The sequence below is a fragment of the Corylus avellana genome, chromosome 5, assembly GCF_965113065.1.
Source record: "Corylus avellana chromosome 5, dhCorAvel1.hap1.2, whole genome shotgun sequence".
Classification (NCBI taxonomy): domain Eukaryota; kingdom Viridiplantae; phylum Streptophyta; class Magnoliopsida; order Fagales; family Betulaceae; genus Corylus; species Corylus avellana.
Genome location: NC_142494.1, coordinates 11,595,698 through 11,667,786, shown reverse-complemented (window position 1 = coordinate 11,667,786; position 72,089 = coordinate 11,595,698). Strand labels below are relative to the sequence as shown.

At 36.6% G+C, this 72,089-nt stretch overlaps 2 non-coding genes and 2 pseudogenes across 2 annotated transcripts; 2 read left to right on the top strand and 2 right to left on the bottom strand.

Moving 5' to 3' along the window:
- Positions 1-38,732: 38,732 nt before the first annotated feature.
- LOC148585779 (uncharacterized) lies at positions 38,733-39,823 on the bottom strand (annotated as a pseudogene).
- A 1,488-nt stretch (positions 39,824-41,311) lies between these two features.
- Positions 41,312-41,418, bottom strand: LOC132183483 (small nucleolar RNA R71). The gene has a single exon (XR_009440447.2). It is a non-coding gene; the product is annotated as a small nucleolar RNA R71 (small nucleolar RNA).
- Positions 41,419-41,488: 70 nt separating this feature from the next.
- On the top strand, positions 41,489-45,183 carry LOC148585778 (uncharacterized; annotated as a pseudogene).
- An 11,545-nt stretch (positions 45,184-56,728) lies between these two features.
- Positions 56,729-56,831, top strand: LOC132183481 (small nucleolar RNA R71). The gene has a single exon (XR_009440445.1). It is a non-coding gene; the product is annotated as a small nucleolar RNA R71 (small nucleolar RNA).
- The last annotated feature ends 15,258 nt before the right edge of the window (positions 56,832-72,089 follow it).

Here is a 72,089-nt window from a genome sequence, read left to right as displayed (position 1 = left end):
ACATGTATATATATTTTGGTATGCCAACCAAAACGCTTCAACCGAAGACTCTTGGAGATGCTCCTCCCTCTCTTGCTTCTCCCTGTATTAGGGTCTTTTGTTCCTCGTTTTGGTAATGCAAAGTTTGTTCAAATATATATATATATATATATATATATATATATATATATATATATATATATAAAATCTATCTCAAGGGGAAATTTCTTGTCTCTTTTTCTACCAACAAAGGATTTGGATTCCCTCTTGAAGTTGGCGTTCCCACAATGTTAGATGTGATTACCCAACGTATTGAGTTCTGTTGACCGACGATAGGTCTCACACTGCGTTACATTAAAGTAACCATCACTCCACATCTGAGTTCACAAACTTCTCAGGATTTAGAATCAAAGTCTAAATAGCCTTTAAGGAGTTTATTGTCTTTTCTCATTATACAGTATCTTTATGAAACGAGAACTCCTTGGTCCGTTCAGTGCCTTAGGTTCTCAACACACTACACATCAATCCTGAAGACACCGCTTTGCTTGATCAAGGTAGATCACTAAGATTCGATGTGTAATAGTCTTTCTCAAAATGGAATGCCCAGTTCCATTTACTAACTACGAAGTTTATACTTTAAGGATACAAGGATTATGCACTATGACCTTGCGCGATAACCACGCTACTCACACCCATAGCCATATTCAATGTAATCTTAGGGCCTTTCACATGCATAACAAATATGATAAACATTGTAATAAGCATGTAAAAGACATTTTATGTGCCATATGCTCAATTCATTTTAAATAGTGAATATGACATCTATTGATGTACAAATTTAATTGTACTCACAAGCGCACGAGTCGTGTGCAGTAAAGTGTGTGTGCAAGTGCGAGGTCGAATCCACAGGGAGTCATGTTTGCAAAAATCAATTTTCTAATTTAAACTAATTTTATCTTAACCTAGTTCAAAATTTCGTATTTTTGTTGTGCAAAAATATAAACTAAACTAAATGAGTTGAAAACAATTAATGGAAAAGTACTAAGGTTATCCGGATTTGCCTCGTCAAATCAAACAACATGTTCTTGCATTTTATGCATACAATCAACAACCAAAAAGGTTATACATTGTTCAAAAGTTGTAAATACGCATATTAAATCATTCGATGAATCCATCCATTTAAAGAATCACAAGGAATATTTAATTGAGATCAAATCATCCACTGTATCCGTAGATCACAATGGATATTAGTCTCAATCCAATCATTCGATGTACCCCCGGACAAAACACAACGAATATAAAATTTAGCATGAATAAAAGAACAACATTCAATCAAATGAAACTAATCAAACAATTGAATTGACTTTGAACAACAATTTAATTAAAAATCACATTGTATACATAAAACGACAAGAACATGAATGTTTATCAATGACGAGGCTTCATCTTCAACCTTAGTTGAAGGTTTTAGCCTCTCATGATAACAAAAACAATAACAAATTGAATTGACATCTTGAGAAACATAAAACTTACAATGAAAAACAAAGCAAAAGCTCAAGAACCAAGGAAACACGAATTTTGACAAAGAACATCGCCCCTGGCTCATCTCTGTACGTTTACAAAAGAAAAGAATGATATTTATAAGCTAATTTTAGGGTTTCAGAGCTGCCAGGTCGGCTGAGTGCGCTCGATCGCGCTTGAGCATGCACTTTCCACTTTCGATGGACACAAGTACGACCGATCGCACTATATGTGTGCTTGAGCGCACTACCTGTGAATCTAGCCAACTCTTGTGAAACATTATATTGTAGATCTTTGAGTTAGCTTTCCAATGACACCAAGATTGCATCAATCCGAGCTCTACAACTCTAGATATGACTTTTTTTGTGAGACTCATCGGGTGCAAATCATCGCTCTATCCAAATTTGTTGCCAATGTTCCCTGAAGTGTCTTAAGCCCCATAATTAATGGATTTTCCCTTTAAAGGTGTAGTTTTCCCATAGCAACCTACAAAATACTAAAACACCAAAACTAACCAAAACATCAGAAAATAATAAAATTAAAAGCTTAGCAAATGCAGATTAAGGGGTCAAAATATGCAATATTTGGTACTCGTCATCTATATTCACAACAAACATTTGAATGCCAACACAGATATATAAAATTATTGGGATTTGGGGAATAATCCCAAGAAACTCTCACTTGCCCGTAATTCTAATTAGGCACACATTTGACTCACATTCCTCCCAAGCGAGATTTTAAAATCTCGCTTGGCATGGTCGGGTCAGTCAAAACCTTAGCCAATGGAATCTTAATTGTATGTGTATCTCATTGAGATACTATCTTCCTTTATAGGATAGACACTCTTTCTTTTTGTGATTACTATTCCTATGGTTCCTTAGTTCATTGGATTCTGCAATTACTCCATTGTGGTTGTGAAACAAGTTAATAGGAGTTTGCTCCATCCCAATGACACTAATATCCACCAGGAATAAACTGAGCCAGTGCTGCCTTTTTCGTAGTCTCATAAGCACCGACACATCAACTTTGAAGTTAGCAATCCAAGATTGCTAGATAACTTCTCCCACTAAACGGCTCATCTACCTAGGATATAGACATACTCTACGACCGACTTTTCAAATCACGATTTGATTGATTGTATTCCATATCATCCAAGATGATTCAGGGAATTTGGTCAACACCATTTCTCTTGTACAAATGGTCTTGTCATAGCTTTGATCTCATTCAGAGCAAACTTGACACTCCATTGATGCATGCTAGTCTAACTGTATCTTTTCAGATACTTTAGTCAAAGTTTTAACTACTAACAATATCTTTTTAGACACTTTAGTCAAAGTTTTATCTTTAGACTACTATAGACTTCCTAGCTCGGTCTGAAGATAAAAAATGTTACAGTTTTTCTCATCTATAGAATCAGATATAATGAGAAAAAATCTCTTTAACTACCAAGCATGAAGGATCCAACCTTGTCTATGCTAGTTGTTGCTTATATCATAATCACAAAATACCTTTTTGATATTCTTGCAAGTCTTGTTAGACTTAGTTCGGATTCCCCAACTGACTTAGCCTGATCTCACAGATCTGCATCCTACCACTTCTATTGTCTTTTGAAATTTGATTCATTGAATGAACCTCATCTCCTATTCACAATATGGTAAGTACTAGATACTTTAGTATATATTTAGATGTTTTGAATTACCATGGATAGACTTAGGAATTGCTTCCTAACAAAGTATCTATGTGTGATTTAAGCTATTAAGTTGTTTGGTTGTCTCATATTGATGCCCATGTCAAATTGCTCATAGATAACAAGAGTCGCAAAGGTTGAGAGTTTTTGAATGGACTTAAGCATGGCTATTGGCAAAAACTATTTTGCCACCATCATACCATGAAACTTCCAATCTTCCCATCCATTCCACTCTTTCTTGTAAATTTTATTCACAACCAATAGGTTAAATGCCATTACGAATCTTTACAAGAGTTCAGACATCGTTGGCATTACTAAAATTCTAACACACTTTCCATAGCTTAGACCTAATAGTCCCTGCCATTAATGCTACCTCCTGGGATCTTGGATCCTTTTTCAAGTTCATTGGATCATGAATTTGTCAAGTATACTGACGATCCTCTCACTGAGAAGCAGTACAATGGTACTTTGGTGTCTTCCTTGTAACTTCTGGTGTATTTTGATACAACCACATCATCTTCAAGAACTTTTGAAGATGATCCTCATCCAATTTCTAGCATTACTTCTAGAACCATTTGACTCTGTGGCTTAAATTTGTTTACATTGTCTTCCTTTAAGTACTTCAGCATTTGTAGTAACAAACACTTACTTAACCTTAGGACTATAAAACAAATAACCCATTGTCCCTTTTGGATGTCTAACAAACAATCATACTTCTATTTTGGATTCCATTGATCTGTCTTTCCTTTTAACCAAAATGTGGATACATCTTATGTTGGGATTCACTCCAACCACAATCCAGTGGGTAGCATGGAGTAGACTTAAATGGATCCAATTTAAACAAGTATATTGTTACTTATATCCCAAAATGATATAGGTAGAGTAGTTTACCTTCACTATAACATGCAAGAAACTTGGTGCAGTTTCTTTTCCACTGCTCTGTATCAACACAGTGGGAGCACTTTCCACTTGGTTCAACCTTTGATTCTTTCCAATTTTACTCACTTGGCATTTTAACCTTGCCAACATGGTTTGGTAGGATTATTCTTCTTCCTTCAGCCTTCGGCTTGGAAGTATTGACTATGACTATGGACTTTAGGATGCTTTCCGTTGCGTTAAGCTCATTCATCAATTTTGCTAATGTGTGTTCATCAACACATTTTAGCCCTAACTGATCGAAAGAATTTTGCAGGGAGTGTAGAATACAATCTACATGAGATTTCCATAAATCTTTGCACCCAATACCATCATTCATCTTTGTTTTTCAACAAAATTCTCATCATCCTTCAACCTCAATTTTCTTGCAACTAAATGCAACATGAAGTTTTACCGAACACCTTTTTCGGACATCCCAAGGATTCTGAAATAGTGAGATCTCCTGCATCTTTTGTAGGGGTACATTTGACATAGTTATCAACATGTAACATTGAGTCATCTCTGTTGGACTTTTAGCCAACGAGTATATCGTTGCTTGTCATTTTGAGAGACCTCCAAAATTGGAATATCTGGATACAGCTAAGACACACTCATGTGTTTCGTTCAGCCTTCAGCACTTTATCCAAATTATGTTTCCGGACAACGTAACTTGGTTCAGTCAAATCAACAATAACAACAGGCAAAATGAAGACATTCTAGTTCTGATAAAATATAAGCACATTTAATTAAGCAATAAATAGAATATGTAAGCCTAATCAAAACATATAATATTTAAAAAACTTCGGCTGCCTAATCCGTAGTTAAGAAACACCCTCTGCAGGGAGCAGGGCTCATGGCCAAGGCGAGGCATCCTCAATTACCTGGACTTAAGCGAGACTGACATCTCATCATTAATGTTGTTACCCCATTAATGAACAATCATGTTTTGCAGTTTCTAATCTGAAGATAACATAGCTCCTTGGGGAGATTAATATCTGAAGACCAGTCAAGTGTATCACTGTTGTGCCAAATACCACATAAATTAATAGGCGAATATTCAGTACGTTTTACTCGCAAGTGCACAAGATCAAAACGATAGTATAGCAGGCAAATACGAGATCATTCCTGCGAGGATTGTGAAATTACGCTTAGAATGTAATTTCTTATTTAATTAACGGTTTTAAAACAATTGTCACAAATTGAATTAAACTAATTAAATAAAATAAATGATTAACTAAAAACACTAAAACTAAAAAGGATTAGGGTTTTGAAATCCACAGCTAACCATACTCAAATAGGAATAACAGTATGCAATCCCTCCAATTATATCAAGATACCCAATGTTTGCCAACCTAAGGGCATGGTATCTACCCCTTAAGCTATTAGTTTCCCTAAGCAACGAAACTAATAGGTTAACATATGTGAATTAAACTAAGAGGTTAACATTTGTGAATTAAGGGGCTAGAATATGAAATATTCAGCACTTATTGATAAGTGCCAAATATCGCATATTTAGACCCCTTTATTTACATTAGTTAATCCTATAGCTTTGTCGTTATTTAATATTTTGTGTTAGTTTTGTGTTTTTAGTGTTTTCTAGGTCGTTAAAGAAAAACTATAGCTTTAAAGGAAAAAAAGCAAAGTTTGGAGGAAAGCATACTTTGAGAAGACCTAGATGATATGGTTAAGTTTAACCAAATCCAAGAAAAGGTTAAATCGGATTAAGGATTAGATTGGATTAAAGTTAATAAAATTTCGGATTGGATTCAAATTCAGATTCTGCACACATCTCAGTATTTTGACCATAACTTTCCGCTCAAATATCAGATTGAAGTGATTCAAGTGGCATTGGAAAGCTACCTCACAATACTATAGTTCATTGTGAAATAGGATTTTCCTAATTATTCAGATGGTTACTATGCCAAAATCACCCCACAATAAAAGGACATAAATCTGGAGGAATCCTATTCCGATTTCAGACTTCTATTTTGACTGGGAGAGAGACGTACGAATTATCTAGGTTTACTCAGGCTTCTAGGACTTCCCTAAGCCTATAAATAGACTTCTTTGCATTCAAGAAAAGATAGAATTCCAGAGAGCAAAATTCTACAGTTTTTCTCTTTTTAGTTTAGGTTTTCTTTAGATTTAGGTTTTCTTTTTATGTGGAGCTAAATTCCCAACTAAGGTTGGGGATGAAGCCTCACCGATGAAGGACATCAATACTTTCATGTAAGTCTTTATTTATCTGATTTTATTGGGTTTAATATTTCAATTGTTTTACTTCTTTTCAATGTGTGGAGTGATTCTTGGATATCTTTTGTGATTCAAGGATACACTTGATGATTTAAGATAATTTCGCATAATTGATTGCTTGATTTTATCTGCCTAAATAATTGGATATCCCTTGTGATTTGTTCTACGGATACATTTGGTGTTTCAATTAAGATTGGATATCTTCTGTGATTTACGGATACATCTGATGATTTAATTGATATTGGATTCCTCTTATGATTTGTGCAAGGAATGGATACATGGGATGGTTTTGATTAATTGTTTAAAGCATAATAAAACATATCTAAGATTTTAATTGTGAGAACTTCAGATTAATATTGATAAACATGGAAGTATGTTGTTATGATTCGGTGAGTGTGAATTTCCAAACCTTAGTATTTTATCTCTTAGTTTATTTTAATTAGTTTATGTTTGTCTTTTAATTTTTTCAAACCAAAATTCAAAACCCTTTTGGAACTAGGTTAGGGTAAATTTAGTTTAGATTTAAATTGCTCTTTCAAAAATAGAATTCTCTATGGGATTGACCTCGCACTTGCAATCAATTAAACTACAATCGATTCGTGCATTTGCGAGTTAAATAAATTTGCACAACACTTATCAATCCCCGTCAATTAGATTTGACTGTCCAATTGATAACTTCACATTGGTGTGGTCGTTACCAATGCTAGGACACATCTCCTCTATGCTTTCGGAAATCATAATCCATGAGGTAAAGCACCCTCTGTAGGGAGCAGGGCCCATGGCCAAAGCGAGGTGCCGATTTACTTCATCATTTATAGATCTATAAAGAAAACTGCCAAATTCACTTTTGAATCCCCCACTTGATGTTTTAAACACTTATTGGGTTTTTTCAAGAGTTGCAATTCCTTTACAACTCTAAGCCTTATTATTCTTTGTTTCAAAAGAAACAACTTTTAATAACTTTTAGGAATATCACTATATTCATATTTCTTGATATTAATAGATCAAACATCAATATCCAATTGATAGTTTATCTATTAACAAGTTAGTCTCTCATACCAACTATATCAAGAGAATTTCACCACGAACCATAGTCTACAAGGCAACATTAAATCTATGAATCAAATTCATGATTATCATGTTGAATTGCTTAAATTATCTGTCAAATAACTAATTATAGTATTTTGATTTTTCAATCAAGATACTATCTTGATATGATTTTTCAATCATATCTATAACCCATAAACAATTAAATGAATTTAACTGAATAAAATTCATTTATTGCTAACCAAAGAATTCATAAGAAACCTTGGTATAATTTCTTACCCTTAAGGCACAAACTTTAAACTCAATTTCAAGAATAACTAAACTTTATGAAATTGATCTTGTAAAAATTTTCTTTTGTGTTCTAGATATGTTATATCATATATACAGCATATTCCATAATCAAAATTTCATAAATCTTTGATTATTACACAAAACAGATTTTTAACAAAACAAAACTGCTTGCAGGATTTTCTGAATTTCCAGATCTATAGACAAATATTCAACGAAACGTAAATCCGTTTGAACCATTGCATCAACAACAATTTTTACATGCGAAAACAACCGGCCAATTATATTTAGGACTTGTCTATAGCAGTAGATCTAAAATCGTAATTCTCACAGGCCAAGATGTAGAAATCCAGATTTTCAGACTCGTCGATGAATATTGAAACGACCATATCTCTTTCGATAAAAATCAAAACGCGATTCCGCCATGACAAAAATGTCGACCACAACTTTTACTTGCAGGGAGAGGTCTTAAACAATTTTTATGACTTTCTCATAAAAAGATGTTTAAAGTCGTATTCCCTACAGCCTAGTAGAAAAACTACAACTTTGCCCTGAACGCCAAATTCAATTAAAAATAGCAAACGAATTCCAAATGACTCGAAATTTTCTAGTTTAGATCCTAACATGTTATAGAACAAGTTCCATCTCATAAAAATAAAAATAAAAATTCAGTTTGTGAAAGTCCCCAGAAAAATTCCCAATTTAGCAAATAAAAAACAGAAAAAAACAATTTTCTATTTACTATGTTCTTCACCATGCTTTCAATAAAGCTCGCTTTGATACCATTTTGCTGTGAATAGGATTGCAAATAAAAGTATTTGCGCAGCGGAAGGAATTGAATTCCCATACCAAGATCCTTGATAAGCGCCGAATATTACACATTCAAGCCCCTTAACTCGCATATGTTAATTCCTTAGCATTGTTATTTGTTTGATTTTGTGTTGTTTTAGTGTTTTCAGGTATTTAATAAAGATACAAGAAATACCATTGAATTTGGGCTTTAAACATAGTTTGAAAAGACCTAGAAGACCTATATGATGTGGTTAAGTTTAATCAAATCAAGGAAATGATTAAATCGAAATTTCTCATATTGGAATTAAAATCGGATTAGATTGAAATTTGGATTCCGCACATGTCTTCGTAGTGTGACCATAACGTTCTGCTCAAGTATCAAATTGAGGTGACCCTTGCGGCATTGGAAAGCTAACTCAACTACAAATCATTGTGAAATACGATTTTCCTAATTCGGACGTTTTCTATGCCAAAATCGTTCCGCAATAAAAGAACGCAAATCTGGACGAATCCAATTCTGATTTGTACTAGGATTGCTTCCTAATTTGACTAGGAGATTGAAGAACAATTTTTTCTGGGATTCTTAGGGCTTCTAGGGTTTGTTTTACTCCCTATAAATAGGCCTCTAAGCCTTGAAGAGAGGGGTGATTGGCTTTAGAGAAATAATTGACAAAAATTATCTTCTTGGAAGCTTAAAGAGTTGAAGAGAAGATGACCATTGGAGAAGGCCATTCTAACATCACCATGAGCGGCTAAATTCGTAATAAGGTGATGATATAGCCCTTTCCAAGTAACAATGATTCAATTGTATTTTAATTTGGGATTTTCTATACGCGTGATGGCTATATAACTGTGAGAATTGATTTTAATGCTTATATTCAATCATTATGAAATTCTTCTCTTGTCTTATAAAGCTTTTTATATTGATTGAACTCAATCCTTCATATTTTCTATGATGATATAAATGATTGTTTTACAACGGTTTTAATTGACATATGATTAATAGGATTTGATGGCCATATATAGGAAGACGAATTTGTCAACACCCTAGTTTAGTGTAATTTCGGTAGGCAATTCGTACTTAATCGAAGATGAGCTATGCTTATCCATTGATTGTGTGTAACTTATTAAGATATTTGATAGTCCATACCTAGGGAAGACGGACATACTGCATCTAGAGGCTAGGCAAACGGTATGTGCCAACCAGAGATGGATTATACTTATTTCTTAATGATAGTATTTTCTTGACTACTTGAGTGAGACGAGCCACAAATCAAGCATAGTATGAATTTCTCTTATTAATTTATTATTGACCACTATTATGCGGTTAGTGGTAAAATCAACCCCCTATTCTCTCTCTCATCACAATCTACTTTTGCTTTATTTTATGCATTTTCTTTATAAATCCAAAACAACAATCATCTTTTAATAGAGTTATATTTAATTTCGAAAAACTTGATAACGACACCAATGCAGTCCTTGAGGTTCAACACCCTCTATATTGCCCTATCTTACAATGATTCGTCCAATTGCGAGTGGTAATTTTATTATTGATATTTTTGCACACAAAAAGTCCTTATCAATTTTTGGTGCCGTTGCAGAGGACTGCTTAACAGTTGCATCATTAAGTTTTAAATATTAAATCTAGCTTAATTATTTTCTACTTCCCTTTATTTTCAAATATTATTTTTTGTTTCTTTTTTTTTTTAATTTTGTTCTCAGGTCCGTAGCTGTACAAGAGCTTCAGCACCCGTGCGCTCAAGCCCAGCATCGGTAGTGCGGTCGAGCGCACCATCCAGTGCAATTGAGCACACCCATGGTACCTTGCCAGATTCCAGCACACCTACAATACAATTTTTGTTTTCATTTTAGTTTTTATTTTAGTTTTTATTTCTATTTTGTTTTTTAATTTCTTTTATGGCCGGAGACGAAGAACTCCCCTTGGCTCTAAGAGATCACTATCTCCCAACCACTTTCACTTCTCCCTCATGCCTACGGCTACCAAATGTTACGGCAACCCATTATGAAATCATGTTCAACACTATTCAAATGCTACCATGTTTTCTTGGACTTGAGAACCCCAACCCATACGAGCACGTTGAGAAGTTTCTCGAGGTCTGCTCCACCATCAAGCTGAATGGCTTCCCTAAAGATGCCTTGAGGATGCGTCTTTTCCCTTTCTCTCTTAAGGAACAAGCCAAGTATTGGTTCAATTCCTTAGGACCCAACACCATCACTTCTTGGGCTCAGATGCAACAAGAATTCTTAAAGAAGTACTTCCCAATAGGAAAGACCAACGACTATTGATAAGCACCGAATGTTGCAAATTCAAGCTCCTTAATTTACATATGTTAATTCCTTAGCATTGTTATTTGTTTGATTTTTTGTTTTGTTTTTGTGTTTTAGGTTTTATTTGGCAAAACATTGAAAATTGGGCTTAAAAGGTAAAAGCTAGAGGCATTCTGGACTTAGGATCAAGCGCAGCTGCTCTTGAGATCGAGTGCACTTATGATCGAGCACCTGCGGCTCAGGATCGAGTGTACGCTTGCACTCGTGCACACATCAGCTAAGCTCGAGCGCACATCCTTTGGATTGAGCGCACATGGGCGTACACTGCACGACAAGAGTCCTTTTACAGCTTGGAATTGGTTTTCAGTCTCCCAATTGGACTGGGAGACTGACCTCCGATTTTCCTAGGGTTTCTAGGGTTTTTTGGGTTCTCCTAATCCATATAAATAGACCTTTAAACATTGTAAACAGACACACCACTTCCTAGAGCTAGAAATCATAAAATTGTCTTTGGAGCTTAGAAAATCATAAGCGGCTAAACCAATTGTGGGGTATTTATGCATGTTGATTGTATAACTCTGAGAATTGCTACAATTGATTTCTGTTCTTCATATTAAATGCAATATCTTGCCTTAGAAAGTATTTTACTGTTATTGAACTCAAATCCTTCTTATTTTCTGTGATTATAAGAATGATAGTTATACAATGCTTTTTAATTGACATGCAATCAATAGGGTTAGATAGACCATACCTAGGAAAGACGGATTGTACTACACCCTAGTTTAGTCTAATTTGGGTAGACGATCCGTGCCAACCGAAGATGGGTGATACTATTCCATTGATTGTGTGAAACTTATTAAAGAATTAAATAATTCATACTTAGGGAAGACGGGTCGTACCGCATCTTAGTGGTTAGGTGGACGATCTGTGCCAACTGAAGATGAATTATTATTATTCTTCAATAATGTGTTTTCTTGTTTAAATTATAACATGCATAGAATGAATTGCTAGAATTAGATATGGTTAACCATTGATGTGCGGATAGTGGTGAAGTCAATACACTACTCTCTCTCTCTCTCTCTCTCTCTCTCATTTATTTACTCTCTTTCTTTTCGTTTACTTCATGCACTTTGAATTAACAAAATCAAATCAAATCCCTTTCGAATTAAGTTAATTTTAATCTTTCAAATTTTGATAATAAAACCCCTGCAGTCTTTGAGGTTTGACACCCACAATATAGCCCTATCCTACGAGATTCGTCCTACTGCGAGTGGTAATTTTATAATTGATATTTTTGGTCACAAAAATACCACATCAATTTTTGGAATGGTTTGATTGTATTTAATTTCTAGTTTTTCAATTTATGTATATTGATTGTGTAACTCTGAAAATTGTTACAATTGATTTATGTTCTTCATATTAAATGCAATTGTTCTTAATTTCCAACTCAATATTAGTAAAATTCTTATCTTGTCTTAGAAAGTATTTTACTATTATTGAACTCAAATCCTTCTTATTTTCTGTGATTATAAGAATGATGGTTATACAATGGTTTTTAATTGACATGCAATCAATAGGATTAGATAGACCATAGCTAGGAAAGAGGGATCGTACTGTAACCTAGTCTAGTATAATTTAGATAAACAATCTGTGCCAACCGAAGATGGGTTATACTATTCCACTGATTGTGTGAAACTTATTAAAGAATTAAATAATTCATACTTAGGGAAGACGGGTCGTACCGTATCTTAGTGTTTAGGTGGACGATCCGTGCCAACCGAAGATGAATTATTTTTATTCTTCAATAATGTGTTTTCTTGTTTAAATTATAACGCGCATAGAATGAATTGCTAGAATTAGATATGGTTAACCATTGATGTGCAGATAGTGGTGAAGTCAATACCCTACTCTCTCTCTCTCATATATTTACTCTCTTTCTTTTCGTTTATTTCATGCACTTTGAATTAACAAAATCAAATCAAATCTCTTTAGAATTAAGTTAATTTTAATCTTTCAAATTTTGAAAATAAAACCCATGCAGTCCTTGAGGTTCGACACCCTCAATATAACCCTATCCTACGGGATTCGTCCTATTGTGAGTGGTAATTTTATAATTGATATTTTTGGTCACAAAAATACCACCTCAATTTTTGGCGCCGTTGCCCCTTCCTCACTGCTTTGTATGCTTTTCAAAGAGGTTTTTGGTATTCCATTCCTCAGCTCATTTGGGACCAGATGCACAAGTTCGAGGACGGGGCAATTGTGCGCTGCACTCAAGGTTCATCATCATGGGGACTTCCTTTCCCATTTCTCATCACTCATCTCCTTCAGTCGAGGGGCATTGAGGGTACACCCGAGGATGGACCTATCTCTGCTCACCCTCAGTTTGGCCTGATCCAGTGGAACCAAAGTTATTCCCACATGCCGAGACGACGTTTGGTGCCCGCAGCAGCGACTGAGGTAGTTAGGGATGCTGATGAACCTATGAACAATGATCCACTTGCAGCTGAGACAGCAAAGCGAAAGGGAGCGGCAGAGACCTTCACCATGAGCATGTCACACTATCAATCCCTCCATCAAGAGCATACGAAGCTCCGATATGAGCTTGCTACCCAGAGGGCAGAGGACAAGCACCTAGCAGATGAAAGATTTGAAGCACAACAAGCACTACTGCGATCCATTTTATCACGGCTGCCACCTACTTTGGGGGCATCTTCTTCCTCGCTGCAGTGACAAGTCAGGTACCCCTCTCCTTTTCATTGCTTTATTGTCTTTATCCACACACTGACGACATTGTGTATTTTAAGTTTGGGGGTGTGGGCATACATGTTACTTCTAAGCATGCAATTAATTTTCCTGTTATGGTTTGAAATTCATTGATGGGCTTAATATGATAAACACATGATCACCTGATTAAGGAATTTAAATTGTGTTACTTTCATTGGCAGCATGAGATATTACTTGTTTCAATTTGATTATCACAAGCACACTAACATGTGGTCTGTGGAACATGAAATCTAAAATCAGTGATGTCTGCTATCAATATTTTGAATGTAGTTGGATAACTTATTGGCAGAATAACCATGGCATCAATTGAAAAAAAAAAAAAAAAAAAAAAAAAAAATAGAAAATTGATCAATTTTGAGCTTTCCTTACACCTAATGCCCTAAAACCATCTGGTTTGGGAGTCATTGGCTTAACACTCGATACATGGGTCAATTAGAAAGCTTAAGGGAGCTAAGCACTAAAAAAAAAAAAAAAAAAAAATTCGCCTTGGTTGTTTTATCCAATTGGAAGTCTAATGAATTCTGAGTATCGATCCATGCATGATTGAGATTAGTTTTGAAATCCCATGACTATGTGTTGAGTTCACTTACATTAAGTTGAATCTTGTGATATCTCATAATGCCATGTTTGGAGCTGATTTGTAAGTCCCTGAAATTGTGAAGATGGTGTTTGTTCTATTAAACGTGCTAATGAATGAGAACCATGATGGTTATAATGTTGCATTTTTGGGGATAACATGATTAAAAAAATGTTTCTGAGTATCATTCCTAGAAAACCCTCACGAGACTTCACTCGTCCTCTAGAGAATGCCTAGGGGTTAAAAAGGCTTGTTGCATACGCTAAATGCAATCGTACATCCCACGAAAGATGGATTTATCTTTTTTTTTTTTCAGTTTATTTTCAGTTTTGTATTGCCAAGCGACTAGCAATATGTAAGTTTGGGGGTGTGATAAGCACCGAATATTCGACATTCAAGCCCCTTAATTTACATATGTTAATTCCTTAGCATTGTTATTTGTTTGATTTTTTGTTTGTTTTTGTGTTTTAGGTTTTATTTGGCAAACCATTGAAAATTTGGCTTAAAAGGCAAAAGCTGGAGGCATTCTGGACTTAGGATCAAGTGGAGCTGCTCCTGAGATCGAGCACGCCTACGCTCGAGCGCCTGCGGCTCAGGATCAAGCGCACGCCTGAGCTCGCGCACACATCAGCAAAGCTCGAGTGCACACAGGCGTACATTGCACGGCAAGAGTCCTTTTACTGCTTGGAATTGGTTTTCAGTCTCCCAATTGGACTGGGAGACTGACCTCCGATTTTCTTAGGATTTCTAGGGTTTTTAGGGTTCTCCTAATCCCTATAAATAGGCCTCTAAACATTGTAAACAGACAGAGCACTTCCTAGAGTTAGAAATCAGAAAATTGTCTTTGGAGCTTAGAAGATCATCAGCGGCTAAACCAATTGTAGGGTATTGATGTAACCCTTTCCAAGCACAATGGTTTGATTGTATTTAATTTCTAGTTTTTCAATTTATGCATGCTGATTGCATAACTCTGAGAATTGCTACAATTGATTTCTGTTCTTCATATTAAATGCAATTGTTCTTAATTTCCAACTCAATATTAGTAAAATTCTTATCTTGTCTTAGAAAGTATTTTACTGTTATTGAACTCAATTCCTTCTTATTTTATGTGATTATAAGAATGATGGTTATACAATGGTTTTTCATTGACATGCAATCAATAGGGTTAGATAGACCATACCTAGGAAAGACGGATCGTACTACACCCTAGTTTAGTGTAATTTAGGTAGACGATCCGTGCCAACCGAAGATGGGTTATACTATTCCATTGATTGTGTGAAACTTATTAAAGAATTAAATAATTCATACTTAGGGAAGACGGGTCGTACCACATCTTAGTGGTTAGGTGGACGATCCATGTCAACCGAAGATGAACTATTTTTATTCTTCAATAATGTGTTTTCTTGTTTAAATTATAACATGCATAGAATGAATTGCTAGAATTAGATATGGTTAACCATTGATGTGTGGATAGTGGTGAAGTCAATACCCTACTCTCTCTCTCATATATTTACTCTCTTTCTTGTCGTTTATTTCGTGCACTTTGAATTAACAAAATCAAGTCAAATCTCTTTTGAATTAAGTTAATTTTAATCTTTCAAATTTTGATAATAAAACCCTTGCAGTCCTTCAAGTTCGACACCCTCAATATAGCCCTATCCTACAGGATTCGTCCTATTGCGAGTGGTAATTTCATAATTGATATTTTTGGTCACAAAAATACCACATCAACTATAGGAGAGCCGTCATGGGTTTCTCCCAATATGGTGGGGAACAATTTCATGAGACTTTGGCGAGATCAAATGACCTTCTTAGGAAGTGTTTGCATCATGCAATCCCAAAATGGTAGCTAGTGCAGTATTTCTATGATGGCTTAATTGAGCCTCATAGACAAATGGTTGATGCCTCCTATGGTGGGACCTTTATGATGAAAAGTGAGGATGAAGCGTAGATCCTTTTTTAGTGGTAATTTTATTATTGATATTTTTGCACACAAAAAGACCGCATCAATCCTTTATGAAGATCATGTGATGAACCGTTGCTATTTAAAATTAAATTGCAAGAACGAAGAACACTTACTTGGATATCAACGGCCACTCCTGGCTTTGGGCAAAAATCTTTTTGCTTCTCCAAGAATGTGTTTTTTATTGTTCAAGAACACAAAGTACAATTTCTTCTTTCTTCAAGAACACGAAGAACAAGTTCTTTATTCATCAAGAACACGAAGAACAAATTCTTCTTTTCTTCAAGAACACGAAGAACAAAGTCTTCTTTCTTCAAGAGTGCGAAGAACAAATTCCTCTTTTCTTCAAGAACATCAAGAAGTTGGGGATATAGAGACCTCCAGATCTTCTCACCAATGACTGATAATAACCAAGAGAGTGTGGACTTTTACTTGGCTGTTCTAATCTTAAACATTTGTTCTTCGTGATTTAACACAAAGAACTAATATTGTTTTCAGAGAGTTTCTGAAAACTATGATCATGATAGCTTGATTGAATGATTTGAGAGCCCCAGGCTCTTCTCTATTTATAGACATAACAGGAAGACAGAGAATCAGATTTAAGCAATGTGAGACAAAGGAGAAGTTCTAACTCGTTTAGAACTGTATAATATCAATCCAATGGTTGATATTAGAGTAGTATGGACGGCTAGGACATGCTATGGCTGTGTGGTCCATGGAGAATTCTCCATGGGCTACACAGTTTCATGCTCCTTGGATTAGGCTTGCGTTTCATCCCAAGCCTTTTCCCTTGTCACTAATACTGAGGCCCAGTGAATTGTTAAGTGCTAAAATATTCATATTTTAAGCCCTTAACTTACATGTGTTAATCCTTTAGTTTGGTTAATTTATGCCATTTTACTTCATTTTTGTATTTTCTTTGTTTTATAGGTTTTTGGAAGAAAAGAAAGCGTTTCCGGAAAAGTTTCAAGCTTAAAGGGCAAATTGGGAAGACCTAGAAGATATGGTTAATCTTAACCAATCATGGTTAAGCTTAATGAAATAAAAGAAAAGATTAAATCGAAATTTCTCAAATTGGAGTCAAAATCGGATTGGATTCAAACTTGGATTCTGCACATGTCTCGGTATTTTGACCATAACTTTCAGCTCAAATATCAGATTGAGGTGATTCAAGCGGCGTTGGAAAGATAACTCAAACTTATACAAATCAATGTGAAATATAATTTTCATAACTTGGAGCGCCACAATTCCAAAATCACCCCGCAAGATAGGAACGTAATTTTGGGTGAATCCTATTCGATTTGAACTTAGGTTTTCTTTATCCTAATTGGACTTGGACTTAAATCTCTGAAATTCCTAAGATTACTAGGGCTTCTAGGACTCTCCTAACCCCTATAAATAGACCTCTAAGCCTCACAATTCAACAGACAATTTGAAGGAGACAACTTTGGAGAGAGGAATTGGAGGGTGGTTTTCGGTTCTTTCTTTTTCTTTTCCTTTTCTTTTATTTTTATTATGTATAACTAACTCTTTAGGAGGGTCAGATTGAAGCCCTAATTATGTTTATTTAATATTTCAATAGTGGCGCCTTTTTGATAATCATATTGTGTTGCTTAACTTGATTAATTCCTGTTTTCTTGAATTCCTCATATGTATATGACTGGCCATTATATGCATGTGGTATGGATTAGTTAATTAAATCAATTTGGATGACCGAGTTCTAGGTTTAATAAGAGTAACAAAAGATATCCACACCGGATTCATGGGTTAATCAACATGGGGAACCGGGAGTAGACACTCATGCCTAGGCCTCATGTGTTTGTCAATTTTCACAGATTTATGCTTTCTTAAAGAACAACTTAGTAGATACCCATGCTAAATCCCTTAAGAAAGAAAAGAATTAGAGTAGACACCCATGCCTAATTCGTTGCTTAGGAAAATCAATAACTTAAGGAGTAGCCACCCATACCCTTAGGTTGGCAAACATTAAGTATTCACAATATGATTGGATCATTGGCATATTGCTATATTATTTGAGCATGATTAGTGGTGGATATCAAAGCCCTACCTTTAGCTTTTCATTTATCTTTATATCTTTTTATTTCTTTTTCACAATATCAATTCAGTGACAAGTTGATATTTTTAATTAATTCTAAATAAAATCAACAATCTCCGTGGGATCGCCCTCGTACTTGCTGTACTATACTATTGTTTTGATCTTGTGCACTTGCGTGTTAAAACGTACTAAATATTATCTATTAATTTAGATAGTATTTGGCACAACATGAATAAACTCTAGCCTTATGTATTTCCACTTAAGCTCATTGGGCCTCTAGGTTTTATCCTGAACCCAATTACATTTAATCTCTTTAGCCCATGTTTTAATTAAATAAAACACTTAGCCCAATAATCATTTATTTGCTCAATTCGGAATTTTTCTGGGGAATTCCAAAGACTTAAAAAATATTTTATGACATGGAACATGTTTTATAACATGGTCAGATCTAAACTGAAAATTTCGAGTCGTTTGGAATTTGTTTGCTATTTTTAATTGAATCTGGCATTCAGGGCAAAGTTGCAGTTTCTCTGCTAGGCATGTAGGGGTTACGACTTTAAACTTCTGTTTATGGAAAAGTCATAAAGTTTTTTAAGACTTGTTCCGACAAGTAAATGTCATGGTCCACGTTTTTGTCTTGGCGGAATCACGTTTCGATTTTTATCGAAAGAGATATGGCCGTTTCAAAATTCGTCGACGAGTATGAAAATTTGGATTTCTACAGCTAGGCCTGTGAGAATTACAATTTTAGATCTACTGCTATAGATAAGTCCTAAAAATAATTGGGCACTTATTTTCGCATGTAAAAATCGTTTTTGACGCAATTGTCTGAACTATTTACGTTTCGAGTTATATTGAAAGAGTTATACTCCGTCGAACATTCGTTGACAGATTTGGAAATTCAGAAAAATCCTGCAAGCAGTTTTGTTTTGTTAAAAATCTATTTTGTGTGATAATCAAAGATTTATGAATTTTTTATTGTGGAATATGTTGTATATATGATATAACGTATTGGGAACACAAAAGAAGATCAATTTCATAAAGTTTGGCTATTCTTGAAATTGAGTTTCAAGTTTATGCCTAAAGGGTATGAAATTATACATAGTTTTCTTATGAATTCTTTGGTTATCAATAAATGATTTTTCTTCAATTAAATTCATTTGATTGTTTATGGGTTGTAAATATGATCGAAAAATCATATCAAGATAGTTTCTTGATTGAAAAATTGAAATACTATAATTATCTATCTAACAGGTAATTAAAGCAATTCAACATGATAATCATGAATTTCATTCATGGATTTAATATTGTAGAATATGGTTCATGGTGAAATTCTCTTGATATAGTTGGTATGAAAGACTACCTTGTTAATAGTTAACTATCAATTGGATATTGATGTTTGATCTATTAATATCAAGAAATATGAATATAATGATATTCCTATTAGTTAGGAAAAGTTGTTTGTTTTGAACAAAGAGTAACATGGCATAGAGTTGCAAAGGAATTGCAACTCTTGAAAAACCCATAAGTTTTTAAAATATCAAGTGGGAGATTCAAAAATGAATTTGGCAGTTTTCGTCATAGATCGATAAATGATGAAGTAAATCGGCACCTCACCTTGTCCATGGGCTCTGCTCCCTACGAAGGGTGCCGCTTTACCTCATGGATATGCTTTCCAAAAGGATAGAGGAGATGTGTCTTAGTATTAGTAACGACCACACCAATGTTGAGTTATCAATCAGATAGTCAAATCTAATTGATGGTGATACACTTAATTGGTCTTTAGATATTAATCTCCCTAAGGAGCTTCGTTATCTTAAGATTAAAACTGCAAAACATGGTTGTTCATTAATGGGGAAATAACATTAATGATGAGATGTCAGTCTCACCTAAGTCAAGGTAATTAAGGATGCCTTGCCTTGGCCAGGGCCCTGCTCCCTACGGAGGGTGTTTCTTAATTATGGATTAGGCAATAGAAGTTTTTTAAATATTATACCTTTTGATTGGGCTTACATATTATATTTACTGCTTAAATTTATATGCTGATATTTTACCAGAACTCGAATGTCATCATTTTGCCTATTGTTATTGTTGATTTGACTGAACCAAGTTACGTAGTCTAGGAACGTAATTTGGACGAAGTGCTCAAGGATGAAAGAAACACATGAGTGTTGTCTTAGCGGTATCCAGATATACCAATTTTGGAGGTCTCTTAAAATGACAAGCAACGATATACTTGTTGGCTAAATGTCAATGTTACATGTTGACTACTATATCTAATCTATCCCTTGCAAGAGATGCAGGAGATCTCACTATTTCAGAATCCTTGGGATGTCTGAAAGATGTGTGTGGTAAAACTTCATGTTGCATTCACTTGCGAGGAAATTGAAGTTGAAGGATGATGAGAACTTTTTTGAAAAACAAAGATGAATGATTTTATTGGGTGCAACGATTTATGGAAATCTCATGTAGATTGTATTCTACACTCCCTGCTGAATTCTTTCGATTTGTTAGGGCTAAATTGTGTTGATGAACACACATTAGCAAAATTGATGAATGAGTTGATTGCAACGGAAAGCGTCCTAAAGTCCAGAGTCATAGTCAATACTTCTAAGCCGAGAGGCTGAAGGAAGAAGAAAAATCCTACCAAAGCATATTGGCAATGTCAAATGCCAAGTGAGTAAAACTGAAAAGAATCAAAGGTTGAACCAAGTGGAAAGTCCACCCACTGTGGTGATATAAAGATATGGAAAAGAAACTGCACCAAGTTTCTAGCATGTAATAGTGAAGGTAATCGTCGTACTTAAAAGGAAAGATGTACCTAGGTACTAGGAGTTGGACTAGGGTTCTTATCCACTCCAGTAGAGTTGTTGAACTTCATAAATACAAGAGTTCATTAGACTATCTTATAATATTGTTAGTTAATAATAACTCTTGATTTATAGTATGTTAACAATTCTAGATTTAGAACCTAAGAAATATTCCTTCAACTAATGAAGTGTACTTTTGGCGTCTACATCTTGGACATAATAACTCAAAGAGTATTCAAAGACTGGCTAAGGATGGGCTTCCAAGTCCATAAAATTATCCAATCTATGAATAAAGTTTGAGGTGAAAATGACCAAGAGGCCTTTTCTTTTCTGCAAAAGGACTTAGAGCCAAAGAGTTGCTAACAGTTAGAGCATACTAATGTATGTGGTCCTTCCTTATCCTTGTTTAAATGAAGATATAAATAAATCATCATAAGGATGATGATTGTTCAAAGATATTCTTCACAAGAGATCCGTAGACAGTAAGGGATAGTATCCCAGTTGATAGCACCGGGAACTTCGCAGCAGAATGGTGTATCAACAGAAGGAATATAATGCTCTTAAACTAATTATGGCTATCATAAGGTAAACTACTCTGCCTATGTCATTTTGGGATATAAGCAACAATATACTTGCTTAAATTGGATTCATTTAAGTCTACTCCATGACACCCACTAGATTGTTATTGCAGAATCCCAACATAAGATGTATCCACATTTTGGGTTAAATAGAAAGACAGATCAATGGAATCCAAAATAGAAGTATGATTGATTGTTAGATATCCAAAAGGGACAAGGGGTTATTTGTTTTATAGTCCTTAGATTAAGTAAGTGTTTGTTGCTACAAATGCTGAAGTACTTAAAGGAGGACAATGTAAACAAATTTAAACCACAGAGTAAAATAGTTCTAGAAGTAATGCTAGAAATTGGATAAGGATCATCTCCAAAATGTTGTTGAAGATGATGTGGTTGTATCAAATACACCACAATTTACGAAAAAGACACCAAAGTTCCATTGTACTGCTTCTTAGTGGGAGGATCATCAGAATACCTGGCGAATTCTTGTTATTATGAGAAGCTTGAGGGCTATACCTAATGAACTTGAAAAAGGATCCAAGATCCCATGAGGTAGCATTAATGGCATAGACCATTACGTGTACGCTATGGAAAGTATGTTGGAATTTTATTATTGCCAACTATGTCTTAACTATTGTAAAGATGCGTAATGGCATTTAACCTATTGGTTGTAAATGGGATTTACAAGAAAGAGAGGAATGGATGGGAAGGTTGGAACCTTCATGGTAAGATGGTGGCAAAATAATTTTGCCAATAAGCCATGCTTAAGTCCATTCAGAAACTCTCAACCTATGCCATTCATGTTATCTATGACTTTTGGCAAATGATAGTCAATATTGCCATATGAAAGGGCAACTTGACATAAGCATCAATATGATGCAACAAGACAGCTTTATAGCTTAAACCATACACAGATACTTGGTTAGGAAGCAATTCCTAAGTCTATCCAAGGTAATTCAAAATACCTAAAGATATACTAAAGTATCTAGTACTTACCATATTGTGAGTAGGAGCTAAGGTTCATAAAATGAATCAAACTCCAAAAGACAATAGAAGTGGTAGCATGTAGATATATGAGATCAGGCCAAGTTTAGTTGACGAATCCGAACTAAGTTTGACAAGACTTGTAAGAATACCAAGAAGGTATTATGTGATTATGGTATAATCAACAAGTAGCATAGACAAGGTTGGATGCTTCATGCTTGGTAGTTAAAGAGATTTTTTCTCATTAACTCTGATTCTATAGATGAGAAAAACTTTAAAACTTTTTATCTTCAAACCCAAGCCAGGAAGTCTGTAGTAGTCTAAAGATAAAACTTTGACTAAAGTGTCTGAAAAGATACTATCAGTAGTTAAAACTTTGACTAAAGTATCTGAAAAGATACAGTCAGACTAGCATTTATCAATGGAGCGTCAAGTTTGATCTGAATGAGATCAAAGCTATGACAAGACCATTAGTACAAGAGAAAGAGTGTCAACCAAATTCCCTGAATCATCATGGATGATATGGAATACAATCAATCAAATCGTGATTTGAAAATTCTGCCGTAGTCTATACCCTAGGTAGATGAGCCTTTTAGTGGGAGAAGTTATCTAGCAATTTTGGATTGTTGACTCCACTACGGAAGTTGATGTGTTACAGCTTATGAGACTACGAAAAAGGCAACACTGGCTCAGATTATTCCTGGTGGATATTTGTATCATTGGGATAGAGAAAACTCCTATTAAGTTGTTTCACAACCACAATGGAGTAGTTGCAGAATCCAATGAACTAAGGAACCACATGAATAGTAATCACAAAAAGCAAGAGTATCTATCCTATAAAGGAAGATAGTATCTCAATAAGATACAAATACAATTATGATTCCATTGGCTAAGGTTTTGACCGACCCGACCATGCCATAGGAGATTTTAAAATCTCGCTAGGGAGAAATGAGACTCAAATGTGTGCCTAATTGGAATTGCGGGCAAGTGGGACTTTGTTGGGATTATGCCCTGAATCCCAATGATTTTATATATATGTGTTGACATTCAAATGTTTGTTATGAATATAGATGTTATATTCACTGATTAAAATGAATTGCGCATATAGCGCATAAAGTGTCTTTTACATGCTTATTACCATGTTTATCATATTTGTTATGCATGTGAAAGGTCCTAGGATTACATTGAATATGGCTATGGGTGTGAGTAGCGTGGTTATCACACAAGGTCATAACGAATAATCTTTGTATCATTAAAGTATAAAGTTCGTAGTCAGTAAATGGAACTAGGCATTCCATCTTGAGTAAGATTGTTAGACATCGAATCTTGGTGACCTACCTTGTCAAGTGAAGCGGTGTCTTCGGGATTGATGTGTAGTGTGCTGAGTACCTAAGGCACTGAACGGACCAAGGAGTTGTCGTTTCATAAAGATGCTATATAATGAGAAAAGACAATAAACTCCTTAAAGGCTATTTAGACTTTGATTCTAAATCCTGAGAAGTTTGTGAACTCAGAAGTAGAGTGGTGATTACTTTGATGTATCGTAGATTGAGACCTATAGTCGGTAAACCAAACTCAATACGTTGAGTAATCACATCTAACATTGTCGGAACACCAACTTCAACAGGGAATCCAAATCCTTTGTTGGCAAACAAAGAGACAACAAATTTCCCCTTGAGATAGATTTTATGGATATTTTTCTCAGAGTCTTCGGCCGAAGCATTTTTGTTGGCACATGTATGAGAATAACATAAAATTAGTGACTCAAGGATAAAGTGGTAGAGAATTAAGTGGCAATATCTTAAGCCTTAATTCTACTACGGAAGATTTCATGGAGGAATCATATTTCAAAATGTCAAAGGGATTAATTGATTTAAATCAAAAATATTTATTGGAGTTCAGTCACATTCATTTAGTGGAATTAAATGTGATTAGAATATAGTTGCGTAACAAAGGTCGAGGTGACACAATTACAGACATATTCATGCTAATAATATTTTTCCTCTAGGTTCTTCACCAAGCTGATGTAATTTAACCATAAGGCTTTCTTATTTATTGGGCTAAGTATTTTATTTAATTAAAACATTGGGCTAAAGAGATTAGATGTAATCGCACTTGGGATAAAACCTACAAGCGAGAGTTTATTCATGTTGTGAGTTTTAAATTACTTGCAAGCGCACGAGTCGTTTGCAATACAGTGTGTGTGCAAGTGCGAGGTTGATCCACAAGGAATTGTGTCATGTAAATCAATTTCTATTTAAACTAATCCTATTTTAACCTAGTTCCGAGTTTCGTGATTTTGTGTGCAAACTGTTAAGTGCCAAAATATTCATATTTTAGCCCTTAGACTTATATGTGTTAATTCCTTAAGTATGTTAATTTGTGCTATTTTAGTTCCTTTATGCGTTTTCAATGCTTTTGTAGGCTTTTGGTAGGAAAGGAAGTAAATCTGGAAGATTTGGGCTCAAAGAGAGAAATTGGGAAAAAGTTGGAGCTCCTGACAGTGTGATCGATCGCAGATTCCTTGAGATCGAGCGCACTACCAAAGAAGACAAAACATGAAGCGGCCATGTGCAATTGAGCGCACATAGGTTGCGATCGATCGCACCCGTGCGCAGGTGACACATCAAGAGTGCGGCTAGACTGTTAGTATTTCCATATTAGGGTTTTCCAACTCCCACTTGTAATAGAAGTAAAACACTACGAATTTCCTAGGTTTACTAGTGCAACAAGGACTTCTAAAGCCTATAAATAGACCTCTTAGCCTTTAGGAATAGGCGTGGAGAAAGGAGGCACAAGCTTTGGAAAGGAACTGAAGGCTAGATCAAAAGGAGTTTGGGTTTTCTTCTCTTCCACCTTTTATTTTCATTATGTAGTTTATATTTTTAATTAGGGCTAGATTGAAGCCCTAATCATGTCTATTTATGATTGCAATATTGGCACCTTTGCTGCAATTATATTTTGGTATATTTAACTTGATTAATACCTGTTATCTTGTATTCCTCATATATGTTTGTCTGGCCAACATATGCATGGGGTATGGACTAGTTAGTTAAATCAATTTGGATGACCGAGTCATGGGTTTAATAAGAGCAACAAAAGATATCCACGCCGGATTCTTGGGTTAATCAACATGGGGAACCGGGAGTAGACACCCATGCCCTAGGCATCGTGTGTTTGTCGATTTCCACAGATTTATGCTTTCTTAAAGAACAACTTAGTAGACACCCATGCTAAATCCTTTAAGAAAGAAAAGAATTAGAGTAGACACCCATGCCTAATTCATTGCTTAGGGAAATCAATAGCTTAAAGAGTAGACACCCATACCCTTAGGTTGGCTAACATTAGATATACCGGTATAATTGGCATATTGGCATATTGTTATCTTAATTAGTCTGATTAGTGGTGGATATACAACCCTAATCCTTTTTAGTTTTAGTTATTCTTTTATTTTATTTCTTGGGGAAACTTCACTAAGGCCCCCTGAACTTCTGGCCGATTTTGCAGACCCCCTGAACTTCAAAAACTCTCATTTTGGAGCCTTAAACTTCCATTTTCTCTCACTTTAGACCCATCTGTTAGTTTTCAATGTTAAATGCCCATTATACCCCTACCCAGCCCACTTGAAATTCCAAAAATGCCCAAAACTACAGCACCCACCCCAGCCCAAAACGACACCGTTTTGGGCATTAAATTTTTTTTTTTTAAAAAAAGCAAATAAAAAGAGAAAAAAAAAAAAAAAAAAAAAGGGAAAAAAGGGGGAGAAGGATCGGGCTTGGCCAAAATGGGGTGGTCGGACCACCCCATTTTTGGCGAAGGGGGTGGCTGGCCGATCTGGGACCACCTCCAAGGGGCTGGGAGTGGTTTCGGCCACCCTATACGGGCCATGGGGGTGGTCGAACCACCCCCAGATCGGCCAGGGGGTGGCTGGAGCCACCCCCTTGGCCAAAAATGGGGTGGTCCAGCCACCCCATTTTGGCCAAGGGGTGGCTGGAGCCACCCCGATATTACTCCTTTTTTTAAAAAAAATATATATATATATATATATTGCTTTTTTCTTAAAAAAAAAAAAAAAAATTATTAATGCCCAAAACGACGTCGTTTTGGGCTGGGTGAGTTGTAATTTTTAGGGATCCAAAACAGTGTAGTTTTAACGAGGGGTATAATGGGTATAAAAAAGTCAAACCGTTAAATCTAACGTTGAAAACTGACGAAGGGGTCCAAAGTGAGAGAAAATGGAAGTATAAGGGTCCAAAATGAGAGTTTTTGAAGTTCAGGGGGGGTTTGCAAAATCGGCCAGAAGTTCAGGGGGCCTTAGTGAAGTTTTCCCTTATTTCTTTATATTAGATTCAATCGTGACAATTGAATTTTATTTGTTTAAATAAATAGGAATTTACTTCTAAGCATAATTTACCAATCCTCGTGGGAATGATCTCGTATTTGCGTGCTATACTATCGTTTGATCTTGTGCACTTACGAGTAAAATGTTCCAAGTAATTGCTTATTAATTTAGGTAGATATTTGACACAACACAAACAAAACATAAGCTAAATGAAAACGAGCTTAACAACTAAATTAAAATACTAAGGCTTTCGGAATCCACCACACCAAGTCAATACGACACACTTTCATGTTATTGTTCATAAATACGAAGAATGGTAAAAATCCGAACGTGTTCTATTTTTTCCTAAACCCTATTAAAAGATTTGATGAATCCATCGGTTGTACAAATCACAACGAATATCCAACTTAAACCAAATCATCCAATGTATCCGTCTATTCAACGAATCACAATGGATATCCGATTTTAATTGAATCATTCGATGTATCCGTTCGATGAAACACATTGAATATCCAATTTTTTACAAAGTAAATGATCACAATCAATCACATGAATTTAATCACATAATTGAAATGAAAATAGAACATCAAACTTTATTTAAATATTGAAATTGTATAAAAAAATCACTTGAAAGTATGAATGTACATCAATGGCGAGGCTTCATCCTCAACCTTAGTTGAAGGATTTAGCCTCTCATGACTAAACACAACATAAGTAAATTAATTGAAAACATCTAAAAAATAAACATACAAAGAGATACGTCCCAAAAGACTCTAGGTCGAAATTAGGCTCTAAATGGCACCCGCAATGTAACGTTACAAGAGAAAATAATGCAATATATACTAAAAGCTAGGGCTTTGGCGCTGCCATGTCAGCGTGAGTGAGCTCGATCGCACACTATGTGCGCTCGAGCGTACTCGGGTCTTCAAGTCTTCTACGGTTGATGTGGACGTGCGCTCGATTGTGGTCTTCTTGTGCTCGAGCGCACTTCTAGAAATCTTTAACTTCTTTGCAATTTCCCCCTTCAAACCACAATTTTCTCTTAATAACCTGAAAAATACTACGACACCAAAACTAACCAAAAGTATTAGAAAATAACAAAACTAGGGGTTTAACAAATACAATTTAAGGGGCCCAAATATGCAATATTCGGCACTCATAAAATACCCCCAAACTTACATTTTGCTAGTCCCTCAGCAAAACAAAATGAAAAACATAGCAGAAAATGAAATATAAGTCCGCCATCGTGGGAGAAACGATTGCATTTAGCATATTCAACAAGCCTTTTAAACCCTTAGGCATCACTAGAGGACGAGTGAAATCTCGTGAGGGTTTAACAGCAATGATACCCACAAACATTTTTAGCACTATGTCATTGACAAACACAAATTTCCACACAAACACATGGCTCTCACATCATGAGCAAGTTTAACACAGTGAACACCACAATCAAGTCAACCACAAATCATTTAACTCAAAGATGGAATTTTGACACAACACTTGTTCCAAAAAGTGCAATGTGAGACTAACATACAATCATGAGACTTCAACTTTTCACAAAGTTGGGTGTACTTCCAAAGTCATAGGAATTCACTCAGATGAAAACAACCAAGGCTTAAATCAAGACATACATTTTTTTTTTGTAGGCTGTGCAATGCTCGGCTCCCTTAAACTTTCTAATTGACCTATGTAACGAGTATTGGGCCAGTGACTCCCAAACCAGATGGTTTTAGGGCACTAGATGTAGAAACATCCCTAAGGTAATATTACTTAAGTCAAAAAGGCTATGAAGCCAAACTAGCTATACAATTAACCAAATTGAATTTCTCATCTTTTTACGCAAACAAACAATGCCTAGTGAGGCATGAGTTCCGGTTACTCAATGAGAAGCTTCAAACTGATTTTTTTTTTTTTTAATGTTTTTTTATTCAAGCCAAGGTTTCATCACACTTCATCCAATAAATCTTAAGATACACCCTAATCAAGTTAAATCTCATACCTCACAGATTCTGTGCTAGTGTGCTTGTGATGATAAACTCAAACATGTGAAGTCTCTTTACTCCAACAATGAGTCAAAAGACTCAGATTCCTAATGATATGCTGTGTTCAAGATGCTAAACAAATCAATGACATGCAAACCACGGTATAGGTGTTACTCATGCTCAATCAACAACATAGCACAATTTTATTTTATTTTAATTCAGAAACAACAAGAAAAAAACAGAAAATCTCTACCCCACCCCCAAACTAAATTGACACACTGTCCCCAATGTGTCTAGAAATACAATATTGGAATGGGCAGCACAAGCTGGGTGTAACATATGAGAACGCTCCCCCAAACATGAATAGTAGACAATTGTCCTGAAAAACAAAACAAAACAAACAAGATCGAATGACAAGGAATAAAAGGATGAGGGTTGTCTCCCACAAGCACTAAGTTTTCAGTCTTTAGCCAAACTCTCCATAATAGACGACCATGACTCCGAATAACTAGGATCCTCCAATAGTGTTCTCTCAATTTCTGGACTCTCCAACTCCAAGAATGGTTTCAGCCTTTGTCCATTTACCTTAAATGTGTTACCATTCTTTGGATCCTCAATCTCAATGGCCCGATGAGAAAACTGGACCGAATGATAAATGGGCCTGACCATCAAGATTTGAGCTTGCCTAGAAAAAGATGCAAGCGTGAATTGTAAAGGACAACTTTCTGACCAAGCTCAAAAGATCGTCTCAAAATGCTCTTGTCATGAGCGTTCTTCATCTGTGTCTTGTATGACCTTGCACAATCATATGCATCATTACTCAGCTCCTCTATTTCATTGAGTTGGAGCTTCCTTTGTGAGCCAGCATTCGTAAGATTGAAGTTCAGTTGCTTGATGGTCCAGTATGCTCTATGCTCCAACTCCACAGGAAGGTGACATGCTTTGCTATACACAAGATGATATGAAGACATGCCAATTGAGGTCTTGAAAGCTGTATGGTAAGCCCACAGCACATCATTCAATCATAAAGACCAATTTTTTCTTGTAGGATTGACATTCTTCTCCAAAATTCTCTTAATCTCGCGATTTGAAATCTCCACTTGTCCACTCATTTGTGGATGATAAGGGGTGGCAACCTTATGCGTGATGAAATACTTCTTCATCAGCCGCACAAAAATCCTATTGCAAAAATGCATGCCCCCATCACTTATGATTGCTCGAGGCATACCAAAATGAGCAAAGATAGTGTCTTTTAAAAATTGGAGCACAACTCTGTGGTCATTGGTCTTGCATGCAACAACCTCCACCCATTTGGACACGTAGTCCACAACAACGAGGATATAGAGGAAACTAAGGGAGTTCGGGAAAGGTCCCATGAAATCAATGCCCCACACATCAAAAATCTCAATAATCAAAATGGGGTGGAGAGGCATCATATTTCTCCTAGAAATACTCCCAAGCTTCTAGCAATGCTCACATGCGGCACAATATGCATGAGAATCACAGAAAACAAGAGGCCAATAAAATTGACACTGCAAAATCTTTGCAGTGGTCTTCTTAGCAAGAAAGTTGTAACTCCCCGATATTTGAGCTCGCAAATATCGAAGTTGTGACACTGCAACTTTAGAAAATACAATCTTACAGCGGAGTATGTATATTTCTTTCTTTTTCTATGACCTAGTAATAACTTACACAACACCATTGAGCTGACTAAAATATCTCGAGATGATATAAAATAGAAACATGGTTTTCATTACAGCACATGTACACACTAGGTGTACCAAATATATGCCACAGACGGCACCTAAATTATTATTGTAATATTTATTAAGTTCACACACATCACTATACGTAATAAAAGCGATTAACATAAATGAGTCTTGCTCCATAGAGTAAGCATCAATCCTGTAGTAGATGGTCTATCAACCATCAAAATCAGTAAAAGGACCATCGTCCTCACTTTCTATTCCTGCATCAAGATCTATGTAAAGATGACGTTATCATATTTACATAGGCAAACAAGTGAGTAATCTATTTTCCTAGAGACAAAGACTAAAAAGACTAGTTTGAACAAGTAAGATTAAAGACTAAAATATATAATAATGAATGAGCTGTGAATGCAGTGTAATGACAGATTAGTTTGTGTTTTATGATAATCTTTCTTCAGACCTCTTGTCAAGGGCTCTCAGCCCGCTTACGTCCGTTATGTCCCCCACACTTTAGAGGTTTACCTGTTTGGTGCTAGCGACTACACCGCCCCAGCTTAGTTATATATTAGGCCTATTGGACGGTTATATACCCCCATCCACTGAGATAGCGACAGTTCCTCGTGGCAATCCACCCAGCTTCTTCTTAAGGTGGCTATCTTATCAGCCCATTTTATTAGACACATTATGCAGCGGTTGTATTGCAAAATTAATATTAATAAGACAATAAGAATTCCTATAACAATAAAACAAAGCTAGTACTCAGTAAGTATATCCATACTTACTCTCCTTAGTGTAGTATTCTGCTCCACTTCTGCAAATAATACATCCATACAAACAATACTTAGTTCATTCTCCAATAATATCATTGTTTAAAGACCCTCATCTTTTTATATTTATTTATTATCCGTCACTTCATCTTTACTTACTCATTTTATTATATTAATCTAAGATAGTCACTTATAACTAGCTTTATGCCTGAATTCATTTTTAGTGACGAGGCTAATGGCCAGTATCACTAAATACAAATTAGTATTATAAATGATATATATAAAGCATGACTCATATTTTGGAGATGAGACCAATGGTCCGTACCTACCAAAGTATGAATCAAAATTTAAATGACAATAAAAGAAATGACTGAATGTAAATACTGAATTCATATTTCGGGGATGAGACCAAATGATCATTACCGCCAAAAATATGAACTAAAATTTAAATGACAATAAAAGAAATGACTGAATGTAAATACTGAATTCATATTTCGAGGATGAGACCAAATGGTCCTTACCGCCAAAAATATGAGCTAAAATTTAAATGATAATAAAAGAAATGACTAAATGTAAATACTGTAAAGTAAATAATATATAGATAATATTATAAGTCCTTAATTGATTTTGTCCACTAACTCATTATTATTAATTCACTCGTATCTGTTACTTTATTTAACATTATACGCTTATTGGGTCTTTAAACAATTAAATGAGAACAAGTGATACAAGCAATAAATCATGATATTTATACAAGAAACACTTACCCAATAATCCTTAGAAGTAAAACTCCACCAAATCTTCTAGGTAGCTAGTTTAGAAAAACACGTGAACACTACAAGAAAGATCTAGGTTATATGGTATTTGACTAGAACTAAGAAATAAAATGAAAGGAGGAGCAAACAATTTTACTTGTTCTAAGATTGTAAAAACTCAAGTGAAAGTGAATTTAGCTAAGGCTCTATTTATAAGAGAATGAATGGTTAGGATTTATTTTTACACATTTGATCTAAGGGTTGAGATGTATTTAACCAAAAGAATGAACCTAGTCCATATTTCATGCTCTATACCAAATAGTATTTTCGTCCAAAATGAGGGCAGTGTATCCCGATCCATTTTTCAATGTCCAAACGTACTCCGATTGACATGAAATTTTGAGAGTAGATAGAGGACTCCGAGATAAACATTTTATTTTTTTTGTTTGACTTCATCCGAGTTCGTTTGGTCTATTTTTGGCCTGTACAAAGTTTCCGATTCAACTTAGGCTTTAACTATTTGCATTCCCACTTGGCCACTTGCCTTATTAAATCATTATAATCATGATATTTCCTATAACCCTCATTACTAGAAGACTTTAAGCTTTCAACAAAGGTGGCTAACCTTGGTATCTTTCTTTAGCAGTTTTAATCTCATTTAGACAGTATGAAAATTAAGACACTGCTTTTTAGGCTAAAAATTAAAAAGCTTCAAATTAATTTATGACTTCACTAAATGCCAATATAAATAATTTATTTACTAGATTGGGTTTAATTATGCCCATAAACATATTAGTGAAGCTAAATTTTAGAATTGAAGTGATATACAAAAGAGGTCAAAAATCAATGTAATATACCTTTTAACACTAAATAGTTATTTAATATCATTAATCCACATATCATTGCTCTAATTTATTCATTTAATCTATTTAATATTGTTTAAATGAGAGTTTTTAAATCTAGGTCGTTACATAAGTGGCCTCCACAAGCATGATCATGACAAAAGCAGATGACATTGGATTGGTCATGTCCAGGTATAAACCTCCTAATGATCTGATCGGGACAATTCTTGAATAGATAAGGATCGTCCCAGAAAAAGTACTTCACCATGGCCAAAAACTTGGACTTATCTTGCCGTCCCCAATGCAAAGGCATTTGGCCGGTGACAAGATAGTTTACTATATCAACAAACCACGATGCAGTAGTGTGAGCAATGTGCATCAATTGCTCATCAGGGAACGTCGCAGAGATGGGGGTGGCATCTTCAGTGAAATCCATAGTCAACCTAGATAGATGATCAGCCACCACATTTTCGGAACCCTTCTTGTCCTGAATTTCTATGTCAAACTCCTAAAGTAACAAAATCCGCCGGATAAGATGAGATTTAGCTTCTTTTTTGGATAAAAGATACTTCAATGCTGGTCCAAGTAGATGATGACTTTAGATCCTAACAAATAGGATTTGAACTTGTCCAGTGTCAAAACGATTGCCAACAACTCCTTCTCAGTGATAGAGTAATTGAGTTGTGCATCGTTCAAAGTCCAACTCACATAGTTGATGTTTGCCAAATATTGCATATTTGGATCCCTTAATTTACTTGTGTTAATCCTTTAGCTGTGTTATTATCTGATGTTATGGGTTAGTTTTGTGTTTTTAGTATTTTAGAAGTTGCTGAAGGAAAGCTGGGTTTTTATGTGAAAGTTACTTTTGGAAGGAATTTGCAAATATGTCAGCACGATCGAGCGCAGATCACTACTCTCGAGCGCATGTGCGCTCGAGCCAGCACCCGAAGATCGAGCGCAGTCGCGTCCTCTTGAAAGCTAAGTGCGCGCATACACATACGAGGCAAGCCCGAGTACACTCAAGCGTAGAAGGTGTGCGATCGAGCGCACTGTCTGATTTGGCAGCGAATTTAAGCCTATTTCAAATTGTAAACCCTAGTTTTAGGCTTATAAATAGAGAATTATCAGATTAGTTTAGGGAGGCTACAAATTTCAAGATTGTAGAGGAGAAAGAAGAGAGTTTAAGGTTTTCCTAGCTTTTGGATCTCAACTTTGTAATTCTTATTTGTAAGTACTCAATTTTACATTATGAATTCAATCAATCTTGTTTTGTCTTTCAATAACATGAGAGCTTAAACCTTCAACTAAGGTTGAAGATGAAGCCTCACTTATGATTAGCAACTTTGTTTCATGTATGTAATATTTCCCAATTTAATGGTTTAATTGCTCTATTGTTTTAATTCTAATCAGTTGGATTGAATAATTCTTGGATATCTTTTGTGATGATTTAAGATTATTCACTACAACAGATTTCTTGGTTTTCTTTGTTAAAAATTGGATTTCCCCTGTGATTTATTCTCTGGATACAATTGATGTTTTGATAAACATTGGATATTTTCTTGTAATTTATGGATACAGTTAATGATTTGATCAAATATTGGATTTCTTTTGTGATTTGGGTTATGAATGGATACATGGGATCTTTTGACTAATTTTTTGAAGCAATAGTAAAATAAACTAAAGATCTATATGTGAGAACTTTGGGGAATATTATAGATCATGAAATCATGTTGTTATGAATTTGTGAGTGCGGATTCCGAAACCCTAGTGCTTCGTCATAGATTTCAAACACTTTAAATTGCTCATGCTTTTGCTTTTTCATTCAAACAAAAAAATCTCTCAAAAATTGGGAACTAGATTAGGGTTTAATTAATTCAGATTTAAAATTGCTTTCAAGAATACAATTCCCCGTGGGTTCGACCTCGCACTTGCAATCCATTAACTACAATTGATTCATGCACTTACGAGTTAAATAAATTTGCACAACAAGTTTTTGGCGCCATTGCCGGGGAATTGTTCAATTTTTGAAAACAATTTATGTTTAAATTAGTTTTATTCTTCTACTAGTTATAATTAGGATTTTATTTTTCTGCAATTTGTTTTGTTTTAATCTTGTTACTAATAAAAAAAAAAAAAGATTTTTTTTTTGTTTTTGTTTTTGTTTTTTTTTTTTTGTTTTGTTTGTGTTACAATTCTGCTGCAACCACCTTCTGCATGCCCCTGTTAATGCGATCGATCGCAACCCTGCTACGATCGAGCGCACTTGTGGCCAAGACAGCAAATCAAGTGCACCTGCTCTCATCAACTACTTCATCTCATTTGTACACTAACTCAAGTGCGATCGAGCGCACATCAGCACGATCAAGCGCACTCACAACAAAGGCAGCAATCGCAACAGTTCAGTAGATTTTAGCCAAAATATTTTGGTCCCTTTTTGTGAGTTTTTCGTTTCTATTTAAATTAATTTATGCTTGCAATTGTGTTTAGTTAGTTTAATATAAATTAATTTAGTTCAATTCATTTCATTTTTTAGTTTGTTAGTTTCTTAAGTTGTTAGGTTGTTAGTTCCTATTTGCACATTCGGTCATAGATCTTTAAATCTGGAGTTAAACAATTTTGATCCCGAAATTGAAAGAACGGCGAGAGAGAATCTAAGACAGCCACCAAACTCACCCACCAATTCTCAAAGTTCCGAGTCTGATTTGGAAAAGTCTGTTAAGATGGGAGAACGAAATCAACCTAGATCCCTTAGGGAGCTATTCGTACCCAATATTTGTCAATTGTACTGAATACCTCTCAATGTGAGGGTTTCTCATATTATATAGGAATTGTCTAGCTAATTACAGGCTGTATCTCAGCGATTACAGCAATCTAGGAGAACAAATAAGGCAACTAAAATCTACCGATTAATTACAAGATACTATAGCTATAATACAAAAATATACCATAACTAGAAAAGACTAGTTATGGCTAAATATATATATCATATCTGACTGACATCCCCCCTCAAATTGAGGTTGGTCGATCAAGAAGCATCAATTTGCCCACAAGGAACTAATGATGCGGTCGTGTCATTGCCTTTGTGAATACATCAGCTATCTGGAGATCAGTGGAAACATGAGGAAGAGAGCTAACACGAGTGTCCAAGGCTTCTCGAATAGAATGACAGTCTACCTCAATATGCTTCGTACGTTCATGGTAAACAGGATTAGCAGCTATTTGAATGGCACTAGTATTATCTGCATGGAGAGGAGTAGAATCAGATTGAGAAAAACCAAGCTTAGCTAGAAGCCCACGAAGCCAGACAATCTCAGAACAAGCAGCAGACATTGCCCGGTATTCGGATTCAGTAGATGATTTAGAAACACGAGCCTGTTTCTTAGTCATCCAATAAATCAAAGAATCACCAAGAAACATACACCAAGCCGTGACAGACCGCCGAGTATCAGGACATCCGGCCCAATCCGGATCACTATAAGCAACAAGGCGAAGAAGAGAGCCGGTTGGAAAGAACAACCCACAGCTAGGTGACCCCCGAAGATAGAGAATGATACGGCAAACCGCAGCTAAATGAAGATGGCGTGGAGTTTGCATAAATTGGCTAACCTGCTGGACAGCGAAGGAAATATCAGGCCGAGTAATAGTCAAATAGTTCAAGCTGCCTACCAACTGTCGGAACACAGTAGGATCAGAAAGAAGATCACCTTCCTCATTGCGATATTTAACATTAAGCTCCATAGGAGTATCCACCGAAGAAGAATCCTGAAGACCAGCCAGGCGAATCAAGTCCTGGGTATATTTGTGTTGATTCAAGAATATACCTGAAGAATCGGTATGCACCTCCAACCCCAAAAAATACGTAAGAGGACCACGGTCTTTCATATGAAAAGAAGCCTGAAGATCCTGCTTGAGATGGCCAATCAAACTAGAGTCAGTGCCAGTAATGACAACATCATCCACATACACAAGTAAAAGAATGAGACCAGTCGGAGTCTTGCAAAGAAACAAAGAGGAGTCATATTGGCTTTGGACAAAGGAGAAGCGAAGCAGTGTAGACCTGAATTTTTCAAACCATGCCCGGGGAGCCTGTTTTAAGCCTTAGAGAGACCGCTTTAACTTACACACAGCTGCAGATGGAGAAGAAAACAAACCCGAAGGAGGAGTCATGTAAATATCCTCTTTGAGATCACCATGAAGAAAAGCATTTTTGACGTCCATCTGGTGAAGCGGCCAGCCTTGGGAGGCGGCAATAGAAATAACCGTACGCACTGTGGTCATCTTCGCTACCGGAGCAAATGTCTCCTCATAGTCCACCCCATATTCTTGTCTGTTCCCAAGAGCAACTAATCGTGCCTTATACCGATCCAGAGTCCCATCAGAGCGGAGCTTAATCGAGTAAACCCATTTACAACCGATGGCTTTAACATTAGAAGGACAAGGAACCACCTCCCATGTCTGATTGTCCTGGAGAGCCTGAAGTTCCTCATCCATCGCTTTTCGCCAACATTCATGTTTAACGGCCTCGGCAAAACATGTAGGGATGGAAATAGAAGACAAAGTAGCATTAAAAGAAGTGTGAGAAAAACCATACCGATCAGGAGGACGTGATACTCGGGCAGATCGTCGAGGACCAGGCTCAGGCGGCATGGGAGAACTGATCGAACCTGTCTCGGATGACAAATCAATCTCCGGAGAAGTTGTCAGAACAGGTTCAGTTGAAGGGTCAGTCTCGAAAAGGGGCAAAGTTGGTAGACGTCGAGTATACACAATTCCAGGTTTGAATCGTTTAGGGAGAGGAGTCAATTCATCAAAACACGGTAGAATACTAATTTCAGGCAATGACTCAACATGTGTAGAAAAGAAACATTGATTCTCAAAGAAAACAACATTACGAGATATACGAAATTTGTTAGAACATGAATCATAGCAAACATAACCCTTGTATGAAATATTATAACCCATAAATGCACATTTAATAGACTGAGCAGAGAGTTTGTGACGTTCATGAGAAGGTAAATGAACAAAACAAACACATCCAAACGTATGCAGATTAAGATAGCTAGGATGCTGATGATACAAACGATAGTAAGGAGAATCAAAATTCAAGACCTGAGAGGGTAGTCTATTAATTAAGTAAACTGCAGTAGATAATGCCTCAACCCAAAATTTAGATGGAATGGATGACTCAAGCAATAAGGTGCGAACAACGTCCAAGTGATGTCGGTTCTTTCGTTCCGCCACCCCATTTTGCTGAGGAGTATAAGGACAAGAGCGCTGAGAGACAATTCCTTTGTGTTGTAAGAAATCATGAAATTCGTGGGACATGTATTCTCCACCAGAATCAGACCTCAAAATCTTAATACCTGTAGAAAATTGATTCTTAATATATGCTACAAAGGTCTTACAAACAGACAAGACCTCAGATTTAGCTCGAAGAAAATAGACCCAAGTATAACGACAGAAATCATCTATGAATGTCACAAAATATTTATATCGAGCATGAGAAATGACAGGAGAAATGCCCCATACATCACTATGCACAATATCAAAGCATTTTGTAGCACGACTACCATGAGAAGAAAAGGAAAGTGTCTTACTCTTACCAAGTTTGCAAACAGAATAGTCAAATGACAAATTTTTAGAAACTCGTTCTTTATTGCCTAACAAACCAGAATTTAACATATGAGACAAAATAACAGAGTTTGGATGACCCAAACGTTTGTGCCATACTTCGTTTGGAGTGTTAACTGTCATACAAGCCAAAGATAAACAACTACGAATTGAAAAGTGCAGTGGAAATAGTCTGCCAACTTTAGGCCCCTTCGCGAGTATCTTCCCCGACACCTGATCCTGCACAAGACAACCATCATGAGAGAAATGGATATCACAGTTTTTCTCAACTAACTAGCCAACTGAAATAAGATTATTAGAAAGTCCAGGAGACACATAAATATCTCGGAATGAAGGATTGATATCTCCTACTTCATTAATAGCTAAATGACTCCCATTAGCTACTTGAATATGAGATGAACCAAGATATGGATGAACATTGCAAAGAGTATCAGATGATCTGGTCATGGATGCAGCAGAATCAATAAGCCAAGACTTATACGGAGTAGTACCATTACCTTGGAGCCCTAAGGCGGAAAAGGCTAACATAATCATCTGCTGGACCATTTCAGGAGTAAGAACAGACGATCCGACCGCAGAAGAAGACGCTGAGGACATCACTAGAACGGAAGAGGTGTTCACTGCAGCTTGATAGGCGGTAGCTTGGCGGTTCTGAGGCCGAATGGGACATTCTTTGATAAAGTGGCCTTGTTTCTTACAGTAATTACAAGATTTCTTTGCACAATTGGCAGCAATATGACCATACTCCTTGCAGCTGAAACACTGGACCTTGCGCACATCCTTACCCTTCCCTTTCCCATAGGCAGCATAGGCTACTGGATTCGGGTTGGAATCTTGCTAGAACGTAGCCTGTGTGAGAAGACGCTGCTCCTCGCGAAGTAACTCTCCAAAACAAACATCCAAAGATGGAGAAGGATCCCGATTCATTAAATTTGAGCGAATAACCTCAAATTCAGAGCGCAATTTCATCAGGAATTGATCTCTCTTGCTTTGTTCATGAACCGCCTGAACAGCAGAGAGAGATGCAGCAGGTACCTTCGCATAAACCATATTAGAAAATTCTCCCCACAAATTTTGAAAACCAGAAAAATACTCCGGAATGGAGAGAATGCCTTGAGTGTAACTAGCAATCTCATATTCCAGCTGAAAATGGTGTGCGGTATTGTCCTGATGATAAACTTTCAACAAATACTCCCACATAGTCTTCGCAGTCTTATAGGGCCTCAGATTGAGCACAATAAGAGGATCAACAGACCCTTAGATCCAAGACATCACACGTGCATCCCTAACCTTCCACATAGCCAACTCCTTAGTTTTCGTAGGAGCTGGATCACTACCGTCAATATGGCCCCACAACTCTTTTCCCGTAACAAATAATTGAAACTGGAATTCCCAAGCAGAATAATTTTTTCCAGTAAATCAAACCCCAAAAGCCTCGCTAGAAGACATGATGAAATAAGAAAATTAGAAATTAAAACACTTGATAAAGGAGTAACAGGTCCACCAGATCTATTGGACAGCAAGCCCAAGTCCACACAAGTCAAACACCAATCAGCAACCCCAAACAGCAACAATGCCCAAGCAAAGCAAGCCCAAAGTTACCAGCAACTCAGCAAGTCCAAGCCCAGCAAACAGCAATCAGCAACCCCGAACAGCAAGTCCAAACTAGCCAGCCTAGCAAGTCCAAGCCCAACAAAGCCCAAGCCCAAAAAACACAATTTTAGGAACCCAAACTAAACATCAACCCAAACCAACAGCACCACAAACAGAAAACCCGACAGCCCAAATCGCACAATTTCAGCAACCTAATTCGCCGATAGCCCAACTCGCCGGAAACACCACGCTGACCGCACGGTGCCGACAGCACCACGCCGATAACACCCAACTCACCGAAAACTCCACGCTCAGCGCACCACGCCGACAGCACCACGCCGATAACACCACAAATTGCCGAAAGACCACGTCTGCACAGAATCTGCTGACAACCACCACAGATCACCGGGAACCCTCCAAGACTACATAGAACCTACCGACAGCCGCCAAGGATTCTCCACAATCCAAGAAACTGCTGAATAGCAGTTTAGAACCCACTAGAATGATCGACAACTCCCCTGAACAAAAAACAGCAACCCAGTCCCACCCCAAGCTTGACAATTCCTACGCCCCTCAACAAGTAACTGAAAACAACCCTAATTTAGATGATGGCTCTGATACCATGTCAATTGTACTAAATACCTCTCAATGTGAGGGTTTCTCATATTATATAGGAATTGTCTAGCTAATTACAGGTTGTAGCTCAGCGATTACAACAATCTAGGAGAACAAATAAGGCAACTAAAATCTACCTATTAATTACAAGATACTATAGCTATAATACAAAAATATACCATAACTAGAAAGATTAATTATGGCTAAAGATATATATCATATCTGACTGACAATATTACCAACACACCGTCGTGTATAGTGTTGCCAGCTACTCGCTTCGAGCTGAAGCCGAGTACGATAAGTCACCTTCCTACATTTAGAGGATTTGAGAATGAGGATCCGGATTTTCATGTGAGGATTTTTTTGGAAATTTGCAAAATTGTTAATACGCAAAATGCCCCTACAGAAGTGGTGCGTCTTTGGTTATTCCCTCTGTCCCTACATGATAGGGCGAAATCCTGGCTACTCAACAATAGACCTGGATCTATCACTTCTTGGGATATGCTACAATGCAAATTTTACCACAAGTTCTTCCCAATTTCCAAAATCAATAACCTCCGTCTACAAATCACCAATTTCAAATTGAAAGAAGGGGAAAGATTCACTGGTAGCTAGGAGAAGTTTAAAGAGCTTACTATAAAATGCCCACCCCACGGGTTTGAGAATGAGGTGTTTGTTCAAATTTTCTACAGGGGACTAACACCAAGTGAGCGAAACTCGCTTGAGACTATGAACGGTAGGGAATTTTTAAGTCTTTCTGGGGATGAAGCCTATAAAACATTGGATGAAATGGTTGAACGAGTACAACAATGGGATTTTCAAAATAGTCAAGATAGTTGGGACAAACAACAACCCGCTCCCAAGATAGGAGGCATCTATGAGGTGAGGAACGATGCTAAATTAAGAAAGGAATTGAAGGTTCTTAGGCATCAATTTGATACTATGGTCTTAAACAAACCAGTGAATGCAGCAGATACTTACCAAGTTGATTCATGCGGGTTATGTGATAGTGAAACGCACTTCACTCGAAACTGTCCAACTCTATCAACAGAGTACCCAACTAAGCATGTAAATGCCTTCAATGAGTATAGAAAACCCACAACTGGACCATTTTCTGAAACTTACAATCCAGGGTGGTGGAATCACCCCAATTTTTCTTGGAAGCAGAATCAGCCATTGAACCAAGGAGGTACCTCCACTCAAACTCAGAATCAGTACCGGCCATCTCACCAAGCTCAACCACCTATTCATCAGTCCACCACTCAAGTGCCACAGCCTGCACCACAATCATCACTCGAAGACATGATGAAAACATAAATAGAAGAGCTCAAGAATTCCAACTCCCAAGCTATACAAGAGCTCAAGAATTCCAGCTCCCAAGCTATACAAGAGCTAAAAGGTTTTACCAATCAAGCTGTACAGGAACTGAGGAATTCCAACATGGCTAATGGCAGAGACATACAAGAACTTAAGCAGGCCATAATCAAGGTAGAAGGACAAGTTGGCCAAATAGCAAATCAAGAGGGGGAAAGAGAAAGAGGGAAGTTCCCTCGTCAACCTATGCCTAACCCAAAAGGGCAATATGTGATTGGAAGTTCCTCTGCCTCTACGCATGGTCAAGAGCATGTACAAGCCATCACCACTTTGAGGTTAGGCAAACAAGTGGATAATCAAGTGGTCATGCCTGAAGAAGCCACTGAGGCTGCAGAGGAGAAGGAAAACCAGGACAAGCCTGCGGAAGACACAGGACCAGACATTGCCATTCCAATTGTTGAGGACCTTTCCAGAAAGTATATACCCAAAGCTCCGTATCCAGAAAGATTGATAGTGCCAAAGAAAAGCTCGATGTTTGATGATATTTTGGAAGTGTTCAAGCAAGTGCAGATAAACATTCCCTTCCTAGATGCCATCCAACAAGTGCCTTCTTATGCCAATTTTCTAAAGGATTTGGTCACCATCAAGAGGAAGACGAATGTCCCCAAGAAAGCTTTCTTGACTAAGCAGGTCAGCCCTACCTTGCAATACAAGATGCCTGCAAAGTATAAGGACCCTGGATGTCCTACCATTGCTTGCAAGATTGGTAATAATCGAGTTGAAAAAGCTCTGTTGGATTTGGGGGCCAGTGTAAATCTACCACCATATTCAGTATATGTTCAGCTGGGATTGGGAGAGTCGAAATCCACTTCAATTACACTTCAGTTAGCTAACAGATCTGTTAAGGTTCCAAGGGGAATTATTGAAGATGTGCCGATCAAAGTTGATAAGTTCTACTACCCTGTGGACTTCATCATCTTAGATACAGAGACAGATAATGCAAAAATTCAAGTTCCAATCATATTAGGGCGTCCTTTTTTAGCTACGGCTAATGTCCTAATCAACTGTAGAACTGGAGTCATGAAGATATCATTTGGAAACATGACAGTGGAGCTGAACATCTTTGATATCAGTAGGCAACCATTTGAGTATGAGGAGGTAAGAAGCACATGCTTAATTGAGGAGATAGTAGAGAAAACTATCAATGAACCAGATATTGAAGAACCCTTGGGAGAATGCCTGATTGCACTGAGAAGTGACATGGAACTGGGCACACTATTGGAACAAGCTGATGCCTTGTTAGATTGAACTCCTGAGATAGAAAAAGAGATTGTAGAAATTACTTTGACATCATCCCCTGATCCATCTTCATTAGCAGCTGAACCTGTCAAGTGGGAATTGAAGCCTCTACCAAACACCCTAAAGTACAAGTATCTAGATCCTACAGAATCTCTGCCAGTGATCATTGCTGCCGACCTGGATAGTGATCAGGAACAGAAGCTACTAGAAGTTTTGAGAGAGCATAAAGAAGCAATCGGGTGGTCACTAGAAGATATCAAAGGAATCAACCCTACAGTAGTGATGCATAAGATTCATTTGGACGAAAATGCTAAAACTTCTCGCGAGCCACAAAGAGGGTTGAATCCGGCCATGCAAGAGGTAGTTCGAGCGAAGGTAATTAAACTTCTGGATGCGGGAATCATATACCCAATCTCTGACAACAAATGGCTGAGTCCCATTCATGTGGTGCCGAAGAAGTCAGGGATTATAGCTATTAAGAACATGGAAAATGAGTTGGTCCCCACTCGTGTGTAGTCAGGATGGAGAGTGTGCATTGACTACAGGAAGATAAATGCCGTGACAAGAAAAGACCATTTTCCTCTACCTTTCATCGATCAAATGTTGGAGAGATTGGCTGACCATGAGTACTATTGTTTTCTTGATGGCTACTCCGGCTATAACCAAATTCCACTGGACCCCGAAGATCTAGAGAAGACTACTTTCACTTGTCCTTTCGGTACGTTTGCCTATCGCCGTATGCCATTTGGATTATGTAATGCACCCGCCACTTTTCAGCGGTGCATGATCAGCATCTTTTCAGATATGGTTGAACGTCCTGGAGATTTTCATGGATGACTTCTCAGTCTTCGGTTCATCATTTGGGGAGTGTGAACATCATCTTATATTGGTGCTGATACGGTGTAAGGAGAAGAATCTGGTTCTGAATTGGGAAAAATGCCACTTTATGGTGAAACAACGAATTGTTTTGGGGCATGTAATTTCCCACAAAGGTATCAAGGTTGACAGAGCTGAGGTTGATCTGATCTCTAACCTTCCACCCCTGCGGACTGTTAAGAAGATTCGGTCATTTCTGGGACATGCTAGGTTCTACAGAAGATTCATCAAGGACTTCAGCAAGATAGCAAGACATCTATGTAATCTACTGGCAAAAGATGTTCCTTTTGATTTCAATGAAAAGTGCCAGACAGCCTTTGAGATTCTGAAAGAGACCTTAACTTCTACACCAATCATTCAGCCACCTAATTGGGGGGTTCCGTTGGAGATCAATGTGTGATGCCTCCGATTATGCCGTGGGGGCCGTTTTCGGTCAGCGAGTAGAGAAGATTCTGCATGTCATATACTATGCCAGCAAGACTCTAAATGACGCACAACTCAACTACTCCACCACTGAAAAAGAGTTGTTGGCTGTAGTGTTTGCTCTGGATAAGTTTAGATCTTACTTGCTAGGGTCTAAAGTCTTAGTCTACTCGGATCATGCCGCAATAATATATCTTTTGTCAAAGAAAGATGCTAAATCTCGTCTCATCCGGTGGATTTTGTTGCTGCAAGAGTTTGATATTGAAATTCGGAACAGGAAGGGTTCCACGAATGTGGGTGCTGACCGTCTATCCAGGCTGGTTGTGGACTTCAATGAAAATGCTGTGCCAATGGCTGAGACGTTCCCTGATGAACAACTTATGTGCATCTTTCAAACTCCTGCACCATGGTTCGCAGACATAGTGAATTACTTTGTCACTACCCAGATGCCATCACATTGGACTAGGCAAGACAGATTAAAATTATTGGCTGAGGCGAAGTACTTCTTTTAGGATGATCCTTACCTATTCAAATACTGCCCAGATCAGATTATAAGCAGATGCATTCCTGAAAATGACCAGCAAAATGTCCTATCTTTTTACCATGATCATGCATGTGGAGGCCACTTCAGCTCTAAAAGGACCGCGATGAAGATTCTTCAAAGTGGATTCTATTGGTCCTCCATCTTTCATGATGCCCATGCCTACTGTTCAGCCTGTGATAGATGCCAGAAGTTGGAGAGCATTGGAAGAAGGAATATAATGCCGTTAAACCCGATCCTTATTGTGGAGCTGTTTGATCTTTGGGGCATCGATTTCATGGGGCGCTTCCATAGTTCTTATTGGTATCTTTTCATCCTTGTGGCAGTGGATTATGTTTCCAAATGGGTGGAGGCCATTGCCTGCAACACTAATGATCACAGACTCGTGTTGCAATTTTTGAAGGAAAATGTGTTCGCATGTTTTGGGACACCATGTGCCATCATCAGTGGTGGGGGGAAGTATTTCTGCAACCGATATTTTGAGCAAGTCATGAAGAAGTATGGTATTACTCATAAAGTTGCAACTCCCTACCATCCCCAGACAAGTGGGTAAGTTGAGATATCAAACAAAGAAATCAAGAGGATATTAGAAAAGACGGTGAACCCGACGAGGAAGGACTAGTCTCTTCGTCTCAATGACGCTCTGTGGGCATACCGGACTGCATTCAAGACTCCATTTGGCATGTCTCCCTACCGACTAGTTATAAGTGTCAAATATTGCATATTTGGACCCCTTTATTTACATTAGTTAATCCTTTAGCTGTGTCGTTATTTAATATTTTGTGTTAGTTTTGTGTTTTTAGTGTTTTGTAGGTCATTGAAGAAAAACTGCAGCTTTAAAGGGAAAAATGCGAAGTTTGGAAGAAAGCATACTTTGAGAAGACCTAGATTGTGTGGTTAAGTATAACCAAATCTAAGGAAAGGTTAAATCAGATTAAAGTTCAGATTGGATAAGATTTCGGATCGGATTCAAATTCAAATTCTGCACATGTCTTAGTATTTTGATCATAACTCTCCGTTCAAAAATCGTATTGAAGTGATTCAAACGGCATTGGAAAGCTAGCTCAAAATACTACAATTTGTTGTGAAATAGGATTTTCGTAATTCGTACAGTTACTATGCCAAAATCGTCCCGCAATTAAAGGACACAAATCTGGACGAATCCTATTCCGATTTCAGACTTCTATTTTGACTGGGAGACAGACCTCCGAATTATCTAAGTTTACTTGGGCTTCTAGGACTTCCCTAAGCTTATAAATAGACTTCTTTGCATTCAAGAAAATATACACAATCCCAGAGAGCAAAATTCTTTTGTTTAGTTTTTCTTTAGGTTTAGGTTTAGGTTTAGGTTTAGATTTTATTTTTATGTGGAGCTAAATTCCCAACTAAGGTTGGGGATGAAGCCTCACCGATGAAGAACATCAATACTTTTATGTAAGTTTTTATTCTTCTGATTTTATTGGGTTTTATATTTCAATTATTTTACTTCTAATCAATTGTATGGAGTGATTCTTGGATATCTCTTGTGATTCAAGGATACATTTGATGATTTGAGATAATTTCATATGATTGATTGCTTGGCTTTTAACTCATAAAAATTGGATATCCCTTGTGATTTGTTCTACGGATACATCTGGTGTTTCAATTGAATTTGGATTCCTTTTGTGATTTGGTCAATGAATGGATACATGGGATGGTTTTGATTAATTCTTTGAAGCATAGTAAAACATATCTATGATTTAATTTGTGAGAACTTCGGATTAATATTGATGAACATAAAGTATGTTGTTATGATTTGGTGAGTGTGAATTCCCAAACCTTAGTACCTTTATCCTTAGATTTACTTATTTTATTTAGTTTATGTTTATCATTTAATTTTCAAAACTCAAAAATCAAAACCCTTTTGGAACTAGATTAGGATTTAATTAGTTTAGATATAAATTGCTCTTTCAAAAATACAATTCTCTGTGGGATCAACCTCGCACTTGCAATCCATTAAACTACAATCGATTCGTGCACTTGCGAGTTAAAGAAATTTGCACATCAAGTTTTTGGCGCCGTTGCCGGGGAATTGTTCAATTTTTTAAACCAATTTATTTCTAAATTAGTTTTATTCTTCTACTAGTTATAATTAGGATTTTATTTTTCTGCAATTTGTTTTGTTTTATTCGGGTTACTAATAAAAAAAATATATATATTGTTCTTGTTGTTTTTTGTTTTGTTTGGCTTGTTTTACAGTTCTGCCGCAGCACCTTCCGCACATCAGCGCGATCAAGCGCACTCATAGCAAAAGCAGCAGTTCCGTAGATCTTTGCCAAAAATTTATTTTTGGTCATTTTTGTGAGTTTTTAAATTTTAGTTTTATTTTATTTTTTGTTAGTTAGTTGTTTTATTTTATTTTTTATTTTTTTTTAAAAAAAAATGGTTAATGTTATACATGGGAAATCTGCATGCTAAAAAGTGAAGGGGAAGCATGAATTTTCATTGTAATGATTTTAATGCCTCTCCTAGTTATAAGACACCAGCTTCTACTAACTCCCCTAAAATTTTTTACCCACATGAGCCATGTTCATACTGCTCCAATCTTTATCATCATTATAGTGATTGTCCATCCTGGGAACAAGTTTCTAATTTTCCATATGAGCAAATAAACACTAGTTTCTTCAGTCCAGGATTTGATTCAAATTCCAATTTTTATAACCCGGACTGGAGCAACCAATTTGATTTCTCAGGATCAGCTCAGACTATAGGAAATTATGCTCACCAATTTCATGAATTGCACCATTCAGAATATCCACAGTTCGATCATCAAGCTCAACCTCCTATTTATCAATCCATTACTCAAGTATCACAGCCTGCACCACAGTCATCATTGGAAGCCATGATGAAAACACTAATAGAAAAAGTCGACCAGTCCAACTCCCAAGCTATACAAGAGCTCAAGAATTCGAACTCCCAAGCTATACAAGAGCTCAAGAATTCCAACTCCCAAGCTATACAAGAGCTAAAAGGTTTTACCAATCAAGCTATACAGGAGCTGAGGAATTCCAACATGGCTAATGGTAGAGACATACAAGAACTTAAGCAGGCCATGACCAAGATAGAAGGACAGATCGGTCATCTAGTTGCTGACTTCAACAGAATAGAGGAAGAAGAGCTTCAAAGTCAGCTGATGGCTGAAAGGCACTACATGATGGATGAGGATGATTCCGAAAATTCTTATCATGAGCATGCCCAAGTCACCATCACACTTGAGAGTGAGTAAATTGTGGATAACAAAGAGGAGGAAGAGAAAGATGAGCAAGTTGAGCATCTTGAGCAAGTTGAGCACCATGAGAATAGTGAGCCCCCAATGGATCCTAATCTGCCCAGTGACATGGAAGTGAGTACTGAAGCTCCTGCCTGCATCACTGTCCCTCTTGAGACACATCAAGAGCCCAAAGCTTCAGCGCCTAAATATCTCAAAGAGCCATCTTATGTCAAGATACTCAAGGACTTGTGCACACAAGCACACAAATCTAGGAACCACTTTCCTAAAAAGATCCTTCGAAGCAAGAAATTCTACATAAGATGGCGAAACATCCTTCCAGAGGGGTATGAAGTTTTGAAGAAGAAGGGGTGGAAGAGATTAGTTGGACATCCGCATGATAGGGGGAAGCACTGTAAAGTTTTCTCCTCCAGTTTATTTTCTGCACTTCACTCCAAAAATTCTTTCTTTCCTTTTCCATTACATGTTAATTTTATTTGTTTTTTGTTTCTAACAGCAATTAATCTTTTGATATTGTTTCTATGAAAAAAATATTGCTGTTAGTTTTTATTGACAGGTGTTTTGGTGTTTAAGTTTGGGGGACGCCCTAGCCTTGTTCACACTCAGATTTCTTTATTTCCGGTAATGTATTTCTATACTACACATTGAGGGCAATGTGTAATTCAAGTTTGGGGGTATGGAAAAACACTTTGTCTATTTATTTTTGTTTTTATTTGTTTATTTTTATTTGTCACTTTGTGTTAAAAAAAATTTGAAAAAAAAAAAAAAAATTGTGCTATGTTGTTGTCAAGTTTGAGTTAAACTATAACTGTGATTTGCATTTCATTAGCTTGCTTAAAGGGTTGAACATCATCATTATGTAATTAGAAGTTTGAGTCCTTTGACTTATTTTTGGGTAAAAGAGATTTCACTTGTTTTGAAATAAATTTTTATGAGCACATTAGCATGTTTTCTGTGAGGTATGATATTTGAGCTTAAGCTTGTTCTCTTTGAGATTTGTTGGATGACCTATTGATGAATAACCATTGGCTTGCAAGATATATATATAAAAAAAAAAAAAATAAATAAATAAATAAATAAAGAGAAGGAAAAAGAAAATAAAGATTATGTTGAGTTTTTCACTGAGTAACCGGACCTCTTGCCTCGTTAAGCATTGAGTGTTCGCGTCAAAAGGTGTGAAGTTCAGTGTTAATTTATGATATGGCTAATCTGACTTCGTAGCCTTTTTGACTTAAGTTAATAAGCCCTTAGAGATGTTCTACATCTAGTGCCCAAAAGCCACCTGGCTTGGGAGTCATTGGCCTAACACTTGTTACATGAGTCAATTAGAAAGCTTAAGGGAGTTAGACATTGCAAAGCCTATTAAAAAAAAAAAAATGCATATCTTGCCTCGGTTGTTTCATTTGTTAGGGATTCTTTCAAATTTTATGGAACTTGTCTTGAGTTTAAGCAGAAAGCTTCATGATTGTATGCTAATTACACTTTACACTTTTTAGAACATATGAGGTCTCAATTGTCCATTTATGAGTAATTTGATTTTGGATTTCCTTTTGACTGTTATTATGGTGTTTGTCTTTTTAAGTTTGCTCATGAATAAGAACCATGGTTCATGTGAAACTTCTTTCTTATTAACAACATAGTGCACAGTGTTTGTGGGTATCATTCCTGTTAAGCCCTCACGAGACTTCACTCGTCCACTAGGGATGCCTAGGGGTTTACAAGGCTTGTTGCATATGCTAAATGCAATCGTCTCTCCCACGAAAGAGGATTTATGTTTCTTGCTTTCATTTTATTTTTTGTTTTGTTTTGCTAAGGGACTAGCAAAATGTAAGTTTGGGGGTGTTTGATAAGTGTCAAATATTGCATATTTGGACCCCTTTATTTACATTAGTTAATCCTTTAGCTGTGTCGTTATTTAATATTTTGTGTTAGTTTTGTGTTTTTAGTGTTTTGTAGGTCATTGAAAAAAAACTGCAGCTTTAAAGGGAAAAATGCGAAGTTTGGAAGAAAGCATACTTTGAGAAGACCTAGATTGTGTGGTTAAGTATAACCAAATCTAAGGAAAGGTTAAATCAGATTAAAGTTCAGATTGGATAAGATTTCGGATCGGATTCAAATTCAGATTCTGCACACGTCTTAGTATTTTGATCATAACTCTCCGCTCAAATATCGTATTGAAGTGATTCAAACGGCATTGGAAAGCTAGCTCAAAATACTACAATTTGTTATGAAATAGGATTTTCGTAATTCGTACAGTTACTATGTCAAAATCGTCCCGCAATTAAAGGACACAAATCTGGACGAATCCTATTCCGATTTCAGACTTCTATTTTGACTGGGAGACAGACCTCCGAATTATCTAAGTTTACTTGGGCTTCTAGGACTTCCCTAAGCTTATAAATAGACTTCTTTGCATTCAAGAAAATATACACAATCCCAGAGAGCAAAATTCTTTTGTTTAGTTTTTCTTTAGGTTTAGGTTTAGGTTTAGATTTTATTTTTATGTGGAGCTAAATTCCCAACTAAGGTTGGGGATGAAGCCTCACCGATGAAGAACATCAATACTTTTATGTAAGTTTTTATTCTTCTGATTTTATTGGGTTTTATATTTCAATTGTTTTACTTCTAATCAATTGTATGGAGTGATTCTTGGATATCTCTTGTGATTCAAGGATACATTTGATGATTTGAGATAATTTCATATGATTGATTGCTTGGCTTTTAACTCATAAAAATTGGATATCCCTTGTGATTTGTTCTACGGATACATTTGGTGTTTCAATTGAATTTGGATTCCTTTTGTGATTTGGTCAATGAATGGATACATGGGATGGTTTTGATTAATTCTTTGAAGCATAGTAAAACATATCTATGATTTAATTTGTGAGAACTTCGGATTAATATTGATGAACATAAAGTATGTTGTTATGATTTGGTGAGTGTGAATTCCCAAACCTTAGTACCTTTATCCTTAGATTTACTTATTTTATTTAGTTTATGTTTATCATTTAATTTTCAAAACTCAAAAATCAAAACCCTTTTGGAACTAGATTAGGATTTAATTAGTTTAGATATAAATTGCTCTTTCAAAAATACAATTCTCTGTGGGATCGACCTCGCACTTGCAATCCATTAAACTACAATCGATTCGTGCACTTGCGAGTTAAATAAATTTGCACATCAACTAGTGTATGGCAAGGGTTGTCACCTCCCTGTGGAATTGGAGCACCGAGCATATTGGGCTATAAAGCAGCTGAATTTTAGTCTCACCAAGGTTGGTGATCAAAGGAAACTACAGCTAGATGAATTAGAAGAATTGAGGAATGATGCCTACGATTGTGCCAAGCTATACAAAGCTCAGATGAAGAAGATTCATGACCAAAACATTTTGAGAAGATCATTTGAAGTTGGTCAGAAAGTCCTCCTTTACAACTCACGTCTCAATCTGTTTCCAGGAAAGCTCAAATCCCGATGGACTGGACCATTCATAGTAAGTGCAGTTTCTACTCATGGAGCCATCGAGATCGAGGATCCTAAGAATGGAAGTACTCTCAAGGTCAATGGTCAGCGGTTGAAGCCGTTTTTGGAACTGGAAATTTCGGAGAGTGAGGAATTGCCTTTGGAAGATCCTACATCGTCTACTTAATCATCAGCGGTGAAAAGTCTGGTTGAAGACTGTAAACTTAGCGCTTATGGGAGGCATTCCTTTTTCTTTGGTATTTTTAGTCATATTTGTTTGTTTCGTTTATGTTCATTTTTGTTTTATTTTTTTGTTTTTCAGGACGAGTGTTGCCATGAGTAAGTTTGGGGGTCATCTTTTTGCTCACTCTGGTGCCTTATACCTGTTGGTATTGTATTTCTGCCTACATTGAGGACAATGTGTGATTCAATTTTGGGGGTATGAAAAAACATTTTGTCTGTTTATTTTTGTGCTTATTTGTTTATTTTAATTTAAAAAATAATAATAATAAATAAATAAATAAAATAAAATTGTTGTGTTTTTTTTGTTGTTTTGTTTGTGTTACAGTTCTGCCGCAACCACCTTCCACACGCCCCTGTTAGTGCGATCGATCATAGCCCTACTATGATCAAGCGCACTTGTGGCCAAGACAGCAAGTCAAGCGCACTTGCGCTCGTCAACTGCTGTATCTTCATTCGTACACTAACTCGAGTGCGATCGAGCGCACATTAGCACGATCGAGCGCACTCACAGCAAAGGCAACAACTACAACAGTTCAGTAGATTTGAGCCAAAATATTTTGGTCCTTTTCGTGAGTTTTTAGTTTTCGTTTAAATTAATTTTTGCTTGCAATTGTGTTTAGTTAGTTTAATATAATTTAATTTAGTTCAATTCATTTCACTTTTTAGTTTGTTAGTTTGTTAGGTTGTTAGGTTGTTAGTTCCTATTTGCATGTTCGGTCGTAGATCTTTAAATCTGGAGTTAAACAATTTTGATCCCAACTTTGTGATTCTTATTTGTAAGTACTCAATTTTACATTATGAATTCAATCTATCTTGTTTGTCTTTCAATAACATGAGAGGCTAAACCTTCAACTAAGGTCGAAGATAAAGCCTCACTTATGATTAGCTACTTTGTTTCATGTATGTAATAGTTCCCAATTTAATGGTTTAATTGCTCAATTGTTTTACTTCTAATCAATTGGATTGAATAATTCTTGGATATCTTTTGTGATTCAAAGATACACTTGATGATTTAAGATCATTCCATACAATTGATTGCTTGGTTTTCTTTGTTAAAAATTGGATTTCTCCTATGATTTATTCTCTGGATACAATTGATGTTTTGATAAAGATTGGATATTTTCTTGTGATTTACAGATACAGTTAATGATTTAATCGAATATTGGATTTCTTTTGTGGTTTGGGTTATGAATGGATACATGGGATCTTTTGATTAATTCTTTGAAGCAATAGTAAAACACACTTAAGATTTATATGTGAGAAATTTGGAGAATATTATAGATCATGAAATTATGTTGTTATGAATTTGTGAGTGCGGATTCTGAAACCTTAGTGCTTCATCATAAGATTTCAATCACTTTAAATTGCTCATGCTTTTGCTTTTTCATTCAAACAAAAAAATCTCTCGAAAATTGGGAACTAGATTAGGGTTTAATTAATTTAAATTTAAAATTGCTTTCAAGAATACAATTCCCTGTGGGTTCGACCTCTCACTTGCAATCCATTAACTAGAATTGATTCGTGCACTTGCGAGTTAAATAAATTTGCACAACAATAATAAATGACATGGGGGAGTCTATCAATATGCTACCCGAAAACAACTCCAACGGCATAGTTGAAGCGTCAGAATCTTCTTCAGAGCCCCGAATTCTTGCTTACAATCCTCATCAAATATGAATGGGGTCTCTTTCACCAACAATTTGCACAAAGGCCTGGTGATCTTGCTAAAGTCTTGGATGAATCGCCTGTAAAATATTGCATGGCCCAGAAAAGAATGAACCCCCTTCACCGTACGTGGGGGTGGAAGGTTGGAGATCAAATCCACCTTCGCTTTGTCAACCTCAATCCCATGATGAGAGATGACACGCCCTAGAACAATGCCTTGCTTCACCATGAAATGGCATTTCTCCCAATTAAGCACCAGGTTCTTCTCCTTGCACCGCACTAAAACCAAAGTGAGGCGGTGCAAACACTCCTCAAATGATGAACTGAAGACAATGAAGTCGTCCATGAAAATCTCCAAGAAACGCTCTACCATATCAGAAAAAATACCGATCATGCACCGCTGAAAACTAGTGGGTGCATTGCATAACCCAAAGGGCATGCAACGGTAGGCGAACGCCCCAAAAGGATAGGTAAACATCCTCTTCTCCTGATTTTTGGGGTCCATAGGAACCTAGTTATATCCAAAATAACCATCCAAGAAGCAATAGTACTCATGCCCAGCCAAGCGCTCCACCATCTGATCAATAAATGGAAGTAGAAAATGATCCTTCCTAGTGGCAGTATTCAACTTGCGATAGTCCATACACACTCTCCATCCTGACTAAACACGAGTTGGCACCAACTCTTCATCCATGTTCTTTACTATTGTCAATCCAGCCCGTTTTGGCACGACATAAATCAGGCTCAACCACTTGCTATCATAAATAGGGTATATAATACCTACATCCCGCAGCTGGATCACTTCAGCTCTCATGACTTCCTGCATAGTTGGGTTGAGCCTTCTCAGTGGCTCCCTCAATGGCTTGGCATTCCCTAAATGTATCTTGTGCATTACCACTGAGGGGCCGATCCCCTTGATTTCCTCAATAGTCTAGCCGAAAGCATCCTTGTACTCTCTTAAAACATCCAATAATTTCTCCTCTTGAGCATCAACCAAATCGGAAGCTATAATCATATGCAAAGAATATGCTGGACCTAGCAACTTATACTTAAGATTGTCCGGTAGAGGCTTAGGTTCCTTCTTAGGAGGCTTAGGTACTGTTGTCTCCTCCTTCTCACTGCTTACTACAGGAGCAGTCTCCGAAATCGCATCTGCCTGCTCAAGTAACTTGTCCAAATCCAAATCATCTCCAAACTAAGCAAGGCATGCCTCCAGGGGGTTGTCTATGCTTAATTCTTCAATAGTCTCCTCCATGATCTCCTCTATCAAGCATACATGTCTCACTTCATCATATTCCAGTGGTTGCTTGCTGATATCAAAAATTTTTAGCTCCACTGTCATATTTCTAAAGGAAATCTTCATTACCCCCATCCTACTATTAATCAGGGAGTTACCCATAGCTAAGAATGAACGCCCTAGGATTACCGGTATTTGAATCCCCACATTCTGAACTGGCTTTGTGTCTAGCACAATAAAATCCACGAGGAAATAAAACTTATCTACCTTGATCAAAATGTCCTCAATTATTCCCCGTGGCACCTTCACTGACATGTCAGCCGATTAGAGTGTCATCGATGAGGGCTTCAATTCCCCTATGCGACTGACTCCTATCATGCAAGAAATAGTAGGACGCCCAGGGTCCTTGTACTTGATGGGCAACTTGCATTGCAGGATTGAGCTAACCTACTTGGTCAGGAATGCCTTCTTTGGGACTTGGCATATGACGTCACTTGCTAGATGGTGTCCAAAAATGGGATATTGATTTGGACTTGCTTGAACACCTCCAGAATGTCCTCAAACTTCCCTCATTTCTTAGGAGCTCGCAACCTTTCAGGGTAAGGCGCTTTATGCACAAATGACCTAGGAGGATCCTCAACAGCTGGTGTGGCTTTAGATGGCTTAGCATCTCTCTTCTCCTTGTTGCCACTTTCTTACCCTTGTGGCACAGCCGGGTTCTCTTCAGGCAGAACCACTTGATTGTCCACTTGCCTCCCTGACCTCAGTGTGACAATCGATTGCACCTGCTCTTGCCTGTGCGTAGGTTCTGAAGAACTTCCAACCGCATACTGTCCCTCCGGGTTGGGCAGGGGCTGACTAGGGAACTTTCTCTTCTCTTTTTCACCCAAGTGACTTGTGATTTGACCCATCTGACACTCCAGCTTGGCAATCACTTGGGTGTTTACCATTGTCGCGCTCCTCACTTCACTGATGGATTGGCCGGTCATCTTCATGAAGTCCTTTAGAGTTTCCTCCAACGACTACAAAACTGATGCTGGCTAGACTGAGCGACCATGAGTTGGAACCAGTGGAAGAAATCAAGGAGGGTATTGATTGTGAGCATGATGAGGGGCTCCTCCCTGATTCACCGGTTGGTTCTACTTCCATGAGAAATTAGGGTGGTTCTGCCACCCTAGATTGTATGTCTCAGAGTATGGTCCATTTGACTACTTCTGATAGTCATTGAAAGCGTTCACTTGTTCCATAGGATACTCGACAAAAGCCGGCATAGATGGACAATTCTGTGCTAAGTGCATAGGACTAGCACAGATGGAACAACTATCAACATTGAAAGTGTTGGCAGTATTGATGGACTAGCCCACAACGAGAGCGTTGACCTTCTTGGTGATGGCATCTATCTTTATCCTCAAATCAGTGTCCTCCTTAATCTCATAGATGCCTCCTTTCTTAGGAGCACAAGTGGACCGGTCCCAACAACTCGAAAAATCCCACTACTATGAGTTGTCGGACAACTTGTCCAGTGCCTTATACGCTTCATCCCCCGTCAGACTTAAAAATACCCCTCGTTCATAGACTCGATCATGCTATGGCTGGATTGAGTCAATCCTTGGTAGAAGAACTGAACGAGGCTCCACTTCTCATATCTATGAGGAGGGCACTTTATCAGCAGATCCTTAAAACGCTCCCAACTTTCATAAAATTTCTCATCTTCTTCCTGAGTGAAAGAGCTAATCTCCTTACGGCTCTCATTCACTTTTGACATCGGGAAAAACTTGTTGTAAAACTTGCTTAACCAGATTTCCCATGATGTAATTGATCCGGGCGTGTTGGAGTCCAACCATGCCTTGGCTTTATCGTGCAGTGAGAAAGGGAAGAGTCTAAGGTGGACAGACTCTTCAGAAAAATTGTAAAATTTGAAAGTGGCACAAATGTCCTTGAATTTCTTTACATTACTGTAAGGATTTTCAAGTTCCAAGCCATGGAATGAGGGTAGGAGTTGGATGACATGTGGCTTGAGATCAAAATGGGTGGCATTGGTTGGTGGCAACACTATGCATGAAGGGGAGTTCGTCGCAACTGGTGTGAACAAATCCCTAAAGGATGAAGTGTAATCCACATTCCAAGCTCTAGCTTGCTCCACATTCTCAGCTCTCGTATCCTCATTCTCAACCCTAGGTTGCTCCACATTTCGGTGTATCTTATCTCCCATCTCAACTGGTGCTCTCCAATTTCTCCTAAGGTAACTATCAATGTCGGGATCTAAGGGTATCAACTCTAGATTCAAGGATCTCCAACCAAACATACACCAAACAAAAAATCTAAAATAAACTAACTAACAAGAAACGAAATATTCACAAAATGAGAAGAAAAAAAAAACAAAAACAACTATTCACAAAATAAATCAAAAAGAAAAAAATGAAAAACTTTCCTACATAGCTGTTGCTGGTGCGCTCGAGCGTAAGTGACTTGCGCTCGAGTGTATGCCTGCCTTGCGCTTAAGTGCAAGCTTGGAAAGATCGAGCGTAGATGCATGTGTTGCTTACTGACTTAGGCACACGTGCGCTCTAGCGTACTGAGGTGTGCTCAAGTGTCTTGTCAGGGACGAAAATTCACCGAAACTGCAAGCAAATCAAACAAAGAATTTTCTTTTCTTTTTTTATTGTTAGATAATCACAAAAACAAACAAAAATAAAATAAAATCGTGAAAAGAAAATAAAAATCTACCTAAACGAGTAGAAAAATAAAATCAATTTCACAAACAAACAAATCCCTGGCAACGGCGCCAAAAACTTGTTGTGAGTTTTAAATTACTCGCAAGCGCATGAGTCGTTTGCAATACAGTGTGTGTGCAAGTGCGAGGTCGATCCACAAGGAATTGTGTTGTGTAAATAAATTTCTATTTAAACTAATCATATTTTAACCTAGTTCCAAGTTTCATGATTTTGTTGTGCAAACAAAACATAAACTAAATGAAAACGAGTTTAACAATTGAATTAAAATACTAAGGCTTTTCGAATCAACCACACCAAATCGATACGACACACTTTCATGTTATTGTTCATAAATCCGAAGAATGATAAAAATCCAAATGTGATCTATTTTTTTCTAAACCCTATTAAAAGATTCAATGAATCCATTCGTTGTACAAATCACAACGAATATCCAGCTTAAACCAAATCATCCAATGTATCCGTCTATTCAACGAATCACAACGGATATCCGATTTAAATTGAATCATTCGACGTATCCATTAGATGAAACACATCGAATATCCAATTTTTTGCAAAGTAACAATCAATCACACAAATTTAATCACATAATTGAAATGAATATAAAACATCAAACTTTATTTAACTTTCAAAGTTGTATGAAAAATCACATGAAAGTATGAACATACATCAATGGCGACGCTTCAACCTTAACCTTAGTTGAAGGATTTAGTCTCTCATCACTAAACACAACATAATTACATCAATTGCAAACATCTAAAAAACAAACTTACAATGAGGTACGTCCCAAAAGGCTCAAGAATGACTCTAGGTCAAAATTAGGCTCTAAACGGCACCTCCCAATGTAACGTTACAAGAGAAAATAACGCAATATATACTAAAACCTAGGGCTTCAGTGCTGCCATGTCATCGTGAGTGCGCTCAATTGTACACCTGGTGCGCTTGAGCGCACTCGAGTCTTTAGGTCTTCTACAGTGCAGCACTTAAGCGCTATGTGTTAGGGCTGATGTGGACGTGCGCTTGATCATGGTCTTCCTGTGTTCGTGCGCACTTCAAGAAATCTTTAACTTCTTTGCAATTTTCCCTTTCAAACCGCAGTTTTCTCTTAACAACCTGTAAAACGCCAAGACACTAAACCTAACCAAAAACATCAGAAAATAATGAAGCTAGGGGTGTAACAAATATAAGTTAAGGGGCCCAAATATGCAATATTTGGCACTCATCAATTCACTTGGCCTAAGTATTAGTGACAAGGGAAAAGGCTTGGGATGAAACCCAAGCCCAATTGAAGAGCATATGTGTAACGACCCAGGGAAAAGCACTAGCGACATCTGCGCTATCACCCCAAAAGGACTAGTCAATTTGAAGCTTTCCTAGAATTCATTATAAAGCCCAGTTTCACCAAGTAACTAGGTAATGTGGGACTTAGCACTCATGGCTATCTTTATAAATCACCCACTCTATATGAGCTTTTTCTAATCTTCCCAATATGGGACCAGAGTGTTACAAACTCCCTCTCTTAAATTCCTGACGTCCTCGTTAGGGCCATGTCATGTAGTGCTCCAGAACCACATGACTTGGCGTTACTACATGGCTCTAATACCATTTGTAACGACTTAGGGAAAAGCGTTAGCCACATCTGCGCTATCACCCCAAGAAGACTAGTTAATTTGAAGCTTCCCTAGAATTCATTATAAAGCCCAATTTCACCTAGTAACTAGGCAATGTGGGACTTAGCACTCATGACTATCTTTATAAATCACTCACTCTATATGAGCTTTTTCTCATCTTCCCAATATGGGACCAAAGTCTTACAAACAAAATTGTAACATCCCCAGCCCGTTAGGGTTAGGTTTGTTAATCCTTTTTCTTACTCGCAAAGATCCATAAGGTTTGTCAATTTTAAAAGACTAGTATAAAATGAATGCATGAAACTCTAGAATATCACGTCCTTAAAATACTGAAATATTTCTTCTTAACAAAAATATGTCTCACAAACGATAATAACGTTCCTTATTAAAATAAATTCATCAATCTCTGCAAGAAAATTGTGCCAATGCACTTATTAACTTGACTAATATGAAATCACAAGAAATTCCTAAATACGCCCGCCCCCATTCCGGCCTCCTAATGCAACCTGATCACCACCTGAAACAAGAAATAAACTGATGAGCCCAAAGGGGGGCCCAATAAGTGAAATCCACAACCATAAACACTTTTACTCCTTGTCCCATTTTGAAAATTGGAACTCATAACTACATATGTTCCCAGTATATTTTTAAGAAAAACAGAAATCACATAAAATATGTTATCATCAATAAAATTGTTTATAGTCTTTATCTCATACTAGGGTCCATGTATACTGTTACCCCCGTATACTAGGGTTGCGCTGTCCTTGCAACCTGGGATGAGATACTGTGGCTGCACCTCCGTCCCTTTCCAGCCGATTAACTCTGGGTGCACTTTGCATGGAAAATTGATGATGGAACCGCCTTCTGGCAAAGCCTCCTTCAACAGTTGCATGTCTATCCTTAGCATCGGTACCAAGCTTCTTCCTTGTTTCTCTTGGGGCCAAAAATACTCTCCTCCATACGTGTGCCCTCATTTTATAACTTTTTTCTCATTTCTTGTACTTCTCTTGATGCATCGTAGGGCATCATGTTGGAGGGTTTATTATCATTTTCTCAAAATTCTCTTTATCAACATCACTATTTTCAAAATGTTTCTTTTTCTCAAACTTGTCATGCATGTGGCATAATTCCATAATATAAACAAAATAATCATTTGCAGTTTGAAACAAAATTGCATAAATAGCATGACATGATAATTTTTTTGGAAGGGATAGTAAAGTCACTTACCTCTTGACTGCAGCTAAGAATTTCCTCTGACTGCTAACTAATCTCCTGAAGCAAATACAGACACATTACTACCCTCATACATGTCATAGTAATGCATTCTCTTACTACTATGAGTTGGCTTGCTAATCAATTAAGAATGAACTTATTGAAGTATTGAGGTATGTTTCCCAGTAAATTAAAGAATTTATCTTGGCCCAAAGCGGACAATATCATACCACTTTGAGCAGGGGTGTTACATTATATAATATAACTTAATGTACTTTAAATTATTTTGTTTTATAAAAATTACTCTCATTTATTCTATATCATCTATATAGATAGATAAGTATACTTTAACCCTACTATACACATATATACACTCCGAGATACCACCTATATATATATATATATATATATATATATAATATATATATATATATATATATATATATATATATATATATATATAATATCTAAATATGGATGGTAGTGAGCATTTGTAGATCTACGGCTAGAGTAAAAGAAAATACATTAGGAGAACCCAGCTTAAGTGCTAACAGAGAAGGCTTGGGTGCAATATGTATGCATGGCACTTGATAATAGTTTATTCCCACAAGAGACAAAGTAGGTGTGAGATATATATGGCTGCACGTGAGGAGTAAAAAGAAAACAAATCTCTCTTTCCCACTACAAGATAACACGGCAACCAAGGCAAAAATACTGAAATTTTGACCCACTTGTGCTTGAAATAAGTATATATATATAAGGAGAAGAAAAAACAAATTGTGAGGCAAGAGAAACCATACCTGACGCACACTGAGAATTGAATGAAGACAGTGCAGGGAGAGCAACGTGAGGAGATAAAGTGGAGAGGCAGAAATTTTGTTTTCGGTGTGCAGCAAGAGTTTTTCTTATTCGGTTAAATAGGCTTGGCAAGTGGAGAAAAAGAAGAGTTCTTAGAGTTCTTCTTTGGTAGACGGCGCTTAGGTTTTTATTTTTATTTTTTATTTATTTATTCTTTTGTTATTATTATTTTATTCCTTTATTATATATATATATATATATATATATATATATATATATATATATATATATATATATATATATATATATTATTCAATGGTCCATTCTCATTGTTAACTTAAGCCAACTCTTTTCAAAACCTATGAGTCAACTAAAAATACCCTAAAGGGACTTTGGATTGTCACAATATAACTATGTGGCCCATGGATAGTGCTACATGGGACACACGGCCATAGCATGGACGCTAGGATTAGAACTGCTAGCTGTCCATGGTACTCTAATATCAACCATTGGATTGATATTACAGAGTTCTAAATTAATTAGAACTACTCCTTTGCCCCACATTGCTTAAATCTAATTATCTGCCTCCCTGCAGTGTCTATAAATAGGGAGGAGCCTAGAGCTCTCAAATCATTCAATCAAGTATTTTTTATCATAGTTTTCAGAGACTCTCTGAAAACTATTTAGTTCTTTGTGTTAACTCATGAAGAATAAAAGTTTAAGATATGAAGAGCCAAGTAAGAGCCCACACTCTCTTAGTTATTATCAGTCATTAGTGAGAAGATCTGGAGGTCTCTATGATAAGTGCCAAATATTACATATTTGGACCCCTTTATTTATATTAGTTAATCCTTTAGCTGTGTCATTATTTAATATTTTGTGTTAGTTTTGTGTTTTTAGTATTTTGTAGGTCATTGAAAAAAAATTACAGCTTTAAACGGAAAAATGAAAAGTTTGGAAGAAAGAATACTTTGAGAAGACCTAGATGATGTTGTTAAGTCTAACCAAATCCAAGAAATAGGTTAAATCAGATTAAATTGGATAAAAGATCATATTGGATAAGATTTCGGATCGGATTCAAATTCAGATTCTGGACACATCTCAAAATTTTGACCGTAACTTTCTTCTCAAATATCGGATTGAAGTGATTCAAACGGAATTAGAAAGCTAACTCAAAATACTACAATTTGTTATGAAATAGGATTTTCCTAATTCGGACGGTTTCTATGCCAAAATTGCCTGCAATTAAAGGACACAAATCTGGACGAATCCTATTCCGATTTCAGACTTCTATTTTGACTGGGAGACAAACCTCCGAATTATCTAGGTTTACTTGGGCTTCTAGGACTTCCCTAAGCCTATAAGTAGACTTCTTTGCATTCAAGAAAAGATACACAATCCCAGAGAGCAAAATTCTTTTGTTTAGTTTTTCTTTAGGTTTAGGATTAGGTTTAGATTTTATTTTTATGTGGAGCTAAATTCCCAACTAAGGTTGAGGATGAAGCCTCACCGATGAAGAACAACATCACTTTTATGTAAGTTTTTATTATTATGATTTTATTGGGTTTTATATTTCAATTGTTTTACTTTTAATCAATTGTATGGAGTGATTCTTGGATATCTCTTGTGATTCAATGATACATGTGATGATTTGAGATAATTTCATATGATTGATTGCTTGGCTTTTAACTCATAAAAATTGGATATCCCTTGTGATTTGTTCTACGGATACATCTGGTGTTTCAATTGAATTTGGATTGCTTTTGTGATTTGGTCAATGAATGGATACATGGGATGGTTTTGATTAATTCTTTGAAGTATAGTAAAACATATCTATGATTTAATTTGTGAGAATTTCGAATTAACATTGATGAACATAAAGTATGTTGTTATGATTTGGTGAGTGTGAATTCCCAAACCTTAGTACTTTTATCCTTAGATTTACTTATTTTATTTAGTTTATGTTTATCCTTTAATTTTCAAAACTCAAAAATCAAAACCCTTTTGGAACTAGATTAGGATTTAATTAGTTTAGATATAAATTGCTCTTTCCAAAATACAATTCTCTGTGAGATCGACCTCGCACTTGCAATCCATTAAACTACAATTGATTCGTACACTTGCGAGTTAAATAAATTTGCACAACAAGTTTTTGGCGCTGTTGCCGGGGAATTGTTCAATTTTTGAAACCAATTTATTTCTAAATTAGTTTTATTCTTCTACTAGTTATAATTAGGATTTTATTTTTCTGCAATTTGTTTTGTTTTTTTCGTGTTACTAATAAAAAATAAAAAATAAAAAAAGATTTTTCTTGTTGTTTTTTGTTTTGTTTGGCTTGTTTTACAATTCTGCCGCTGCACCTTCCGTACATCAGTATGATTGAGCGCACTCACAGCAAAGGCAGCAACTGCTGCAGTTCCGTAGATTTTTGCCAAAAATTTATTTTTGGTCCTTTTTGTGAGTTTTTAAATTTTAGTTTTTTTTTTTTTTTTTTTTTGTTAGTTAGTCGTTTTTTTTTTTTTGTTTTTTTTTTATTTAAAAAAAAAATTAAAAAAAAATTGTTAATGTTTTATGTGGGATATCTGCATGCTAAAAAGTGAGGGGCAAGCATGAATTTTCATTTTAATGATTTTAATGCATCTCCTAGTTATAGGACACCAACTCCTACCAACTACCCTCAAAAGTTTTACCCACATAAGCCATGTTCCTACTGCTCCAATCCTTATCATCGTTACAGTGATTGTCCATCATGGGGACAAGCTTCTAATTTTTCATATGAGCAAATGAACACCAGTTTCTCCAGTCCAGGGTTTGATTCAAATTCCAATTATTACAACCCGGACTGGAGCAACCAATCTAATTTCTTGTGGTCAGCTTAGGGTACAGGAAATTATACTCACCAATTTGATGAATTGCACCATTTAGAGTATCGACAGTTCAATCATCAAGCTCAACCTCCTGTTTATCAATCTACCACTCAAGTGCCACAGCCTGCACCACAGTCATCACTGGAAGACATGATGAAAACATTAATAGAGAAAGTCGACCAGTCCAACTCACTCAACTCCCAGATGGAACAAAAACTGCGTCAATTCAATCAAGAGCTGAAAGATGAACTGTGTCAATTCAATCAAGAGCTCAAAGATGCCAATACTCATGCTATCGCAGGGATGGAAGAATGGATTGGCCAGAGTGAGAATGAACATCCATCTGAACATCAACTTGAACCAATGACTCAATATTGGGTCAATGAGCGCATAGAGGATAACAATGAGGAAGAAGAGCTTCAAGGTCAGCTGATAGCTCAAGGACACTACATGATTGATGAGGATGATTCCGAAAATTCTTATCATGAGCATGCCCAAGTCACCATCACACTAGAGAGTGAGGAAATTGTGGATAACAAAGAGGAGGAAAAGAAAGAGGAGCAAGTTGAACACCCTGAGCAAATTGAGCACCATGAGAATAGTGAGCCACCAAAAGATCTTGATCTACCTAGTGACATGGAAGTGAGTACTGAAGCTCCTGCCTGCATCACTGTCCCTCTTGAGAGAGCCCAAAGCTTCATTGCCTGAATGTCTCAAAGTGCCATCTTATGTCAAGATACTCAAGGACTTGTGCACACAAGCACACAAATCTAGGAACCACTTTCCTAAGAAGATCCTTCAAAGTAAGCAATTCTACATAAGATGGAGAAATATCCTTCCAGAGGGGTATGAAGTTTTGAAGAAGAAGGGGTGGAAGGGATTGGTTGGACATCCGCATGATAGGGGAAAGCGCTCAATTAATCTTTTGATATTTGTTTCTATGAAACAAATATTGCTGTTAGTTTTTGTTGACATGTGTTTTGGTGTTTAAGTTTGGGGGACGCCCTAGCCTTGTTCACACTCAGATTTCCTTACTTCCGGTAATGTATTTCTATACTACACATTGAGGGCAATGTGTAATTCAAGTTTGGGGGTATGGAAAAACACTTTGTCTATTTATTTTTGTTCTTATTTGTTTATTTTAATTTGTCTTTTTGTGTTAAAAATTTTGAAAAAAAAAAAAAAAATTAATTATGCTATGTTTTTGTCAAGTTTGAGTTAAACTGTGACTGTGGTTTGCATTTCATTAGCTTGCTTAAAGGGTTGAACATCGTCGTTATGTCATTAGGAGTCTGAGTCCTTTGACTTATTTTTGGGTAAAAGAGATTTCACTTCTTTTGAGATAAAATTTTATGAGCACATTAGCATGTTTTCTGTGAAGTATAATGTTTGAGCTTAAGCTTGTTCTCTTTGAGATTTGTTGGATGACCTATTGATGAATAACCATTGGCTTGCAAGATTTAAAAAATAAATAAATAAATAAAAAATAGAAAATAGAAGGAAAAAGAAAAGAAAGATCATGTTGAGTTTTTCACTGAGTAACCGGACCTTTTGCCTCATTAAGCATTGAGTGTTCGCGTCAAAAGGTGTGAAGTTCAGTGTTGATTTATGATATGGATAGTCTGGCTTTGTAGCCTTTTTGGCTTAAGTAATAAGCCCTTAGGGATGTTTTACATCTAGTGCCCTAAAGCTACCTGGCTTGGGAGTCATTGGCCTAACAATTGTTACATGAGTCAATTAGAAAGCTTAAGGGAGTTAGACATTGCAAAGCCTATAAAGAAAAAAAAAATGCATATCTTGCCTTGGTTGTTTCATTTGTTAGGAATTCTTTCAAATTTTATGGAACTTATCTTGAGTTTAAACTGAAAGCTTCATGATTATATGCTAATTACACTTTACACATTTCTGAACATATGAGGTCTAAATTGTCCATTTATGAGTGATTTGATTATGGATTCCCTTTTGACAGTGATGAAGGTGTTTGTCTTTTTAAGCTTGTTCATGAATAAGAACCAGGGTTTATGTGAAACTTCTTTCTTGTTAACAACATAGTGCACAATGTTTGTGGGTATCATTCCTGTTAAACACTCACGAGACTTCACTCATCCACTAGGGATGCCTAGGGTTTTAAAAGGCTTGTTGCATATGCTAAATGCAATCGTCTCTCCCACGAAAGAGGATTTATGTTTCTTGCTTTCATTTTATTTGTTGTTTTGTTTTGCAAAGGGACTAGCAAAATGTAAGTTTGGGGGTGTTTGATAAGTGGCAAATATTGCATATTTGGACCCCCTTTATTTACATTAGTTAATCCTTTAGCTGTGTCGTTATTTAATATTTTGTGTTAGTTTTGTGTTTTTAGTATTTTGTAGGTCATTGAAGAAAAACTACAGCTTTAAAGGGAAAAATGCAAAGTTTGGAAGAAAGAATACTTTGAGAAGACCTAGATGATGTGGTTAAGTCTAACCAAATCCAAGAAATAGGTTAAATCAGATTAAATTGGATAAAAGATCATATTGGATAAGATTTCGGATCGGATTCAAATTCAGATTCTGCACATGTTTCATTATTTTGACCGTAACTTTCTTCTCAAATATCGGATTGAAGTGATTCAAACCGAATTGGAAAGCTAACTCAAAATAATACAATTTGTTATGAAATAGGATTTTCCTAATTCAGACGGTTTCTATGCCAAAATTGCCCCACAATTAAAGGATACAAATCTGGATGAATCCTATTCCGATTTCAGACTTCTATTTTGACTGGGAGATAGACTTCCGAATTATCTAGGTTTACTTGGGCTTCTAGGACTTCCCTAAGCCTATAAGTAGACTTCTTTGCATTCAAGAAAAGATACACAATCCCAGAGAGCAAAATTCTTTTGTTTAGTTTTTCTTTAGGTTTAGGTTTAGGTTTAGATTTTATTTTTATGTGGAGCTAAATTCCCAACAAAGGTTGAGGATGAAGCCTCACCGATGAAGAACAACATCACTTTTATGTAAGTTTTTATTATTCTGATTTTATTGGGTTTTATATTTCAATTGTTTTACTTTTAATCAATTCTATGGAGTGATTCTTGGATATCTCTTGTGATTCAAGGATACATGTGATGATTTGAGATAATTTCATATGATTGATTGCTTGGCTTTTAACTCATAAAAAATGGATATCCCTTGTGATTTGTTCTACGGATACATCTGGTGTTTCAATTGAATTTGGATTGCTTTTGTGATTTGGTCAATGAATGGATACATGGGATGGTTTTGATTAATTCTTTGAAGCATAGTAAAACATATCTATGATTTAATTTGTGAGAATTTCGGATTAATATTGATGAACATAAAGTATGTTGTTATGATTTGGTGAGTGTGAATTCCCAAACTTTAGTACCTTTATCCTTAGATTTACTTATTTTATTTAGTTTATGTTTATCCTTTAATTTTCAAAACTCAAAAATCAAAACCCTTTTGGAACTAGATTAGGATTTAATTAATTTAGATATAAATTGTTCTTTCAAAAATACAATTCTCTGTGGGATCGACCTCGCACTTGCAATCCATTAAACTACAATTGATTCGTACACTTGCGAGTTAAATAAATTTGCACAACACTCTATATCCCCAAGTTCTTTGTGCTCTTGAAGTAAAGAATAACTTGTTCTTCGTGTTCTTGAAGTAAAGAAGAACTTGTTCTTCGTATTCTTAAAGAAAAAAAAACTTGTTCTTCGTGTTCTTAAAGAAAGAAGAACTTGTTCTTCGTGTTCTTAAAGAAAGAAGAACTTGTTCTTCGTGTTCTTGAAGAAACAAGAATTTTTTTCTTCAAGAAAGAAGAAATCGTTCTTCGTATTTTTGAACAATAAAGAACACGTTTTTGGAGAAGCAAAAGACTTTTGCCCAAAGCTAGGAGTGGCTGTTTATATCCAAGTAAGTGTTCTTCATTCTTGCAATTTAATTTTAAATAGCAACGGTTCTTCACATGTTCTTCATAAAGGATTTTGGCATGGGAATTTGATTGCTTCCACTACGCAAATACTTTTATTTGCAATCCTATTCCCAGCAGAAACATCATTGAATAGGGCCAAACAAAAACTAAATAGTCTCCCCCTTTGGCCATTCAATTAAAAAACCCTAAACAAGGTTTAAAACTTTACACAAACAACAAAACCAACTAAACAAAAAGAACACACCTTGTGCAACCCTTCCAAACCAAAGTGCTAGGTCAAGGAACACTTCACCAAATAACCATCATTGCACTAATCCAAAAACAATCAAGACCACACACTGTCCTAATTCTGAAACCTTTCACACAAAAGACATTATTGTACCATATTCAATACTTCAATGAAAAACAAAGCAAAACTAGGCTTCCAGAATTTGCATAAATTTAAACCATTCTCACAAGATAAAACAAAAACAGATATACACGTCAAAAACTAAAAGGAATAATGTTTTAAACCATTGAACCATTCTCCCCTCTTTGTCACACTGGACAAAGGGGAGTTTAAACCAAGGAAGTTTGCCCCATAAACAACTCTGCCCGCCATATCTTCAGTCGTATCATTCGCTTGTTCTTCCAACTGAGGGATTAAAAGGTGTCTTCAACTAAGAACTAAGAAAAGACTGCAATGCAACTTCAACCTTGGCTAAATTGAGATTGCATCTCACCAACACTCCGTTTAAGCTCGTCCACTTGGGTACTCACAAAGAGTTTATGTCGCTCAAGTATCTTTTCCAGCTAAATCAACTGCATGGTGGAAAGAGTTCTAGAGCCACTTGATGTCGACGCAGAGGAGGAGGGAGTAGAAGACGAATTTCTCCTTTTCTCAGATTTTGAAATAGTCAACCGAGCATAGGTAGAAGGCTGACTTGCGACAACCTCATTTCGACGTCGAGGCACAAAGAAATTAGATAACACTTTGCTAATAACCCCACCATAGGCAATACCCAGATTCAAAGCCTTTGAATCATGAATAGAAGCAATGCCATCAATAATTACCGAAGCAAGGTCAACTCTGTGATTTTTGAGTAAGGCATACAAGAACTACCCACGGTCAAGAGAGAGTACAAGGTGACGAATGAGAGGCATTAGATTAATCATAATCATGAGAGCAAGCATTCTCTCAAGAAGCTTAATACATTTGACCAGAAAAGCTCTCATTGAGCTAGGCCAAGAAACAAGTCAAAATAACTCACCCATTTGCTCACAAGAGGGAGCAGCCTTAGGTGCATATGGAAACTGGCTCCTAGGAACTTGAGGAATCTTCAAAATTTTGGCCAAAGTCCTTTTCCTCTGACAAAACTGGTGAGGGATGAAGAGGTAGCACAATATTCACATACATTTGAGTAAAAATCCTGAACCATTTCAAGAAACAAAGCAGGTTTAGGCACAGTGAAAGGAAACCATTTTCTACTCTCAAACATATGAGGAATGAACCGGAAATCTTCAGGAGAGAAATCCAACAAGGTAATAGGACGCTGAACAATAACCTTGCGTCCTGAGAACTTCTTTGAAAGAAACAGAACTTGGTTAAAACGAGACTCAAACCTTCTAGCGAAGGCAGCTTCACCATCTTCACTTGCTGACTAAGTCATAGGAGGAGTAGGACCAATACCCACTCAAGCTCTTTTGACAGTGTGGACAATCATAATAGGTTTAACTGTCACATCCTTTTTAGCTTTAGAAGATTTCTTGCCTTTTGTCATATGTGCAAGTAACTCTGTGAAACTTCTGGTATCTCTTTTTCCGCCAACTAAATTCACATGATAAAATTTGAAGTTACTTTTACTCAAAGACATTGGACATGTAGAAGAGTATTTGAAGTAGGTTTTTTCTCAGAACTGAAGGGCCTAACCATGTCTAGAAAGTCTTGACAATATAATCTCATAAAATTCTAAATTTCCACGTTCCAAGCCTTAAACAAGGTATGTTTCAGGTTCAACAAGAACCAACCAAAAAAAAAAAACGAGCAGGAAACGAAAATGTTGAGAGAACAAAATATTCGAGAGTCTATTTCCTCAACATGAGAAACCAAAACCTCAAACTAAAGTCTAACTATCAAGCTCTTTGTGAAACCAAACAATCAATCCACAATCAAACACGAGAAAACAAACTGTATGAGAAACCTAGAACTTTACGAAACCAACCAAGAGAAATCAATCCACAATCAATCTTACGAAAACAAGTAGAAATGAGATGCATACCTTACAATGTGTGCAGTAGATGGAGATACTAGGCCGAAATGGAGAAATGGAGAGCAAACTCCAAGAGAGAAATGGAGAGGATTTCAAAAAGGAAAGGAAAATGAATGAAGAGTCAACATGAAGAAAAGTAGATCCAATTTCCATCCTAGTGGGGGTACTATCCATTAAGACGGGATGACAGAAATTGAATAGACAATTGAGTTCCCGTCTTAACACAATACCTCTCTCGTTATGACGGAAGGAACACCATTTCAAGTCAAGACGGGGAAGAATCTCGTTAAGATGGAAAGTACACACCAAAGCCCGTTAAGACATGATATCCTCTGTTAATACGACATCAATAAAAAGGCTCCCCCGTTCTTTTTAAAAAAACATATCTTCCTCAAGAGATTCAAAAGTCAATTAATCCTCTGGTCACACCAATTGGTACAGACACATTCACAGATTAGATTCTCGCAAGCAGAAATTTGAGAAGGTAATCTAACCAAAGCATAATCAGTGGAGTGGTCATTTCAAAAAAAAAAACACAGAGGACAAATAATGCAAACCTCATAAGTCAGGATGCCACACAGGAAATTGTTTATCACTATATACAAAAGTCAAATCCCTCTTTTCTAATTCTTGAGCAAAAAGTCACACACCCATTCCACCTCAATTGTCCAACACATTTATTAGATGAGGAATCAATCCCTTGGGTGTTTCACCTTTTACCGCAATGCATAGACACCAGTTTTTTCTATAAAAATCAAAAAGCGGGTCATCATTTGAAACTCACAATTTAAAGGGAACACATGATCTTTGATCAATTTGCTTGTCATTGTATGAGGTGATGCTATGAACATTTGAGAAATCAAACATATGGGATCAATTTGTAAAAGATCAAAAACAGAGTTTCAAACTGAGAAGACATGAGACACTTTGAAAAAATATCCTCGCTTTTTAAACAAGTGTTTTAAGAGAAATGCCTTGGACAGATTGACAACGAAAAACTTACTCAAGGAATCATCTCAAATGTAAGGGAACGGTCCAACAATGTTCACATTGAGTTAATTAGATAAGAGAAGCATCCCACTCCATCAATTTTGGGAAAAACCAACAAATGATAAAACAAGGAGGATGAATGCTATCTTGACTTACAAAACACATCTTCAAAATTTTCACATGTGTAACCGACAACCAAGAAGAAGATAAATATATGAATGAAGTCACTTCAACACACACTACAAGAGCTAGAACACATAATATTACAATATGCAAGGAAAACTAGCCATGTAACCCCAAACCAATCTAGATAGGACCCTGATTACCTTCAAGTTTGTTCAACCTCAAGGTAATGTCCTTAATAAAGGAAAAAATTTGGTTAATGGGATCATTGTGTGTCTCAATCTCATAAGCATTAGAATTCCTCCTAATTAGAGATCTGCGAGAGAGACGGTTGCAGTGTGGTTGGATATGACCTATTTTGCCATAGAAATGACAAGTGGGAACTTTCCTTTGAAAAGGAATTCTCCTCATAAGAGCATGAGAGATTTGTTCACTGACCCTCTCATTCCCAGAAACATAGGAGG